The following is a 72,089-nucleotide window of genomic DNA, read 5'->3' as shown; positions in this document are numbered from 1 at the left end:
CACAATTTAATTTTCAGTCTTTTCATCTTTTACTATTGGCCTAGTGTCTTTGAACCAAAGTGGCCAGGGAGGTTTCTGGTTTCTGTGTTTAGTTCTTTTCCTAGGTCTCAGGATATCAACATGTTAATTTTTAATGACAAATTTAATTATTGCATACTTGAGAACACCTAAGTTTGCATGATCACTGCAGTTTCTTTTCTTGGTAAATAGCATGGGAAGTCACATCATAATCAAAGTCGCTTATTAAATTATAGCCACTTTGCCATAAGAAAGTATTGTCACAGAAAGCATAAATACTCTAAAATCCTTTTGATCAGTACATTCTCTCTGTTACAGAACCACATGGGAAACCAATTCCTAATCAAAAGCTTGCTTGGTAAGTGTGGAATTAGAACAAGTAGCTTTAGATAACTCAAATCTTAAGTCGGATGAGGCTAAGATGGTTCCTGAGCAAGTATTTTTTTTTTTTTTAATACTTGCAAGATTTTCTAACAGTGTGTTCTGAAATCTTGATAGGTAGAAGCCATAAAAACTGTCACATAAAAGCTACAGGTAGTTTCTTTAATGAGTAAAGACTTGAAAACTCCTCAGGAGCTGATTGTTCCTTCACTCAGGGAAAGCCTCTTGATTGGGCCTTTAATTGCACAAATGTAAAGCAAGAATCACTTATGAATTATGCATTGTTCTGGAAGAAAAATGTGATGTAATTGTTCACCTGAATGAAAACATTTTGGACTGTGAGGCTAAGTAAACTATTTGCTAATGTATGATTTTGCTTCTGCTTATGCAAGTTAGTGAACCTCTCCCAATCTCAGTTTTCTTCCTCAGTAAAGTGGGGACAATAATATTTGGGAAGATAAAGTAATATAAGTAAACTTTTTAAAAGGGAATCTCATATCTAGTCAGCAGGGTTCCCCAGTGGCTCAGTGGTAAAGAATCTGTCTGCAGTGAAGGAAATACAGGAGATCCCTGGGTCAGCAAGATCCTTAGGAGGAAGAAAAGGCAACCCTCTATAGAATTCTTGAGGGGATTACCCCATAGACAGAGGAGCTAGGTGGGCTGTAGTCCATAGAGTTGCAAAGAGTCGGACAAGGCCGTAGCAACTAAACACACATCTAGTCAGCGGCTTAATATTGGTGATGAATATGTCTCTGAGATTATCACTATTTTTTAAAATAAATAAATACTTCATTCCTTTGTCTTAAGTGAGATTGCACACTGCTAGTAAATTTTTGTACTTCCTGGAGATGTGGATACTTTGGGCAGAAGATCATAGAGTGAACTCCAAGGCTGATCCTTGCCTCTTGCAGGACCACACACAAAATACAGAAGGCAGCAAGTGCCTCATGGTAACAGCTGTTGATCCTGCACATGACTAATTCAGATGCAGACAGTCATATGTACTGCTATGCTCGGCCATGTTTGCTATTCCCAAAATGGAGTTTTTCTTGAATTAGCTTTCCCACTCACAGTGATCTTGAATTGAGGAAGATTCTGGCACAGAAAATTAAAAGTAAGCTTTAAATGAGGTGGAAGAGTAATTATTTTTTTGCTCTGACTAAATGACTCTTTGGGTGTCTAGACCTGGAGGTGAGTTGGGATGCTTTTTTGTGGTGTGGCAGAAACATCAGTCACTATTCCATGAACTTAGTCTGGGACTAAGGCCTCTTGTGACTTGGGTACTCTTGCTGCCTATTAAAATGTATTCTCCATTTTCCCACTGGAGTGGAAGTATTGGGCAAATGACTAGTAAGCTGTACAGCATCCCTGGCTTCCGCTGTGGCTCAGTGGTAAAGAATCTGCCTGCCAATGCAGGAGACACAGGAGATGTAGGTTCAATCCATGGGTCCAGAAGATCCCTGTAGGAGGAAATGGCTACCCATGCCAGTATTCTTGCCTCGAAAATTCCATGGACAGAGGAGCCTGGCGGGCTGTAGTCCATGGGGTTGCAAAGAGTTGGACACAACTGAACATACACTCATTGCACCCCCAGCTTTCTTTGCAGTTAGGTATTGGCTTGTGAGAGCTGTTCTGGCAGAATATGGGTAAGAAGTGATGTTTTCCATTTGAACACCTTGCTTCTTGCCTCCTGAGTCTCTTGCTGTGCTCTTTTCTCCTTCTGCCTAACCAACATGACAATAACCAGAGAGATCTTGGAACTTATTTGTGTTGAAAATGGTAGAGTAGCCATCAGGCTAACCCTTGAATGGTTACATGGAGAAAAGCCAGGGTTGCCCTGAAACTTCTACCCTTTCTTTTATGTGAGTAAGGGAAATATATATATATATATGTGTGTGTGTGTGTGTGTGTGTGTGTGTATACCACTAGATTATTGGTGTTTGTTTCAATCAATTTCCCTGTTGTAACCAATTCAATTTGGGCCATGGTGTCACAGCCTGAAAATTTGGAGAAATACATGATATCATGGCAAAACATTGACATTTATTAAAAAAAATACTATCTCCAATTATAACTTGGAATACAAACCATATGCTCATATAGTTTTAAGTAGAGTGATTGGAAAGACCTGGAATATTTATATGTATTGGCTGCTATTCATTGCTTCAAGTAAGGTATTACATGAATTGACTGGTTTATGCTCAGCGATTGAAGGGGAGAGAATTCACAGATGAAAAGCCTCATGGAAAAGTTAACTGCTTCTGAAACCCAAACAAGAAATAAGACATAAAAGATTTCAAATGCAAAGGCCCAGTAAGATGTCTAAGTTGAATTAAGGTACTTAGCCTTGTAGCAAAAATCAGATACAAAGTGATATGTTCCCACCCAACTGTTGTAGATGTTCTCAAGGTAGCTATCATTAAGTTCACACCTGCAGACACACAGGCACAAGCATACATACACACACTGTTAAAAAAAAAGAGAAGTTAAAAACAAATGAAAAATTACATCTAAGGAATTTGGGGGGTGTTGCCGCTGCTACTTGGAAGGGACAGGAAATAAATAAATGGAAAACATATTTAGTTTCTGAGAGAATTGCACTATCAAAGAAACCCGAGAAAGTTTTTGACTCTCTGACCTGTTCAGAGGGCTCACACTCTATTCTCACCATAGATGTGCCATGGAAGATAGCAGAGGAGGAGGAAGCCCCTAGAAGGCAAATTCAGGAGCCTCTGAGGATCATGGAAAAGGGAGCTTCTCCCAGAGGGCAGAATCACAATTAACATGGGGATCCTTTCCATACCAGGCAAGGTCTTATCCAGTGCTTCCCTAGTGGGAGTACATTGTTTCAGTGAACTATGACTTCGCCATTTCCCTCAACCATACAGTTTTTTTTTTTTTTTCTTTTTTAAGCAGTATTAGGTTACAGAAAAAGTGACTGGAACATACAGAGAATTCCTGTGTATTCCCTCACTGTTCATCTGCTGGTTTTCCCTGTTGCTAACACTGTCCATTATTATGGTACATTTGTTACTGTCGATGAATCAATATTGATACATTATAAACTGCATTCCATGGTTTACACTGGGTCTCAATCTTTGTGTTGTATGTTCTATGGGTTTTGAGGAATGTAAATAAATTGACACATATCTACCCATTTTTATATCATACAAATTAGTTTCACTGCCCTAAAAATTCTCCCTACTGCACCTGTTTATCTCACCCTTACTCCTCAAGCCTTACAACCACTGCCACTCCTGCCAATAATTTTTTTTTACAGTCATCATAGCTTGGTCTTTTTTCAGAATGTCATATAGTTGTAGTCATACAGTATGCAGACCTTATGGTTCAGCTTCTTTCTTCAGCAATCTGCCTTTTAGGTTTATCCATGTCTATCATGTTTTGATAGTTCCTTTTTTAAATCACTGGATAATATTCTGTTGTATGGATATACCACAGTTTGTTTAGCCATTTACCTCTTGAAGGACATCTTTGTTGCTTCCAGGTTTCGGCAATTCTGAATTATCCATTTGTAGGTTTTCATAAGTTTTCAGCTCATTTGGGTCTATACCAAGCAGCATGGTTGCTGGATCATATGTTAAGAATATGTTTACTTTTCTAAGAAACTGCCAAAGTTGACTGAATTTCTTTATATTCATACCAGTAATAAAAGAGAATTTCCATTTCTCTACACATGCTCCTGCATTTTAACTGGTATTTTTATTGTGATTATCCTGCTACATCAACATATATTGACTTAGGTGAGGGTAGATAATCTTTGGTATTAGCCTCTATACCACTAAATACAAATTAAAATGAAACATCCAGACTTGGGGGAGAAATTTCACATTCCAGAGATACTGGACTTGGGATTGGTTGCAGCAAATGGGTAAGACTTTGAATTGTTTTTCTGGGGAGGGAATGAGTCTATTTTATCTACTGGCAATATTTGATGGCTAGAAAGGTAGACTGGGATGGAGATGGCCATTTGTCCTTCAGAAACTTCTCCTCCTATCATCCTTTGTAATTGTAGGGTTGGACATGTGTCTAGCCAGCTATGCCATGTTTCCCAACTTCCCTTGCATTTAGATGGAGTAATGAGACTGTTCTTCCAATGGGTCCACTGTTCTCCTGTATATATAAAGGTAATATGTGCCACTTCTGAGGTTAATTATAAAAACTCCCTGACATGCACTCCCCACCCACCCCATGTTCTCTCTGATATTGGGCTTCTTGTCATTGTTCAGTCGTGTCCAAATTTTTGTAACCCCATGGACTGCAGCATGCCAGGCTTCCCTGTCTTTTACCACCTCCCAGAGCTTGCTCAAACTCTTGTCCATTGAGTCAGTGATGCCATTCAACCAGCTCATTCCTTTGTTGTTCCCTTATCCTCCTGCCCTCTATCATTCCCAGCATCAGTGTTTTACTAAATGAGTTGACTCTGCAAATCAGGTGACCAAAGTATTGAAGCTTCAACATCAGTCCTTCCAATGAATATTATGGGTTGATTTCCTCTAGGATTGACTGGTTTGATCTCATTGCAGGCCAAGGGAGTCTCAGGAGTTTTTCCAGCACCACAATTAGAAAGCATCAATTCTTTGGCACTCAGCTTTCTTTATGGTCCAACTCTCACATCCATACATGACTAATGGAAAAACCATAGTTTTGACTATATGGATATTTGTTGGCGAAGCAATGTCTCTGATTTTTAACATGCTGTCTAGGTTTTTCACAGCTTTTCTTTCAAGGAGCAAGTTTTGTTTTCTTTTTTTTTTAAATTTCATGGCAGCAGTCACCATCCACAGTGAATTTGGAGTGCAAGAAAATAAAGTCTGTCACAGTTTTCACTGTTTCCCCATCTACATGGCATGAAGTGATGGGACTGGATGCCATGATCTTAGTTTTCTGAATGTTGAGTTTTTAGCTAGCTTTTACACTCTCCTCTTTCAACTTCACCAAGAGGCTCTTTAGTTCTTGAAAGAACTGGCTTAAACATCTGGAATTTCATGTTTCATGAACTGTTGAAGCGGGGCTTGGAGTTTCAAGCATTATATTCCTAGCATTATGAGTGCAATTGTGAGGTAGTTTGAACATTCTTTGGCATTGCCTTTCTTTGGGACTGGAATGACAACTGACCTTTTCCAGTACTGTGGCCACTTCTGAATTTTCCAAATTTGCTGGTATATTTAGTGCAGCACTTTAGCAGCTGCATCTTTTAGGATTTGAAATAGCTCCAATGGAATTCCATTGCCTCCATTAGCTTGGTTCATAGTGATGATTCCTAAGGCTCTCTTGACTTCACATTCCAGGATGTCTGGCTTTAGATGGGTGATCACACATTTGTGGTCATCAGGGTCATGGAGATCTCTCCTGTATATTTCTTCTGTGTATTCTTGCCACCTTTTCTTGATATCTTCTGCTTCTGTTAGGTCCATACCATTTCTGTCCTTTATTGTGCCCATCTTTGCATGAAATGTTCCCTTGGTAGCTCTAATTTTTGAATAGATCTCTAGTCTTTCCCATTCTATTGTTTTCCTCTATTTCCTGGCATTGATCACTGAGGAAGGCTTTCTTATCTCTCCTTGCTATTCTTTGGAATTCTGCATTCAAATGGATATATCTTTTCTTTTCTCCTTTGCCTTTAGCTTCTGTTTTTCCTCAGCTATTTGTAAGGCCTCCTCAAACAACCATTTTGCCTTTTTGCATTTCTTTCTCTTGGGGATAGTCTTGATCCCTGTCTCCTGTACAATGTCACGAACCTCTGTCCATAGTTCTTCAGACACTCTGTCTATCAGATCTAATCCCTTGAATCTATTTGTCACTTCCACTGTATAATCGTAAGGGATTTGATTTAGGTTGCTCTGCCTTTTAAAAATCCAGTTGTACATCTGGAAGTTCTTGGTTCACATAATGTTGAAGCCTAGCTTGGAGGATTTTGAACATGACCTTGCTAGCATGTGATATGAGTGCAATTGTGTGGTAGTCTGAACACTTAGGATTGGAATTGCGATAATCAAAGGTGAGTTAGGGACACCATATGTTATAAATGACCCAGACATGTCAGTCTGGGTGCCTGAACAATAGGATAAAGGAGAATAACTCTGCTGACCTAGTCTTCCTTCTAGACTGTTACTTGAATGAGTAATGAATTTCTATTATGTTTGAGCTAGGCTTGGTTCTATTTGTAAGGATAACTTAGTTCTATTTATATCGAGTCTTATTAATGCATATGCATAAGGGAAAGCGCATTATTTTCTCCCTATCCTAGGCTATCATTACACTGCCTGTCTTTTGGAAAAAATAATAGTCATGGGCAGTAAGTTACAGTCTCACTGTAAATTGGCCCCCTTCTCAGTGTCATTGGTGATCTGAGATGCAATATACTGTAGAAGGAAAGAAATTGGCACCTGCTAATTTCTTTACTACCTATGCTCAGTTGCTCAGTTGTGTCTAACTCTTTGCAACCCCACGGACTATAGCCCACCAGGGTCCTTTGCCCGTGGGATTCTCCCAGCAAGGATACTCAGGTAGGTTGCCATTTTCATTGCCACTGTACTACTTATACCTACCTATATTAAATGTGAGGTTTTGTTAACTTGGGAAATTTCTTTAACTTTGTAAACTTTAGCTTACTTAACAGTACCCATTTCCTAAGTTTTTTTGTAGAAATTAATTGAAATAAATCATGTGAATAATTGGGAAAAAAATTTGGTACTTGGGTGCTCAAGCATTATGAGCTACCAGCTAGCTCTTAACTCTGTGAAGTTGGATTTTATGCCCACATTTAGTGGAAAATCTAGAACTTAAAATAAAATAAACAGACAGAAAAAAATATTCATGGGTGGAATACCTATTTTGACTTTGGTTGGAGTAAGAAAATGAGGAAGTGTAAAAGAGGGGTTTTGTTTGATTTCCTGGGGGCATAGCCAATTTCTCCAAATAAAGTAAAATAATAGCACCTCCCACCGGGTAGAGAGTTTGTAAAGAGAATTGCTGAATCTTTCTGTCCCTGAAAATCCAGCAGTTAGGGCAGATGCCAGAAACAGCACTGAGGGGGTAATACAATGAATTGCAAATGTGTACAAAGAGTTCAGCAACTGGCAGCTGCAATGAAAACTGCCATAAGCATGTGTTACATGAAAGTTATTGGCAGATTAAGTTTAGAAATCCAGCACCAGCTGAGGCAGAGAAGACAATAAATAGTTTAAATTGGCAACCAAAACTTTTACCAAACACTTACATATACATAATGAGAACAATACAAGAAAGAGTGTGATGGAGAGTGTGGATGGGGGTTACTGGGATTCTTAGGGAGGTCACAAAACCCCAATTTCTTGAGGAACTAATTTATGAATCACTTTCAAAGGTCTAAGCAAATCCCCTCCATGGCACCAAGGAAAATAAAACAGAAAAGCAGAGAAGCAAAGAATAATAAATCAGCCCTTACTTAAAAAAAAATTATGGTGAAAAAAATTGAAGGGAAGAGATTTTGCAGTGTCCTAGGCAAAAGGATTTGATAGTCAAATCCAAACTTAAATATTATAATTTTTGCCTGATACCTCATGTGAAGAGTTGACTCATTGGAAAAGACCCTGATCCTGGGAGGGATTGGGGGCAGGAGGAGAAGGGGACGACAGAGGATGACATGGCTGGATGGCATCACCGACTCGATGGACATGAGTTGGGGTAAACTCTGGGAGTTGGTGATGGACAGAGAGGCCTGGTGTGCTGCAATTCACGGGGTCTCAAAGAGTCGGACACAACTGAGCGACTGAACTGAACTGAACTGAAATTCAATTCAGGTATGATTAAGTTATTCTCAAGTTCCTCTTTGTTATAGTTCATAGTGTATAATTCTCACAGAGAATTATTCTGTATTTAAACAATGTAGAATCTGGGCCCTAACAAATGTCTGGTTTAAAATAATGTCCAGTCATCAATTAATTATATTAAGTTAAATCCATTACCTCTTAAGAGATAAAGAAAAAAGAGGAGATAGGCTTAAACAAGGCTTCCCTCGTGGCTCAGACAATAAAGAATTTGCCTGCAATGCTGGAGACCTGGGTTTGATCTCTGGGTAGGGAAAATACCCTGGAGAAGGGAATGGCAATTCACTCCAGTATTCTTGCGGAGAATTTCATGGACAGAGGACCCTGGTGGGCTACAGTCCATGGGGTCACAAAGAGTTGGACATAACTGAGCGACTAAATCTTTCACTTTCAGGCTTAAATAAAGTTGAGTTTAAATTCTTCTCTGGTATCCAAATCAATTGATGTTGGAAAATGAATCAGATTTAAGTGCAGAAAAAAGTATGTAGGTGAATAACTGAAAGAAGCAAGGATGCAATACTTGTCTTAGAATATTATTTTTCCCTAAGAGTGTAAACTTTAAAGATCAGAGATAGTGTTTGATCTTCTGTTTGTTTTACAGTGGGACAGTCTGGTGAATGTTATTCTTGTTGTCGTCAATCTATTTTATCTCCTACTGTTTCCTAATGTGAAACTTCCAGTCTAAGCCGGCTGGTTGACTCAACCCCCGACTTCACACTAGCCACACTTTTAGCTTCTGAGCCCTGTTCTGCGCTCATACCATTTTCTGCCATTTGCTGTGGCTTTCATTTTTCTCTTCTTCTTCCAAAACCTTGCTCATTCCTTTGAACCCGGTTTAAATCCCCTGACTTACTTCCTATCATTGAACTTGTATAGCATATAATTCTTTGAACCTTTACATTTTAACTATTTCATGGCCATTTAAACATTTCATGTATGCAAATCATATTTTTCCAATAAGATGATAAATTCTTTGTAAAGGGCAAAGGTCTTCTTTCAGGTACATGGTAGATATTCAATACATATTGATTGCTTTATACGCCTCCTAATGCATATATTAGGAAGTTGCTCTTAGGAAGTAGTTACATAGTGGAGGGCTCTGCAGAAGGAAGTTGAGCTATACACTGAATAAAAACAAAGCTTTCATTAATGGGAACAAATGACATGATTAACACCTTTTCTGGCAGCCTTGCAGCTTGAATTTGATTAAAAAAAAAAAAAAAAAAGTAATCTCTCCAAAGAACAAAAGCTAAATTGAATGAATTTAACTCCATAGTGTAAGACTGTGTTAGTAGATATTTAAAAAGATGACATTTCAGTGTATTTTAAGTGCAATACATCAATCTGCCATTGAGCTAATGAACTTCAAGCTAAAAAATCACTGAGGATTTTGGTCTAGATGACTCCTTCAAGTATCCTTGGGGAGGTAAGATGCGTAGATAATTGAATGAAAATCTATCTTGACTGACCTCAATGACAACTGTGTCCAACTCACATTACAAATCACCTGTAGTCTTTAATGGACTACTTTTTAATTGCTTTAAAAATGTTAAGGGAGCACAGTGTTTCTTATTAGTCTATTCCTCATCTGTAAAATTAATTTCTAGTGGGTTTCTTCTTATCACTCGCAGTTTATATTTAACTTCAGTAGCTTTAGTTTAAATTTCATCAGAGGAGAAAAAATCACACTTGGTCATCTTTTCATCTTTTTTTTCTGCCTAATCTCTCTGTCTTTATGAATGCCTTGAGATTATGGCATCAAATTAGTTCAATCGTAAAATGTAGGAATAAGTGAGTAATCGGTGACTATAAACTAATAAAGAGGAAAATAAAAGAAGAATACGTTTTTTCTGTGAGTTCTAGTAGGGCTTCATTCAAGTTCACAACTCAATTATAATATCATTTTCTGTTTCTCTGAAGGGAAACATAAATGTTTAGAGATCAACACAAATAATATATTATGAAAGAGTCATAAAACTAAATACATTTTTGAAAAATGTTAAAAAATTGTGTAACTTAATATTATAATATGTAGTAATATTGAAAGAAACACAGAATCAATAGCTAGAATATTCAAACTAATGCTTAACCAAATATGGTCTTGGACTATATTGTCAGAATTACTTGGATGCTTGAAATGTAAATTCTTACATCACACCCCAGGTATACTGAATCAGGATTTCTAAAGGTGAATGGCAAGTATTTACATTGTAAAATAGCACCTCTGACAATGCTTATAAATGCAAGAATTAGAAAACTATTAAAATGCACTTAATTTTTGACTATGAAAATATGTCTAGAAAGGTAACCATCACTTACTGCAATGTTGTTGTTCAGTTGCTCAGTAGTGTCCAACTCTTTGTGACCCCATGAACTGGCAGCACTCCAGGCTTCCCTGTCCTTCACCAACTCTTGGAGTTTGCTCAAATTCATGTCCATTGAGTCGCTGATGCCATCCAATCATCTCGTCCTGTGTCATCTCCTTCTCCTCCTGCCTTCAATCTTTTCCAGCATCAGGGTCTTTTCTAAGAGTCAGCTCTTTTTATTAGGTGGCCAAAATATTGGAGCTTCAGTTTCAGCATCAGTCCTTCCGATCAATAGTCAGGATTGATTTCCTTTAGAATGTTATTGTAACGTTAAAAGAAGGCAAACTCTCACTTTTTAACTGTCAGTCTTTGCATTGCTTTCCCCACTGAATCTGGCATGCTATAATAATAGAGAAAATAGGTGCAATTTGATAGCTTCTGATTTATGAGTTTTAATTGGTTTGTACATACACTTCCCCCAACTTCTGCTTAAGAGAGGCATATTGGGGAAATTGTGGTGTGATAGGCATAAGGAGTCTATGTCTGGGGTTTCACATCTAGGACCTAGTTGGCTCAGGCTGCCATAACAAAATACTACAGACTGGATGGTTTAATCACCAGTTTTCTCATAATTCTGGAGGATAGGAGTCCCAGATCAAGGTCTGGCAGGGTCAGTTCTGGTGAGGGTGCTCTTCCTGGCTTGCTGAAGTCCACTTTGTCCTTTCCTGAGCATGGGTAGAGGAGCAGAGCATGTGTGAGCTCTCTTCTGACTCTTCTTAAAAGGACATTAAACCTATTGGATCAAGACCCTACTCTTATGACCTCGCTTAACTGTAACTACTTCTTTATTCCAAATACAACCATACTGGATATTAGGGTTTCAATATATGAATTATGGGGAGACACAGATATGCATAACAAGGATGATTTAATGTATCTGAGTGAGCCTTGAGAAGTGGGAAGAAATGGAGTGAGAATCTTTGTTGAACTCCTTGAAGATAAGCCAAAGTTCAAGATGTAGAGACCAAATGCCAAAGTTTCAGCCAGTAGAAATAATATAAGTAAAATAAAGCAGGAATAAGAACTGCGGGAAAGAGGATTAAAGTAAGAAGGACCCAGAGAGATGACCACGATCACAATGATACATTCCTTTAGAGACCAACAATTTGATAGTACACGGGGTCTAGCTAACTTAAAGTATCAGTGTTATGGGCTCAGAAGTCAGAAACGGTCCCAGTTTGTTAATTTTCTTCATTATTTAACTTTTTAAATTATAAAATCAAAATAATACTTAATTTTTATTTTAATTATTTATTATATTTGTTTAGTTTTTAATTTAAGGAAAATTGTTTTACAAGGTTGTGTTGGTTTCTGCTGTACAATAATGCAAATCAGCCATCTGAAATTCACTCAATCATGTCTGACTCTTTGTGATCCCATGGACTGCAGCCTGCCATGCTTTTCTGTTCATGAAATTTCCCAGGCAAGAATACTGGAGTGAGTAGCCCTTCCCTTCTTCAGGAGATCTTCCCAGCCCAGGAATCAAGCCTGGGTCTCCTGCATTGCAGATAGATTCTTGAGCATCTGAGCCTCCAAGGAAAACCATAATTAAACAGATATCAACTCCCTCCTGAGACTCCCTTCACTCCTCCCACCCCATCCCTCAAGAGCATATCACAGAGCACCTGACTGGGCTCCCTGTGTTATATAGCAACTTCTCACCAGCTATCTATTATACACATGGTAGTGTATATATGTTGATTCTATTTTCTCCATTTGTCTCACTCTCTCTTTTCCCCACTGTGTTCACAACTCCATTCTCTATAGCTGCATCTCCATTACTTCCCTGTTAATAAGTTCATCAATATCATTTTTCTAGATTCCATATATATGCATTAATATACAATATTTCAGGCTTCCTTGATGGCTCAGATGTTAAAGAATCTGCCTGCAATGAAGGAGACCAGGGTTTGATCCATGGATTGGGGAGATCCCCTACAGAAGGGAATGGCTGCCCATTCCAGTATTCTTGCCTGGAGAATTACATGGAGAGAGGAGCTTGGCAGGCTAAAGTTCAAAGGGTAGCGAAGAGTCAGACATGACTGAGCCACTAACACTTTCACTTTCATAGGATACTTGATTTTCTCTTTTTGACTTCACCCTGTATAACAGGCTTTAGTTTCATATATACCTGCAGTATAAGAAAGCAAGCCATGAAGACAATGTGTATGGCTTTTTAAAATAATGTTCTATTAGCATTACTGTAATGCCATTTTTTCCTATATATAAACATGGCAACAATATTCCTATTTTCTGTCTACCTACTCTTTGACTGACTGTCTCATGTCTTTATTAAATAATTCTCATTAAGCTCACAGAGTTTTACATATTCATATTGAAACAATGTCACTGGTAGGATCCCTTATTTGTGAACCCAGCTATATACTTATGTGCTTGTGATGCACTTTTGCATGCAGGTTTCCATTATTACAATGTAGGAATTTGTGTGGATTCCATTCTTCTTTTTCCTTCCTTTTTTAAAAACCCTGTTTTTTTTGTTGACCTTGTATACCTCATAGCTTAGCTGGGAAAGAATCCCCCTTCAATACAGGAGACCCTGGTTTGATTCCTGGGTCATGAAGATTCCCTTGAGAAGGTGTAGGCTTCCCACTCCAGTATTCTTGGGATTCCCTGGTGGCTCAGATGGTGAAGAATCTACTCGCAATGTGGGAGACCTGGGTTCGCTTCCTGGGTTGGGAAGATCCTCTGGAGAAGGGCATTGCAACATACTCTAGTACTCTTGCCTGGAGAATCCCACGGACAGAGCAGCCTGGAGGGCTACAGTTTATGGGGTACTGAGAGACTAAGTACATACATACTTCAAGCTATGTGTGGACTTTATTTCCCTTGGAATTATTGCAAGGAGCCATTTTCAGATAAACTTCTCTGAACTAGACCTTCTTTTTCTTCCTTTCCTTTGTGTAACTGATGGTTCAGCTTCTGGTTTGTCTTCTTTTCTCTAGATTTGTTTCACAGAGTATTCAGCATAAATTCTAGAGGAATATTGTTTATGTGCTTTATGTGTCAGGGTCTTCTAGATTGTAAAATACATTAATTTTATCTATAAATGAAAAATATTGAGCCTCAGGGAATTTATGTTACTTCTCCAAGACCAGATCAGTAGTAAATAAATCAGTCCTAGAAAATGCCCTTTTAAAAATGTTTTGCCTGGGCTACACAACTCACAGGATCCTAATTCCCTGACCAGGGATCAAACCTGCATCCCCAAAATGAAAGCACCATGTACTAACCACAGAACTCCCAGGCAATCCCCTAAAAATGTGTCTTCTGATTTTAAGTCCATTCGGTTTAAATGTTACTGTGCATTAATCAGTATTATCTCATTGGGTCTTTTATCTGTAGAATGGTAGAAACATAAATTTATAAGCATCATTGACTTTTTAGATAGCCATTTTATATATATGGACTCATTGGATGGTGGATGCAAAACAAACTGTAACCTATAACTGTCTTCAGTCCATTATGATTCTTCTTTGCTGAGACCCTGATCTAATTATGCTGTCATCATGCTGTTAAAGTAGAGTTAGAGGGCATTTAATAAAATGTAGTTGAAGAGGAGGAGAAAATGAGGAATTAATTATCTGACATAACAGTATCACAGATTTCTTTGTTGACACATAATTTGAAAGTTAAATCACTCCTGTAAAAGAGCAAAAAACACTTTTGTGTGAAGTAAAGGGGATTCCACCAGGAAAAAATCCTTACACATAAATCTAGAACTCGAATATCCAAATAATAGTTTACATTTCTCTTGAATATTTAAGACCTGTTGGAGAGATTAAAAAAATATGAACTATTTGTTTGTATATTTATGACACAAGTATAGGTATAAAGTTTCAGTCAGCACTAGAGAAGTTAGTTTTGCTGAATATATACTTATTTTTTCGGTGTGAGGCTGAACCTAGATATAGATGCATACTGTTTATTAAACCAAAATTTCTATGGGACTGAGTTATGGGCCGAGCTTACCTCTAGAGAGACTTTAGCCTTTTAACTGCTTAGGTATAGTATGTGTTAGTGTCCAAGCTAAAAGTCAATAAAGATAATATTACCATCACTGGTGATTATTAGTATTCATATTGCTTTCATTTTCAGACTGACAATGTTGGAGAAGTAATTGAAACTTCCTATTATTTTATACTTGGTATCAAATTGGTCATGTGTCACTTTAATATCAGTCTATATTAAGAAATTGCTTTCTTAATTTCTGAATTGCTATTGAATGTTATTTCCTCATAGTGACTTTTAACTTACATTTTTTCTCTAATCATTCTAACACAGATCACAGCAATATATTTCTGACTGATCTCCCACCACCTGTCTCTCTTCTTCAAACCTATCACATTGTTGTCACTTAAGTATGAGAACATATCACTTTCTTCATGTCACTTGATTACAAATATCAATAATTTATAATGAGCTTAGGTATTTACTAGAAAATCAACTTGTAATATTGAAAAGTTGGTTGTGAAGTTCAGGAGGACTGGAAAAGAGATAATTAAGGGTTACAAATAGAAGATTGAAAAAGCAAGAGAGTTCCAGAAAAACATCTACTGCTGTTTTATTGACTACTCCAAAGCCTTTGACTGTATGGATCACAATAAACTGTGGAAAATTCTTCAAGAGATGGGAATACCAGACCACTTGACCTGCCTCTTGAGAAACTTGTATGCAGATCAGGAAGCAACAGTTAGAACTGGACATGGAACAACAGACTGGTTCCAAATAGGAAAAGGAGTACATCAAGGATGTATATCATCACCCTGCTTATTTAACTTATATGCAGAGTACATCATGAGAAATGCTGGGCTGGATGAAACACAAGCTGGAATCAGGATTGCTGGGAGAAACATCAACAAGTTCAGATATGCAGATGATGCCACCCTTATGGCAGAAAGTGAAGAAGTAAAGAGCCTCTTGATGAAAGTGAAAGAGGAGAGTGGAAAAGTTGGCTTAAAGCTCTACATTCAGAAAACGAAGATCATGGCATTTGGTCCAATCACTTCATGGCAAATAGATGGGGAAGCAGTGAAAACAGTGGCAGACTTTAGTTTTGGGGGCTCCAAAATCACTTCAGATGGTGACTGCAGCCATGAAATTAAAAGATGCTTACTCCTTGGAAGGAAAGTTATGACCAACCTAGACAGCATATTAAAAAGCAGAGACATTACTTTATCAACAAAGGTCCATCTAGTTAAGGGTATGGTTTTTCCAGTGGTCATGTATGGATGTGAGGGTTGGACTAGAAAGAAAGCTGAGTGCTGAAGAATTAATGCTTTTGAACTGTGGTGTTGGAGAAGACTCTTGAGAGTCCCTTGGACTGCAAGGAGATCCAACCAGTCCATCCTAAAGGAAATCAGTCCTGAATGTTCATTGTAAGGACTGATGCTGAAGCTGAAACTCCAGTACTTTGGCCACCTGATGTGAAGAACTGACTCATTGGAAAACACCTGGATGCTGGGAAAGATTGAGGGCAGGAGGAGAAGGGGATAACAGAGGATGAGATGGTTGGATGGCGTCACTGGCTCAACGGACACGAATTTGAGTAACCTCTGGGAGCTGGTGATGGACAGGAAGGTCTGGCATGCTGCAGTCCATGGGGTTGCAAACTGTCCGACATGACTGAGTGACTGAGCTAAGCTGATAAATAGTAGAAGAAAATCAGCATCAAAGACGTTGATATAAAAATGCTTGTTTGCATGCTCAGTCTCTCAGTCTGAGTCTTTGTGACCCCATGGACTGTAGTCTGACAGGGTTCACTGCTCAAGAGATTTTCCAGGCAACAATACTGGAGTGGGTTGCCTTTTCCTACTCCAGGGGATCCTCCTGACCCAAGGATGAAAATCTCGTCTCCTGCATCTCCTGCATTGGCAGACAGATTCTTTACCACTGAGCCACCTGGGAAGCCCCTGGTGTAAGAATAGGAGCTAACAAATTATCTGAGAAGGAATGGCTCTAGAACCATGGCTTGCATAATCTTCACCATGACTTGCAATGAGAAATACATTTTATATTTTGGCCAGTTATATGAATAAATTTGCAGTTTTCCATCTATACATACACATTTGTGCATACACGTGCACACACACACACCCTGAAACAAATATGTCACCAAGCAATGCTTATTATAATTAATATGATGCATTCAATGTTTTCAAGTCAATTCTATTTTGTGAAAAAAAATCAAATTTGTGGTGGTGATTCATTAATGGTATCCTCTAGTGAATTTTGACCTACAGCTTGAAAAATACATCTACAGAGGAAAGTAGCTTCAAGTGTATGTTGTTAGGACTGAGAGGAAAGAGTTTCAAGGAGTGATTAATCACGGGAGTCCAAGACAGCAGAGAGATTAAGATAATAGTCAAAAGGCTTCAGTTGGATTTAATAATAGTAAAGTGGTAATTAAGGGATGCTTGATATAACGCTGCTTCCAGTGATCAGGAGTGGGATGAAATCAGACTGCTAAGGGCTAAGAAGACCAATTAAGAATGGCTGAATCCCTAAAAGAAAAATTTAAAAGGCATGTGGATGTTGTTTACTCCAGAGGTAAAGAATCTACCTGCCAATGCAGGAGCCGCAGGAGAGTCTGATTCAGTCCCTGGGTTAGGAAGATCTCCTGGAGGAGGAAATGACAACTCACTCCAGTGTTCTTGCCTGGAAAATCCCATGGACATAGGAACCTGGTGGGCTACAGTCCACACGGTTGCAAAGAGTCGGATACCACTTAGCAACTGAGTACATACACACTTTACAAATATGGAGGTAGGTACAATGAAGATATAGTTCTTTGTATTCTTGTCACCTCTTCTTAATATCTTCTGCTTCGGTTAGGTCCATATCATTTCTATCCTTTACTGTGCTCATCTTTCAATGAAATATTCCCTTGGTGTCTCTAATTTTGCTGAAGAGATCTCTAGTCTTTCCCATTCTATTGTTTTCTTCTATTTCTTTGCATTGATTACTGAGGAAGGCTTTCTTGTCTCTCCTTGCTATTCTTTGGAACTCTGAATTTAAATGGGTGTATCTTTCCTTTTCTCTTTTGCCTTCAGCTTCTCTTCTTTTCGCAGCTATTTGTAAGGCCCTGTCAGACAGCCATTTGCTTTTTTTGCATTTCTTTTTCTTGGAGATGGTCTTGATCGCTGCCTCCTGTACAATGTCACTAACTTCCATTCATAGTTCTTCAGGTGCTCTATCAGATCTAATCCCTTGAATTTATTTGTCACTTCTACTGTATAGTCATAAAGGATTTGATTTAGGTCATAACTGAATAGTCTAGTGGTTTTCTCTACTTTCTTCAATTTAAGTCTAAATTTGGCAATAAGGAGCTCGTGATCTGAGCCACAGTCAGCTCCCAGTCTTGTTTTTGCTGACTGTATAGAGCTTCTCCATCTTTGGCTGCAAAGAATACAATTAATCTGATTTCAGTATTGACCATCTGGTGATGTCCAAGTGTAGAGTCTTCTCTTGTGTTGGAAGAGGGTGTTTGCTATAACCAGTGCATTCTCTTGGCAAGACTCTGTTAGCCTTTGACCTGCTTTGTTTTGTATTCCAAGGCCAAATTTGCCTGTTACTTCAGGTATTTCTTGACTTTCTACTTTGCATTCCAGTCCCCTATAATGAAGGACTGATGCTGAAACTTCAATAATTTGGCCACCTGGTGCAAAGAACTGACTCATTGGAAAAGACCCTGATGCTGGGAAAGATTGAAGGCAGGAGGAGAAGGGGATGACAGAGGATGAGATGGCTGGATGGCATCACTGATGTGATGGACATGAGTTTGAGTAGGCTCCAGAACTTGGTGATGGACAGGGAAGCCTGGCATGCTCCATTCCATAGGGTCACAAAGAGCGGATATGACTGAGCAAGTGAACTGAACTGAACAAGGATAAGAAATTTACCCACTCCCAGGTAGTGGTAACAGAACCAGCATTCAGACCTTATCAGATCATACTCTGAAGCTTAATTGCTTCATTATATGACCAGAGGGAATAGCTGATAAAAGTAAGGGTGGGACTGATGCTATGCATTCTTACCTTGTCCTTCATTAAGCTTTCTCTTTTCATCTAGCTACATCCTTCTTTTGAGCATCTTTCAAATACTGCCTTTTTTTCCCCCTTTTTTTCTTACCTCTACCACCTGTTGTTGCATTTTTATTCTCTTCTCTGACTCTTGCTTCTCAGTACTTTTTAGTTTCTTTTGTATATAGGAAGAAGAACCTGGTCTAGAAAAGACCTGATCAGAAACAACAACCCACAAGGCCCACTCGCCAGCCAAATACTGACTTTTATTATAATTATTTTACAGGTCTTCTCTGCCATACTAGTTTCCAGTATGTTCTATTACTTATAGCACTTAGCATGATACTTGACACTTAGAACTCATTCAATAAACATTTGTTGAATAAGGAAAAGCACTGGGTGTTGCTTAGTCTTTGAAAAGGCTGTTGCTTTATGAATCAACATGGACTGGTAATTTTCATAATTAGAGTGGTTGGCCACATGGTATATGACCAATAAATGATATTAAAGTGTTCAATATTCTATTTTTTCAAAGAGTTTATTGACATGTAGTGTCTTTGATATTTTTTTGGGGGAGGGGTTCTTTTCTGTTCTGTCTTTATTTACAGCAAAGTACAGAGTATGTGGTCATTTAAGTAAGTGCTAACAAGTAAGTGCAGGGCAGTAGAAGGGAAAGGGGAAAGTGCAAGCATCTGAAAGACCAAAAAAAAAAAAAAAAAGGCCTATGTCTCTATTTACCTAGTCACCCTGTTCCTGAGGCAGGACCAGCCAGTCACTCACCACCTTTAAGGGTGGCCGGACACTGTCTTGAAGCCAACCTGCTGTCTGAGGAGGGCCGCAGAAGGCGCAGAGACCAAGTTCAAAGTGGGGGACTCAGCTCCAGACTCGCACCGACAGTTTCCCAAGCATGCTCAAGTACCTCTAGCTCAGCTTAGGTAAGTGCAAACAGTGTTATTTTGTTGTTGTTGTTGTTTGTTTGTTCCTTTGTTTTTTTCTTTTTAATGAGCCAAATGATACCCTACTGCCCGGCTTTTATACCTTCACCATTTTTCCCTATCAGATTGTAGAAAATCTGTTCTAAGCAAATGCCTCACATGAATATCCTGACAATTACTACAATTTTTCATTTTGTGCATGAGAAAAATCTAGAGATATTTGAATATACTAAACCTGCATCTTTATTTGTTGAGTTTTATTTTGGTTGGTGTTTTTATAGGAGCTGCAAAATTTTATAGACTAAATATATTAATATATCTTAAAACTTGAAGTTCTAAATTAGTGTTCAGTTAAAACATTTCTTGCTTTATGAGTTTGGAAAGCTAGTACTTGTAAGACATGTCAAGCTAGTATGGCTTCTGATATAAAGATTCAGTGCATTTTTTACATTTTAAACTCTATTCCTGAGAAATTGCCTTTCTTTCTTTTTCTTTTTTTAATATGGGAGGACAGCTGTTGAAGACTGCATTTCTATTAAGCAGCAGGATCTCTGGAGTGAGGGCACTATTTGGCTCAAAAGCAAATTTTTCTCAGGAATCTTCACCCTGTTGATATGGACCGATTTCCCATTTTTAAATAAAAAGAGGGGCTTTTCATTACAAATTAAAGTGAAACTTTTACAATGTCCAGAACACTTCAGTTCAGCTCAGTCAAGGCTATGGTCTTCTCAGTGGTCACGTATGGTTGTGAGAGCTGGACCATAAAGAAGGCAGTTGTTGTCGTTCAGTTGTTCAGTTGTGTCTGACTCTTTGCAACCCCATGGACTGCAGCATGCCAGGCATCCCTGTCCATCACCAACCCCAGAAGCTTGGTCAAACTCATGTCTGTTGAGTCACCAGAACCCTTTGTGTTCTGCAAATGAAGGAGGAGGATGCCCTGGCATCAGGAACCTACTTAGGTGGCACCTACCTTGACTTCCAAATGGAACAGTATATCCACAAAAAGGAACAGTAATGGCATCTATCAATGCATCATAAGTCTGGGAGAAGCTTGTGCCATTGTTGTTGGAAACCTGGCTGATGTCAGTGCCGTGTCCTCTAGGAATACTGGCCAGAGAGCCGTGCTTAAGGTTTTTCTGCTGCCACTGGAGCACTCCCACTGCTGCCACTTCACTCTGGAAATTTCACTGATCAGATCCAGAGAGCCTTTATAAATATTTGCATTTTTTTAATTGGAGGATAATTTCTTTACAATGATGTGTTGGTTTCTGCTGTACAACAACTCAAATCAGAATCAATCATAACAATATATGTCCCCTCCCTCTTGAGCCTCCCTCCTACCCTACCCCACCCCCACCCTCCCCATTCCACCCCTCTAGTTCATCACAGAGCACCAGGCTGGGCTCCTTCTGTTACACAGCAGGTTCCCACCAGCTATTAATTTTATACACGGCAGTGTTTATATGTCAATGCTACTTTCTCAATTTTGTCCATACTCTCCTTCCTCTGCTGTGTCCACAAGTCTGTTCTCTGTGTCTGTGTCTCCATTCCTTCCCTGCAGAGAGCTTCATCAGTACCATTTTTATATGCTATTTGTTTTTCTCCTTCTGACTTACTTAACTTTGTATAACAGGCTCTAGGTTCGTTCATCTCACTACAAACTGACTCAGATTCCTGGATCTGTGTCATCTGGTGGTTACTGAGTGCCCCAGGTGCCCACCTAGCAGTTCCCTACTGACGACTGGGCCTTATCCCACCTTTGAGGACTGGCCCCCATCTCTGCTGCTTGGGCCACTGAATGGTAGGAAAAACCACTGAGTAGTCTTAAGCTGCTCTTCCATGGACTCTTACACAGAAAGTAGAAAGAAATTTGACACGAAAAAATGCTTTTCTTAAAAAAAAAAATAGTCCACTGACTAAGTGCCTACTCTATGCTATTCACAATGCTATGCACTTTACATTAAATATATCTTTAAAATTTATATTTTCTTTGTAAATGATGCACTAATGTATGACAGAAAGTTCTTAAACCATAAAATGCATTTAGTGAAAGATGTCTTATTTTATCTCAATGTCTCAGCTATTCCTCCATTTTTTATAGTCAAAGCTTTTTTTTTTTTTAATTTATTTTCTTATGCACTCTTCTGGAAATAGTGCAGAAAGTGAAGTTGCTCAGTTGTGTCTGACTCTTTGTGACCCCACGGACTATAGCCTGCCAGGCTTCTCCCTCCATGGGATTCTCCAGACAAGAATACTAGAGTGTGTTACCATTTCCTTCTCTAGGGGATCTTCCCGACCCAGGGATTAAACCTGGGTCTCCTGCATTGGAGGTAGGGTTAGGCCTTAACCTCTGAGCCATGTAAGTATTAAATATGAAATCAAGTCTTTTTCACTAAAATGTTTTTATACTTTCCATAAAATTATGCCTGTCTACAATATCCTTATATTTAATATTTAATTATGTATTTTATATATAATATCTTATATATAATGGATATCTTAGCATCAAAACTGAAGAGGAAAAAAATGGGTTAATGTGGTTATTTTTCAGTCAAAGTTTTGTCTTTTTGGCCTTGCAAGTTGCTTAGTCCTTGCTGACTATAGGAACATGGGAGAGTACACGAACTTTGGTGTGCTATGTGACTGAGCTTGGAAAGCTAGCCCATTAGTTGTGGGACTCTAGGGAAGTTGTTTGAATTCTTGGAACTTTGGTTTGCTATTCTGTAATTTGATTGTATAGTATTTTAGCCATAGGGTAGGAGGATTATCTCTGAGCAAAGCATCCTAGAACATGAAGCTTGGCTTCATCAAATTTTGGCCACTGGAAAAATTACTTAACCTTTTTATGACTTACATTCTTCATTTGTATTATGGAGCTATTAGTACTCACCTTATGGATTTATTGAAAAATAAATGAGGAAATAGTTGTGTTGTGCTGCCTTGTGATATACATACTTAATAGTCAATAAAATTCCTTGTTTCCTGTAAATCAGTAATGATTTGCTTTATAAATCAAGTGCTGTATCTTTTTATATTGGGGATTAGTATAGATAACATTTCAGTAGGAAATCAATTTAATAAAATGTTTAGAGTTAGACGTTTCTTTTTCACTGTTTCACGAGAAATGTGGTCATGGTGCCATTAGATTTTAATAGTTATCTAGTTTGTGCTATGGCCATAAAATTTTGGTCTTATTACATGTGTGTAACAGTTGGGAAGGGAGAATGTTTTCTTATATGGATTATAGAAGGGGGGGTGTGTTAAGTAGTCAAAGTTTATGTGGAAGCATGACAAATGAACTATCTTAGTTAGAGCCCTTAATGGAAGAAATATTTGGTTTGGAGGAAACCCTTGATAAGTCACTTGGTAGGGAGAAGAGAGCCAAAACTCAAAGCTTGTAAAATCAGCAGCAGAAAATGCCTCAGACTACTCACAGTAGGATTTAAGAGAAGAAAAATAGGACTAGATTCTGAAATTTGAATTGAAGAAAAGATAAAGAAAATATTTGAGAAACATTTGCTTTTGTGTTGTTTGTTTTTCTGTTGCATAAATTTCCTGTCTTCAGTATGATCTTATGCACACAAATAATTTGGTGGAAATAGTGGACAAGAATTAAATTTCACTTGGGTTTATCTATGCTATATAAAAAAGAAATATATAAGAGAAATGATGGAATGGTTTTTACACTGAATTATTTTGACAAACATATAGCAGGTGATGATCATTGGAATCACTCCTAGTCTTGCATATCCATTCAAATTTAAGGGAGAGAAAATTGTTCTTATAGTCAATGGACTTGGAACTTGCATTTGTGATCTTGATTTTAAGAGACAGGGAGATCATAATTGATATCTGGGTTTTAGTTAGTGAGGAAATATTTCTAAATGAATATAATATTATTTTATTTAATCATTGCCATAACAACTTACTATATATTTTGTGGGTTAAAATAGTACAGATATATTATCCTATCATCCTATAGTTCAGAGGTCTGGCAAGGGTTTCCCTGTACTCTGGGGCTGGCAGGGCTAATGTCGTTTCTGAAGGCTCTAATAGATAATCTTTTTTGTTGCCTTTTCCAGCTTCTAGAGGTCACATTTCTTGACTGGTGGTTCCCTTTCACCATCTTCAAAGCCAGCATTAATGGGTAAAGTCCTTCTACTATTTTCAGTTTCATATTTGATAGGCAAAACATTGCCCACACTGACCAAAATTTGTCCCCATTCTCATCCCTGAACATGTGAAACGTTATCTAACTTGGCAAGGGACTTTGCAGAGGTGAATTAAATTAAGCAATTTCAGATGGGAGATTATCCAAGATATCCAGGTGAGCCCCATAAAATCACATGCATCCTTAAATTCTGAGAAATTTCCCCAGCTCCAATCAGAGAGACAGATGAGATTATGGCAAGAAGGTCAGATGGCTGAGATGTAGAAAGGACTTTATCCATTAATTCTGGCTTTGAAGATGGTGAAAGGGAACCACCAGTCAAGAAATGTGTGTGGCCTCCAGAAGCTGGAAAAGGCTCTCCCCTAGAGCCTCTAGAAAAGACGATAGACATGTCAACCCCATAATACCGGGACACCCATGTCAGACCTCTGAATTCAACATCTCAGCTCTCTGAGACTTTTACCTTTATATATGAAGGAAGAAGCACATAGAAATCTACAGGGAAATTGTTCCAGGCGGAGGGAATAGCCATTGCAAAGGCCTAAGACAGGAGCATGGCTGATTTCTCTAGAAAGAACTTGGAGCTTGGTGCATCTGAAATGAAGTGAGAAAACTGGAGAATAATAGGAGATGTGGTCATAGCATTGTCTTGGCCATTTTGTGTAGGGGTTTGTTGGCCCTTGTTAAGAGTTTGAATTTATTCCAGGTGAAATGGTGAATCACTGAATTTTCCTGAGCAAAGACAAGATCTGATTTCCTGGTTGCTGTGCTTACTCTTGGCTTTTGTGTGGAAAATAGACTGTTGGAGGCAAAGGAGAAGCAGGGAGAACAATTAAGAAGCTTTCGCAATAGTCCATTTAGGAGATGATAGGGGCTTCGGCCAGCATGTTACAGTGGAGGTGGTGAGAACTAGTCATAGTCTCTATATTTTGGAGCTAGAGCAACCAGGATTTATTGATTGATGTGCTATTGTGTAATAGAGAAATAAACCAAGGATGATTCTGAAATTTTTGGCTCAGGTAACCCAAAGATACAGATCAGAAAGACTGGAGTTCAGTTTTGGACAAGTTAAGTTTAAGATGTCAAGTAGGTAGTAAGAAATATGAGTTGGAATTCAGACATATCTCTGGTCTAGAGATGTAAATTTCAGAATCATTGGCAAACAGTGGATTGATAAAACCACAAGACTTGATATAAATCACAGAAGGAAGGAAGATAGAAAAAGAAGACCAAGGACTGAATCTTGCAGCGTGACAATATTAAGAGGTTGAGAAAAGAAGAAAGAATAATAAAAAAGACCAAAAAGGAGAAAGTAGTGTTACCAGAGGAAAACTTCGAGTATGATGTCCTGGAAACTAGAAGAAAAAAAAAAGTATATAAAGAAGTGAAAGTTGCTCAGTGGTATCCGATTGTTTGCGACCCCATGGACTATATAGTCCATGGAATTCTCCAGGCGGCCAGACTACTGGAGTGGATAGCTGTTTCCTTCTCCAGGGGATCTTCCCAAAGAAGGGATTGAACCCAGGTCTCCCACATTGCAGGCGTATTCTTTACCAGCTGAACCACCAGGGAAGCTCATGAAATTTCAAGGAAGAGGAGGTTAGTGATTTTTTTCTAATTTATTTGTTACATCAACTAATATCAGGACTTAGCTGGTGAACAATGTAGAAGACAAATGGTCCATGTAACACTGTCTTAGCAGCGTGGTCTTTGTAAGAGCAGTTTCAGTGGTTTAAGAGAGAAAGTAAAGACCAGAATTTGAGAACATCAATATTCATAACACTTTCAGGGAATTTTGATGCCAAGGGGAGTAATAGAACAGTGGTTGAAAGTGAATGAAGATGATGTTTTTTCTGAAGGGGAAAAATAATAGCATGTTTGTGTGTGGATAGAAAGGATACAGTTGAAAGAAGAAATTGATTATTTTGGAGAACAAGGTGTGAACTGCTCAAGTGGTGTGTTCAGGCAGGTGAGAGGAATGTGAGCTAGTATACAAATAAAAGGTTGACTTAAATTAGGGGCCCAGAGAATGGATTTGGAGTTATTGCTGTACAATAGAGAATATGAGCCATAGATGTAATTTACTTTTTCCCAGTAAATTCATTTAAAAACTAAAATTAACAGATGAATTACCTTTATATTTGTTTGTCCAGTATATTCAAAATATTATCACTGCAACATGTATCAATAATAGCAGTTATTAATGAGCAATTTTACATTTATAAGTTTTATTTTAAGCTAGATCTTCAGATTCCTATAAAATAATGTATTTTATATCTATAGAGTATCTTAATCACTAAATTTTCATCAGAAATACTTAATTGGTATTTAGACTTTAAAAAAATGAACTGATCAAAATATGGGCTTACATACACATATGCAGATGACACCACCTTTATGGCAGAAAGTGAAGAATAATTAAAGAGCCTCTTGATGAAAGTGAAAGAGGAGAGAGAAAAAGTTGGCTTAAAACTCAATAGTTAGAAAACTAAGATCATGGCATCTGGTCCCATCACTTCATGGCAAATAGATGGGGAAACAGTGACAGACTTTATTTTTTTGGGCTCCAAAATCACTGCAAATGGTGACTGCAGGCATGAAATTAAAAGATGCTTACTCCTTGGAAGAAAAGTTATGACCAATCTAGACAGCATATTAAAAATCAGAGACATTACTTTGCCAAGAAAGGTCTGTCTAGTCAAAGATATGATTTTTCCAGTAGTCAGGTATGGATGTGAGAGTTATAATATAAAGAAAGCTGAATGCCAAAGAATTGATGCTTTTGAAATGTGGTGCTGGAGAAGACTCTTGAAAGTCCCTTGGTATGCAAGGAGATCCAACCAGTCCATCCTAAAGGAGATCAGTCCTGGGTGTTCATTGGAAGGACTGATGCTGAAGCTGAAACTCCAATCCTTTGGCCACCTGATGCGAAGTACTGACTCATTTGAAAAGTCCCTGATGCTGGGAAAGATTGAAGGCAGAAAGAGAAGTGTTCAACGGAGAATGAGATGGTTGGATGGCATCACTGACTCAATGATCATGAGTCTGGGTAGACTCCAGGAGTTGGTGATAGACAGGCCTGATGTGCTGCAGTTCATGAGGTTGCAAAGAGTCAGACATGACTGAGTGATTGAATTGAACTGAACACAAGTATTCCAAACATATTTAATATTTGCCTACAACTGAATTAAGCATTTAACTTTAAGTCTAAGGTGGTGCTGGTGGTAAAGAACCTGCCTGCCAATGCAAGAGGCATAAGAGACATGGGTTCAATCCCTGGGTGGGGAAGATCCCCTGGAGGAGTTCATGGCAACCCATCTCAGTAATCTTGTCTGGAGAATCCCATGAACAGAGGAGCCTGGTGGATTACAGTCTATATAGTCTGAAAGAGTCACACATGACTGAAAGGACTTAGTATGCATGCACAAATTTAAATAAAATTCAGCATTTTGTTTTTCAGTGATATTGGCCACATTCACATGTTCAAAGGCCACGTGTTGGTTGTGGCTATAATATTAGGCAATGCTGGAGTCTCAGGCAGAAAGGCAGAGGATACTGAAACATGCTGGAAAGGTAGGTGTATGTGGTGAACCAGGTATTGGGAATTCTCAATTGAATGTCCCAATTTTCTTAGTAAAGTACAAAGCACTAGCTTAGGATAAACATATTAATCAGACCATCTCAGGAAACAGAGTCAAACTCAGTTGTTTCCAGAGTCTTACTAATGAGTTGGAAACATTAATCACATGGAGACTAACACTAGAAGAAAGCTTTTTCACTCCTAGGCCTAAGTGAGAAAGGGAAGGAAACGGTGGTAAGAGGAGGAGCTGCCCTCCCAAAGCTGTACATTTAGAAGGATACAGAGACTGACAAGACCACAGTCCATAGCTGGCAGGAAGCATGGGCCTCCTCCTTCTGCCCTTTGATATCCTTCCAAAGACTCCTACTTTAAATTCTGAGAAGCCATCAGCAGGGCCCTAGGTGATGCATTTATAGGGGTCAATTTCCAGAGGGCAGAGGAGCAGAGAAGGGTAGATCATAAAGATGGGAGCAAATAGAGACACTCACAATTTTGTGGGGGAAAGTATAAGTTTGAGGAGAGAGAATTTGTGGAAAAGTCATCTAGGAAAATTAGAGTAAATGAAATAGGACTTTTCTCCTCTCCTTTCAGCAAATACGTATTAGGTGCCTGATGCATACAGTATGCACCTTGATTTGTTCTGAGTCCTGGGAATAGAGTGTTGAAGAAGACAGACCTCTTTTTCATTCTACTACTGAGGGATACGGAGAATCAACAAGTGAAAAAATAAAATGTCTTAGATAATGATAAATTCCACTTAGACAACTGTATTATTTGGAATGAGATTGAGGCTATACTGAGGCTACACCAGGGTGGTCAGAAAAGACTTCTTTTAGTTATATTTAAACTTGTCTCTGAATGATGTGGAAGTAGCAGTCATGTGAAGATCTGAGGAAGAATATTCTTGACACATCAAGCGCAAAAGTCCTGAGACAGGAAAACTGTTGTCTTAGTGAAAAAGGTGTAAGAATCATGTGGCTGGAGATACTGAATTAGGAGATTGGATTCAATCTCAGTGCAAGATGAGATTGGATTCAATCTCAGTGCAAAATGAGATTGAAGGGGCCTCCCTGGTGCCTCAATGATCAAGAGTCCACTGGCCAATGCAAGAAACAGGTTGGACCCCTGATCTGGGAAGATCCTACATGCCATGGGGCAACTAAGCCCATGCACCATAACTACTGAGCTTGTCCCCTAGAGCCTGGGAGCTGCAACTACGGAGACCACGTGTCATAACTACTGAAGCCCGAGTGCCCTAGAGCTTGTGCTTGGTAATCAGAAGCCACCACGGTGAGAAGCTTGTGCACATCATCTAGAGAAAAGTCTTCACAGCAGCAAAAACCCAGCACAGCCAAAAATAAAATTAAAATAAATAAACCTTAAAAATATATCTTAAAAAGATGGAATTGAAGATGTAAGGCAGCATGTGAAGATCTTTTTCTTGTTGCTCTCATCAATATGAGGCCTTGGAAGATTTTATCAGGAAAGTAATATGCTCAGATGTGCTTTTCAGAAAGATTACTCTGGCATCTGTATGGAGGATGGACCAAACAACACAAAATTAAAAGCAAAAAGATCAGAGAAACAGGCTGTTGCAGAAGTCCAGGGGAGGGTGATTTGGATGAGTGTAGTAGCAACTGAGATGCTCAGATACTGGTAGATGTGAAATATATCTTTGAGTTGAGAAAACTTTCTGGCTTTGCTTCCTCCCCTCCTTCTCTCTCTGCTGTTTTCTTTCCTTCTGCAACTGGTCAATGGCAGAGTACTAGTACTAAGGAGCCAAAGATAATTATGGTATGTTTCCTGACCTCAGAACAACCCAGGCAGTGGAGAAAAGGGAGGTAGGGAAGGGAGTGAGCACATAGGAACAGAACTGTACATATGTGTGTGTCTTATGCTAACTGTACTGTGATATAGACACCATAAATAGGAGAGTGGTCATTCTACTGGGGCAGAAGCCCAGGAGGGAGAAACTCTTTACAGAAAAGGTAACATTTGAGCTGAATTTTGAAAGATGAGTAGGTGTTTGTTTGCTAGGCAAACAAAGATGGAAAGAGTGCTCCTGGCAGAAGAAGCAGTGAAGCAAAGGCCAGGCAGCATGAAATATCCTGGCATTTTTGAGGAATTGCAAGTCATGCAGCTTTGCATGGCTTGAGGTTGAGGAGTGTGGGTGGATGAGTGGGTAGAAGGAAATGAGAAGTTAGATGAGAACTGTAGCTGAAGAGGTAGACTGGGGCTTGGCTACTGAGTGTCTTCTATGTTCTGATAAGGATTTTTGACTTTGTCCCTTAGGCAAATCAGAATCTTTAAGAGATACATAAGGAAGCTCTTGATTAGATTTGACTTGTTCTAAGTGATATGGTGTTAGTAGCATGGAGAATGGATTAGATGGAGGACAAGACAGGAGATAAATCAGAGATTTAAAACAAACAGTAAATTAGTATCAAAAGTTGTATTAATAATTGGTTATGAAAAATGCACAGTTAATTTCATATTCTTTCCTTAGTTATATTTATATAATCCTAATTAAATTCAAGTGCTTCCCTGGTGGCTCGGACAATGGTAAAGAATCCACCTGCAATGCAGGAGACCTGGGTTTAATCCCTGGGTTGGAAAGATCCCTTGGAGAAGGGAATGGCTACCCACTCCAGTATTCTTGACTGGAGAATTCCATGGACAGAGTAACCTGGTGAGCTACAGTCCATGGTGTTGCAAAGAGTCGGACACCACTGAGTGACTAATGCTAACTCTTTCACTTTTTTCAATTAAAATCATATTTATTTCTGTATCTATGTGTGGTATTACTTTATAGAAAATGTCCAATTTATCTCATAATTTTTAGAAAATTTGTGCAGCTGCATGTTAGGACCTGTCAGCCAGATGATCCCTTTGACATTCTGTGAGCTTGTGATCAGAGCTGACAGAAAGCTCTTTTTCCCCTTGCTGATGTTAGAGAGTAGTCCGGTTAAGATAGCATCTATGTTCATATCAAATACAACCTTAGTCAGTTAGTTCTCAGTGAGTCAGATGTACTTAGAAGTTGCAGCAACCATGGCTGGCAGGGTTTAGGTGTGAGTCATATGAACACCATGTAGAGATATGTGTATTGTCGAATGATGCCATCACTGAAAATGAGAGAGAAAATTGACTCAAGGTCAGTGTATTCTTGGAGGGCTAATGGCATGATACCAATACTCCAGAAACTCTCTACTATTTGTATTACAATATCTAGTTTGCAAGTTATTTTGAAAAATATCCTGAAAACCCAGAGTGTACAAAAGGTAGTCACTTTCTCTCACCATCTGTGTTTCTATAACATCAAATTCTTTACACTTTGGAGGATATCAAGTGACAGGACAAGATCAATGAACACAATAATTTGGTCCTAGAACACAGACAATTTTTAATGTTTGAAATTTCCATATGCTGGATGAGATGTATGTAAAAAAATGAAATATGGCCTGTGGTCATGTATGGATGTGACAGTTGGACTGTGAAGAAGGCTGAGTGCTGAAGAATTGATGCTTTTGAACTGTGGTGTTGGAGAAGACTCCTGAGAGTCCCTTGGACTGCAAGGAGATCCAACCAGTCCATTCTGAAGGAGATCAGCCCTGGGATTTCTTTGGAAGGAATGATGCTGAAGCTGAAGATACAGTACTTTGGCCACCTCACGCGAAGAGTTGACTCATTGGAAAAGACTCTGATGCTGGGAGGGATTGGGGGCAGGAGGAGAAGGGGACGACGGAGCATGAGATGGCTGGATGGCATCACGGACTTGATGGACGTGAGTCTGAGTGAGCTCCGGGAGATGGTGATGGACAGGGAGGCCTGGCGTGCTATGATTCATGGGGTCACGAAGAGTTGGACACGACTGAGCGACTAAACTAAACTGAACTGTTTAGTTTTAAGTTCAGTTGGGATAATTTCATGAGTACCTCATGAGAAACGCTGGGCTGGAAGAAGCATAAGCTGGAATCAAGATTGCCAGGAGAAACATCAATAACCTCAGATATTAGGGTTACGGTTAGGGTTAGGGTTAGTGTTAGGGTTAGGTGACACCACCCTTATGGCAGAAAGTGAAGAGGAACTAAAATGCCTCTTGATGAAAGTGAAAGTGGAGAGTGAAAAAGTTGGCTTAAAGCTCAACATTTAGAAAACTAAAATCATGGCATCTGGTCCCATCACTTCATGGGAAATAGATGGGAATACAGTGGAAACAGTATCAGACTTTATTTTTGGGGGCTCCAAAATCACTGCAGATGATGACTGCAGCCATAAAATTAAAAGACACTTACTCCTTGGAAGGAAAGTTATGACCAACCTAGATGACATATCCAAAAGCAGAGACATTACTTTGCCAACAATGATCCGTCTAGTCAAGGCTATGATCTTTCCAGTGGTCATGTATGGATGTGAGAGTTGGACTGTGAAGAAAGCTGAGTGCTGAAGAATTGATGCTTTTGAACTGTGGTGTTGGAGAAGACTCTTGAGAGTCCCTTGGACTGCAAGGAGATCCAGCCCATCCATTCTGAAGGAGATCAGTCCTGGGTGTTCTTTGGAAAGAGTGATGCTAAAGCTGAAACTCCAGTACTTTGACCACCTCATGCGAAGTGTTGACTCATTGGAAAAGACTCTGATGCTGGGAGGGATTGGGGACAGGAGGAAAAGGGGATGACAGAGGATGAGATGGCTGGATGGCATCACCGACTCGATGGACGTGAGTTTGAGTGAGCTCCTGGATTTGGTGATGGACAGGGAGGCCTGGCATGCTGCAATTCCTGGGGTCGCAAAGAGTTGGACAGGACTGAGTGAACTGAACTGAATTTTACTGGGATAATTTCAGGAAGGGGAAGGAAAAAAATACAGATGGAATTCAGAGTTGCAAAATCCTACACCACAAGTCATACCTCTATAACTCAGAAGCAGGTGCAGCTGGAAGAATCAGCCAAGGGCTATAAGATTTGAATCAGCTCTATTGACAGAAAGGACCAAACTTGAATTTAAAAGGCAGCTTTCCCAGGCATGGTGGAGGCATTCACCAAAATAGGATCAATTTTAATTGTCCAAAGAATGAAAAGAGCTGTTAGATCAACATTACCATCTTCCATTTTTCTCCTACAAAAAGATTTTGATTCTTTAACACTCAGGAAAAATGTCATCAGTTTTGTGAAGCCCAATCCAATCTAACATGAACAAATGATTTCTTTTCAAGATGCATGTGTGTGCTCAATCACAGCTGACTCTGTAACCTACCATGGACTGTAACCAGCCAGGTTCCACTACCCATGGGATTTCCTAGGCAAGAATACTGAAGTGGGTTTTCATTTCCTTCTCCAGGGAATCTTCCTGACTCAGGGATTGAACCTGAGTCTCCTATGTCTCCTGCATTGCAAGTGGAAGCTTTACTGCTGAGCCACTGGGACAGCATTTCTAAATAAGTGGATAAAGTAGTATCATCTTGAAAAAGATAGACATACATATTTGCTCAGATATCTTTATATTCATACACATTAGGACCCCTTAACCTGAAGACAGACTTACCAACTGGAAAATGTTAAAGTTTTTCTTTATCTCTTTCTGATTCTATTTCAGTTCAGTTTCTTTTAAAATATTCCCTTTACTTCAATAGTCTCACCAGACAGTTATCATATTCAGATGTGTTAGTGAAGATTTTTATTTCCATTTACATTCTCTGGTCAATTTTGAGATGAATGTCTGCTTTGCTGTGATTAGTATGGAAAGGAAGCAGCTGTGAGGAGGGAAGTGCTAGCAATGGGGATTTTTGCTTTTTACTTTTTTGCTGTGGGTAGAAATTGTCTAAATAACAGGTGCCTATCATCATAAGTGTAAGAACATGTTATTTTTATCACTCTGAGGGCCAGATCCAGCCTCTAGGTACTCATCTGAACTCAGAGAAGTCAGCTGTACTCAGAATTCCCGAGAGGAGATCTCATGTATCTGTGTCTGTGTTTTGCCCTCCAATTGCTTCCATATGTAAAATTCCCCCCCCGCCTTAAGCATTTTTACCAAACTTTGCCACAGATATCATGAATATAAACATACCATTGGCTTTGACATAATACCAAACTTCCCTTCAAAATGAAAACAGACTATTGCTATTTAACACCACAATTATAAGTAGCAGATGAGGTAATCTCAGTCATTCTGAAAAACACAGACCCTCTGTTACGATTCTCCCACCCTGCCCGGGAAATGTTGGATGCTGGCTTGAAACACCTGTATATTCCAAAGATACGTTTCAAGTATTCGTATGCAAGTGGCAACACCATTAGCAATGGGCAAGACACTAAAATCCTTTATTATTAATTGTTTTATTATGAAGTGACTAATTTTGTGGACTAGGAAATCCTAGCACATGAATGCACAGAAAGCACAGGACCATGCCCCATGCGTGACTTTACTCTGTGCTCTCAGAGTTCAGATGGCATAGCAAATTACTCTCTCTCCAATCATATAGGTCATCGGCACTCATTCGCTGTGAGTATATAGCCTTTTAATTTAGCAGTGCAGCTTCTTTACCTAAAACAGCACGAGCCAAGCAAAGTATGCTTATAAGAAAAACACAATGTGCTGATTGCTATAGTCCCTTCAGCACACTGCTGAGCTGTGATGTAAAAGGGGAAAGGAATATGACTACTAGATGTCACTACTAAGTGTGGAGATGGATTTTCAAAGTGATATAATGATGATTCCCAATTTATTGAAGATGGAATGGATAGATGTATATTTTATAATCTCTGGTAGCTAATTCCAGGAGAAATTATGTTTTTCACTTAGATTTAAATTACATGCTGCCAGTGGCATGTTTTGTTCATCTGTGTATAACCTCCTTTCATTCTTAGCAGTGCTGTGCTCATCGTAGGCATTCAGTAAATGTTTTACTTGATTTGAAAGCATTATCTAAAAATTGGTTCTCTAGTTAATTATATGTCTTCTATTTTTAGTAGTTACTGAGAGTAGGAATGGTGTCTTTTGTGTTATCTGTAAGACTTATCAAAGTGCTTTATGCATAGTAGTTTCTTAACAAATATTTTTGAGTTGAATTTTATTGTATTATAAATGAAAGGAGTTTTTGTGTCCAGTTGGTTTAATTTAACAAGTGGGTTTAATGTGCATTTAGTTTTTATCTTTTTAAAATTTTTTAAAGAAATATATAAGTTCTACTGCTTGACTGGGATTTGATTTTTCTTTATTAGTCCCCCATCACAAGCCCAATATAAAACAATTTCAACTTGCTCAACCATTAAAATATAGAATGAATTTTTCATGTTTCTCTATTTCAGTTACTACTACCCTGAGAACAGCAGGCCTCCCCACTGGCCCTTGTTCTAGATTCCTGGCTTCCTGCTCTCTATCTCTTGACACTGCAAATGGAAGCATGTTTAAAAAGAAAAAAAAACAAACAGATAATTTTGCTTTCCATGTTAACATTCTCCGCTAACTTCTGTTTTGACTCAGAATCATACTTGAGTTCTTCAGTCCAGTTCAGTCACTCAGTCATGTCCAACTCTTCGTGACCCCATGAACTGCAGCACGCCAGGCCTCCCTGTCCATCACCAACTCCCGGAGTTCACTCAGACTCATGTCCATCGAGTCAGTGATGCCATCCAGCCATCTCATCCTCTGTCGTCCCCTTCTCCTTCTGCCCCCAATCCCTCCCAGCATCAGAGTCTTTTCCAATGAGTCAATTCTTCACATGAGGTGGCCAAAGTACTGGAGTTTCAGCTTTAGCATCATTCCCTCCAAAGAAATCCCAGGGCTGATCTCCTTCAGAATGGACTAGTTGGATCTCCTTGCAGTCCAAGGGACCCTCAAGAGTCTTCTCCAACACCACAGTTCAAAAGCATCAATTCTTTGGCACTCAGCTTTCTTCACAGTCCAAATCTCACATCCATACATGACCACTAGAAAAACCATAGCCTTGACAGGACGGACCTTTGTTGGCAAAGTAATGTCTCTGCTTTTGAATATGTCATCTAGGTTGGTCATAACTTTTCTTCCAAAGAGTAAGCGTCTTTTAATTTTATGGCTGCAGTCATCATCTGCAGTGATTTTGGAACCCCCCAAAAAATAAAGTCTGACACTGTTTCCACTGTTTCCCCATCTATTTCCCATGAAGTGATGGGACTGGATGCCATGATCTTCATTTTCTGAATGTCGAGCTTTAAGCCAAATTTTTCATTCTCCACTTTCACTTTCATCAAGCAGCTCTTTAGTTCATCTTCACTTTCAGCCATAAGGGTTGTGTCATCTGCATATCTGAGGTTATTGATATTTCTTGCAATCTTGATTCCAGCTTGTTCTTCTTCCAGCCCAGCGTTTCTCATGATGTACTCTACATATAAGTTAAATAAGCAGGGTGACAATATACAGCCTTGACATACTCCTTTTCCTATTTGCAACCAGTCTGTTGTTCCATGTCCAGTTCTAACTGTTGCTTCCTGACCTGCATACAGGTTTCTCAAGAGGCAGGTCAGGTGATAGGTTATTCCCATCTCTCTCAGAATTTTCCACAGTTTATTGTGATCCACACAGTCAAAGGCTTTGTCATAGTCAATAAAGCAGAGATAGATGTTTTTCTGGAACTCTTTTGCTTTTTCCATGATCCAGCGGATGTTGGCAATTTGATCTCTGGTTCCTCTGCCTTTTCTAAAACCAGCTTGAACATCTGGAAGTTCACGGTTCACGTATTGCTGAAGCCTGGCTTGGAGAATTTTGAGCATTACTTTACTAGCGTGTGAGATGAGTGCAATTGTGCAGTAGTTTGAGCATTCCTTGGCATTGCCTTTCTTTGGGATTGGAATGAAAACGGACCTTTTCCAGTCCAGTTGCCACTGCTGAGTTTTCCAAATTTGCTGGCATATTGAGTGCAGCACTTTCACAGCATCATCTTTTAGGATTTGAAATAGCTCAACTGGAATTCCATCACCTCCGCTAGCTTTGTTTGTAGTGATGCTGTCTTAGGCCCACTTGACTTCACATTCTAGGATGTCTGGCTCTAGGTGAGTGATCACACCATCATGATTATCTTACCAAGGCATAAAAATCATCACATCATTTGGCCCTTCCTGATTTCTCTCTATGACCTGGGTCACTATTCTGCTGCTACATCAGTCATTATTCTATTTTCCCAATGATGTGTGTTTGTTCTTCCTACTTCAGGATCTTGGAGTTTGCTTTTCCTTGTGCCTGGAATGCTCTTCCTTCCGTCATATCTTTGTGTGGCCAGATTCGTGACAATCAGGTCTCAATTCAAAGATCAGCCTTTCAAATGTCCTTCACTGTCCTTCTATCTGAAGTGTCATCATGCCATCCACTTACTGTCCTGTCACTGTATTTTATTTTCTTCAAGCACACATCCTCATCTGATAGTTGCTGTTTTGTTTATTCATTGTTTTTCTTCAAAAGAATTTAAATTCCATGAAAGCAAAGACTTAATTTGTCTTGTTTATACTGGCCTGTAGAAAAATAATGTTGAATGAATAACCATGCATATTTACAGGGCAGATTTTGACTCTAGTAAGAAAACATTATGAAAGCTTACTGTTTATGATGATTTTCTTTAAGTGGAAACCCATGTTAACAATCATAGATTTCGAAGGACTTATTCCTCAGTTGTTTTCTTTTGATGTGTTGGGAATCATCCCATTGATAAAAAGTTCCAAAATATAGTTCTGAAGACTTTTATGTATTCTGAGATGTAGAGAAATGTTTCAGGAGGTTTAGCTTTGAGTTTCAATATATATAATACTAGTTTTCAATGTAGAAAACATGAGTAAGACCAAGCACTTTCTAATTAGGTTTAATGTTTTAAAATATTTAATGAACGACCTGAATTTCAAACTGGAGAATATATAAATACATATACATAAAAGAACTGGTATATGTTTGTGATTATGTATATATATATATATGTGTGTGTGGGGGTGTGTGTGTGTTTATAATACATATACAGTTAGCTCATGCAACTTAATTTAGAATTATTAGCTAGCACAGTATCTACAGGAGCTTCCCAGGTAGCATCAGTGGTAAAGAACCCACCTGCCAATGCAAGACACATGAGAAGTGGGTTGGATTCCTGGGTAAGGAAAATGCTGTGGAGGAGGGCATGGTAACCCACTCCAGTATTCTTGCCTGGAGAATCCCCATGGACAGAGGAGTGTGGTGGCTACAGTCCACAATCGCACAGAGTAGGACACGACTGAAGTGACTTAGCACTCACACACACAGTACCTCCAGAGGACAGTCTGAGTTAAAATGATTTTTATTAACTTGAAAAATTTGTCAGAAATAAATTGAAATTTGACAAAAAGTACAGGGCAATATGTTTTGGATTTAAATGAATTTTGATTATTTTGCCCTTTTAATTACCTAACATCATTCTAAAATATTTTATGCCAGATATATATATTATTTTAGATAGCTGCATGCATAATGTGACTTTGGTTTAGATATTTTTAATACAACAGTGTATAAAACCTTCCTTACCACATCTCTCCATCCTAACATATCCGTATACTCCCTGCCATACACTCTGATGTTGCACAATACAAAGTCATCACACTGGTTTAAGTCTTATTGTTTCAGTTTGTTCTTTGAAACACAACTACTTTCTTTCTCCAAAATAGTTTATCAGAGCTCTGGGATCCTGATCTCAAAATGTAAGTAGAGTAGAAAGACAGCCAGAAAGCCGGATGGTATCAGAATGTGGGATAGGGCCAAGTTGGTGGGCCACGTGTGGAAGCACTGAGTGCTAACTGCCTGGCAGCATGCATGTCAGTGGAGATAAGCAGGGTGTGGAAAAGGCTGGTCAGCAGCTGCTGAAGCAGAATTCACTTACCTTGCTATTGTGCCTTAGGCAAGCCCTGTCATCACACTCCTTTTGGTGTGTCATCACACTCCTAAGCCCAGATCTGTAGGGACTGATTAATGCTGAGTACCTTATGGTTTGTACATTTTATGATCCTACTCATGTATCACACTATCATGTTCCCTTTCTTAACTGTAGTCCCACACTGGTGAACCATTGTCATCTTATCTACTATGATTCCTGACCCTTTCCTCAATACTTATACATCTGGTCCTATCCCACCCAGTAATTGAGCAGCCTTTTTATCCAGGGCTCCAGAATTTATTTTCTTTTATATTTCTTAAAATGAAAAGACCTGAATATATGGTTCTGTCAGTATAAGCTCTGCTTATAATAAATCGAACTGCCAACCTGAATGAAACATATATCCATATAAGAACTTAAAGATCAGAGTTTGAAAGTAGGCAGTAATATATTCAACCAGCTTTTGAGTACTTAGGATTGGCATCAGGGACAAAGGAGATTACAGAAAAAAAAAAGTGCATGTAGGAATAAGCAGTGAGAAGCAGCAGACAGAGCATGTAAGGTATATGATAAGAGAGACCTAAGCAGGTGGTGAATGTGGAAAGGACAAGAGACCCTGCCTACCTTCATCCATCTCCCATTAAAATAAATGAAAACCTAAACAAAATGAAGATTGAAGGGGACAGAGAGATAAAATGCAAGGCTTTACTTTTAAAAGAAGTGCATTTGCTATGCAAAAGTAAACTCTTCCCTGGCCACATGACTTCTATTCTACTAGCTCCATGTTATTTATTTCTACCAAATTAATCTTCCTAAATCACAACTATGATTATGTCTCTCACATGCTTAAACTATGTACACACACACTCATATGCTTTCATGTATGTGTGTACACATGCACACACACACATACCAGCATTTCAACGAATTACATCCTTTCTCCAGATTTCAATATCCTTTACTTTGTCACTCCCTTGGGTGGTACTGATATTAGTGGCAAAGTTTCTCTTCTTGTTCTTTCCAGATTGTTACCAGACTGTGCACTCCATTATATCAACCTCCTTAATATTCATTGTTGTAACACAGAAATCCCTTGCATTCCTATACACTAATAATGAGAAAGTAGAAAAAGAAATTAAGGAAACAATTCCATTCACCATTGCAACAAAAAGAATAAAATACTTAGGAATATATCTACCCAAAGAAACTAAAGACCTATATATAGAAAACTATAAAACACTGATGAAAGAAATCAAAGAGGACACTAATAGATGGAGAAATATACCATGTTCATGGGTTGGAAGAATCAATATAGTGAAAATGAGTATACTACCCAAAGCAATTTACAAATTCAACGCAATCCCTATCAAGCTACCAGCCATATTTTTCACAGAACTAGAACAAATAATTTCAAGATTTGTATGGAAATACAAAAAACCTCGAATTGCCAAAGCAATCTTGAGAAAGAAGAATGGAACTGGAGGAATCAACTTGCCTGACTTCAGGCTCTACTACAAAGCCACAGTCATCAAAACAGTATGGTACTGGCACAAAGACAGACATATAGATCAATGGAACAAAATAGAAAGCCCAGAGATAAATCCACACACATATGGACACCTTATCTTTGACAAAGGAGGCAAGAATATACAATGGAGTAAAGACAATCTCTTTAACAAGTGGTGCTGGGAAAACTGGTCAACCACTTGTAAAAGAATGAAACTAGATCACTTTCTAACACCGCACACAAAAATAAACTCAAAATGGATTAAAGATCTAAATGTAAGACCAGAAACTATAAAACTCCTAGAGGAGAATATAGGCAAAACACTCTCAGACATAAATCACAGCAGGATCCTCTATGATCCACCTCCCAGAATTCTGGAAATAAAAGCAAAAATAAACAAATGGGATCTAATTAAAATTAAAAGCTTCTGCACAACAAAGGAAAATATACGCAAGGTGAAAAGACAGCCTTCTGAATGGGAGAAAATAATAGCAAATGAAGCAACTGACAAACAACTAATCTCAAAAATATACAAGCAACTTATGCAGCTCAATTCCAGAAAAATAAACGACCCAATCAAAAAATGGGCCAAAGAACTAAATAGACATTTCTCCAAAGAAGACATACGGATGGCTAACAAACACATGAAAAGATGCTCAACATCACTCATTATCAGAGAAATGCAAATCAAAACCACAATGAGGTACCACTTCACACCAGTCAGAATGGCTGCGATCCAAAAATCTGCAAGCAATAAATGCTGGAGAGGGTGTGGAGAAAAGGGAACCCTCCTACACTGTTGGTGGGAATGCAAACTAGTACAGCCACTATGGAGAACAGTGTGGAGATTCCTTAAAAAATTGCAAATAGAACTACCTTATGACCCAGCAATCCCACTGCTGGGCATACACACCAAGGAAACCAGAATTGAAAGAGACACATGTACCCCAATGTTCATCGCAGCACTGTTTATAATAGCCAGGACATGGAAACAACCTAGATGTCCATCAGCAGATGAATGGATAAGAAAGCTGTGGTACATGTACACAATGGAGTATTACTCAGCCATTAAAAAGAATTCATTTGAATCAGTTCTGATGAGATGGATGAAACTGGAGCCGATTATACAGAGTGAAGTAAGCCAGAAAGAAAAACACCAATACAGTATACTAACACATATATATGGAATTTAGAAAGATGGCAATGACGACCCCGTATGCAAGACAGGAAAAAAGACACAGCTGTGTATAACGGACTTTTGGACTCAGAGAGAGAGGGAGAGGGCGGGATGATTTGGGAGAATGGCATTCTATAATGTATACTATCATGTAAGAATTGAATCGCCAGTCTATGTCTGACGCAGGATACAGCATGCTTGGGGCTGGTGCATGGGGATGACCCACAGAGATGTTATGGGGAGGGAGGTGGGAGGGGGTTTCATGTTTGGGAACACATGTAAGAATTAAAGATTTTAAAATTTAATAAAAAAAAAAAAAAGGAAAAAAAAATATTCATTGTTGTATTGCCAATGCTAAACCCAGTGTCTCTACCACAAAAGAATAGGTGTGTGTATCCAACCCTTGTTGCTTCAGAGATCTGGCTTATTCAGTTCTCTGTTTGGAATGATGTCTCTCACTTATCTGCAGATACCATAGTTATGCAACATTTCCGAAACCATTTCAGTTAGTTTCTAATGATTCTACTCAAGTGGAATCACTTCACAATTTCTACCACTTAAAAAATATTTTTAGTATCTACTTCTATGTTCTATCTTATGTGATAGTTTTCTGTATTATTGTCTTCCTGTGTAGGAGACAGTAAGCTTTTGAAAATAAAGTCTATTTCTTACTTTTAGCATCTAATACAGTTCTTGATATAGACAAGTGTTCTTAGTATTTCTTATAATGAACCTATGAATTGACCAAAAAAGAAACAGGGAAAAGAGGCTCTCAGTTTAACAGATTATTGTGTTTTGAACCCACTCTATATTTTTTAAAAATTGTGTTTGTTTATCTATCCCTTTATAAAGGTACAAATATGTTTCTGAGGACTCTGCTGTTTATTTGTACAGAATTAAGAATTTTGGATGATTGTAATATATTCCAAAATAAAAGACTGTATGATTCATCTCTTAGCTGTCTTCCTAGGATAAAATATCCTTTCTATTAAAGATGAAACAATGTAAAACCATCACTCTTGAATTGAGACAAAATGTTAACTAATACAAGACACTAGAGAGATCAGTTTAATTTCTGAAATCAGAGATTTCAATTTAATCCATATGAAAATATATTTTGCACTGTTTTGTGATTTTGTAGAATACTGCATAATTTGGTTAAAAGATCTAGAACTTCTAACATTTAACTACAGCAAAGGAGTACCACCATTAGTATTGTCACAAAATAATATGCTAACACCATGCAGAGAGAAAGCACTATTCTGGAACACTGATAGAATTGATCTTTTAAGTTGCTCAGTCATGTCCAACTCTTTGCGACCCCATGGACTGTAACCCACCAGACTCCTCCGTCCATGGGATTTTCCAGGCAAGATACTGGAGTGGGTTGCCATTTCCTTCTCCAGGAGATCTTCCCAACCCAGAGATTGAACCCAGGTCTCCCACATTGTAGGCAGACACTTTACCATCTGAGCCACCAGGGAAGTCACTTTAGTATAAACGGAACCAATTTATGCTAGCACCATCTTGTCAAGACAAGACAAGGTGTCTTTGGTGTGTGTTGTTTTCTTCCACCCTAGTGTTTCTGTATACCAGCGTTTCCCAACGTTTTTCAGTTTGTGAAGCAACTGTGACCTTGCCAGGATGGGAGATGGGATTTGGATAAAGCAAAACTGAGAAAGAAAAGAGATGGCAGCTAGCAGCTGCAAAGATTTGCAAGTACACATGTATATATCACATACACCTTGCATCATTCCTTCTCACTCCACAGAGGTGTCACCACTTCCATTGTCTGCATTCTACCTTCTACATTCTTGGTTTAAAAAAAGCAAAAGTGTTAGTGAGAAAATCAGAGTGTCAATAAAACAGGGTTTCCTAATATACTTCTCTGAAGACAGTGGCTTATGACAATATTCATCAGAAAATAATAAAAAAATAAAACTCTCCTAATTTAAAAACAACTTAACATTTGCTATTATTAATTATGAAACTTAAAAAAAAATTAACTTGTGAGAACTCCAAGTAATAGATTTGGAAAATAAAAATGAAAAGTCTTCTCCTCAATAGGAAAAAAAAAAAAAATCCACCAAAGAGCAGGTAAAAAAGTAATATAAATCAGTAACAAAATCATCAAACTAAGACTAATTTCCAGGGAATTTTCTTCTTAAAAGTCTGACTTTGTGCAGTACTTAGTATCTTTTATGATCACAGCTATTTTATATCTGGATGTCTTTCTTCCTTTATTGAAAATAAAAGCTTTGTAATGGATGAATAGAATCTTGAAAAGCACTTTTAAGTTCTTTAGAAAAACAAAATGGCATGTAAGCTTAATGTGTTACTACATTTTGAATGAACACATTTTAAAAGTTCTTAGCATCTAAATGTTTTATGAAATGTTAGGTAATAAATGAAGAGGTAGTGACTATTTGCTGTCTTTGGCTTTATGCTTTGCAAAATGTACTAGTTATATTTACCCCTAAAATAATTGTGCTCTATGAAGTTTCTGAGTATACTCTATATGTCAGGGGAAGGTTATTATAGTCCTCATTCACTATCTCATCCAGCACTGGGTATACAGTTTTCATTATATTCATAAATTGGCAGGTCTTTTAAAGTACAAATACTGGGTGCCCCCCTTCACTATATAGACCTGTTTTAATACATACTCTCTACTTGCTCAAAGTTTCAAACCACAGAATGTATTTGACTTAGATATTCCTCATTTGCTGAATCAATTCTTGCTCTTTCTCTTACAAAGTCTCTTTCCAACAGTCTCAGAAAGATTAAACTGACTTGCTTCAGGTTACACAGCTGATTTGTTTCCAGAGCCATGCAATCTATGTCTATTGACTTTTAATCCAGGGTTCTTTTGACTATATCTCTTGGCCTCTTAGTTTGTAAAAGGATAAATACTATTCTCTTGTGAAAGACCCTAAATATTAAACATTTCTCCAGAGAAATTTCAGGTTCTTAAAATTAAACTTTGCCAGTAAAATATTAAGCTCTTTCTCCTCTGTTGCCAGTATTTGTTTTCTTGGCAAGAGCTGTGTTTTCATCAAAAATGTTTGAATTTTTATTCTCTTTGGACTGTGAAAAATAGTATCTAAGAACTGCAATTTGGGCTTGCAAGAAATAGAGACAGGCTCATCATACTTAGAATACTCGGGCAAATCAGGTAAACAAGATGAATGACAAGATAGAAAACACGGAGTAGGACTTTGGAATCAATTTATTGGGGGCAAACTCACAGAGACTAGTGCCATATGATCTGCTGCTGCCCTTCAAGAACAGCTAAAGTGAAAGTGAAGTCGCTCAGGGGTGTCCGACTCTTTGCGACCCCATGGACTGTAGCCCACCAGGCTCCTCCATCCATAGGATTCTCCAGGCAAGAATACTGGAGTGGGTTGCCATTTCCTTCTCCAAGAACAGCTAAAGAATCTATCAATGCCAGAAAACTGAATTGAGGGCATGGGTCTGTTAAATATCATGATTAGGAAATCATTAGTTCCTCTCATGGCGTTCATGATCAAGACCTGGGATGCAATGGCAGCATCAACAGGTGGCAAATCCTTGTTTCCGGTCCTATTCCACTAACATGGTGGGAGAGCACTAGACTCTCCCTTGATGCGATCAGGAAGGCTGTGTTCCAAGATTCCTGTTTCAGGTTTTCTGGACTAATGAATGGACCAGTGGCCTGGTGGACCAATTCCACATTTTAAGATTGAGTGGCTTAAGCATTCAGCTGTAGCCAGCTTTTATGGGGCTCTAGGAGTCTGCTTAAAGATGGACAGGCAGTTTAGTCCTTACTTCTCATGCAAGTAAGATAAATAGAAAATAGTGTCTGAAGTTACTAATCTAGGTTTCATTGAATACCTTGTTTAGGTAGAGCAGAAAGTATGAAATAAAAAAGACAAGTGTAATGGTCCTACTCAATTCTAGTGTTTCTAATGACTGAGACAAATATGTAACTCAGTTTATTTGTGTGTTTGTAATTATTTTTAAAAGTCCATCCTGATGACCTCTCTGTATTCTTAAATTTATCAAGTCTAAGAGATGAAGTAAATGTGATTGTTAGACTAATAATTCTCTTTTCTATAAAAAGGATTATTTCCATGAGTTCATTCTCATCTTTTAGGAAATGGAATATATTTTGAAGTGTTTAAAGTAGCTATTCCTCCAATATCACCCAAATCTATTTCTAATCACAATTTAATTAATTTTAGCTAACACATGACTGGAGGTGCAAATACTTAGATTATTCAAGTCTCCACAGTCAGCCATGTTTTCCAGTGGCTGCTGATCATGACACCAGGCCCTGGTAAGACCTCCATTTTAGCCATTTTCATCATTGATGTAGGTTACATCAGACTAACAGGGGCTGAATATCAGCTGTTAGGCTGGCTGAAGCAATGGATTAGTTGTGTCACAATTCTTATATTTCATATGTAAAGACAAGATTTTAAATGATGTGTTTGGAAGAGGGACTGAAATTGTAGGCTAAGGTATAACTGAAGCAATCATGGATGAAAAATTTCAACCTACAAATCAAAACTTTTTATATCATCACATTTCAGTTGGAATATAAAATATATACAATGTCTTTGACTTGCAATTGTGTTTTGATACTCTTTAATGCTTTTATTATGACAATTAAAATGCTGTAATTCTGGAATTTTGGTAACAATGACTTCAGTAAAATTATATCATTAATATTTGATAGAACATTTATATTAGCTATTTGAATTTTGAGTTTAAGAACAGTAAAAGTCTTTTCTGCTTTGCAATCTAAAATTGTAGAATGAATCCCAGTGAGTTCAATTGCAGAAAGAAATCATAGTTGGAAGTTTTGTTTTTTCACTATATTAATCTTTAGAGGAAAACTAGGCTACTATAAAAACACATCATATGACAAACTAAATTTTATTTTTATGATTTCCAGTTTGAGTCATTAGGCTTCAAATTATTTGGTAAATAAAAGTAACATGTAATAGTCTAATGGATGGGGCAGATTGATTTACTGTTTCATTTAGCTTAAGTTAAACCCCATTATTAAATGAATGTTAGAGTTGAAATGAGCTAAGAATAGTTTAAAATTTTGAATCTGCTTCATTTAACTCTTCTTTTCTTATAGAAATCCTTAGGCATCTTGGAAGAGATGGAAATGAGAAGAGATGGAAAAATATAAAAATATTTCCTTTTGCTCTTGTTTAAGTACTGTCATTTTTGAAATGGTATAAATTTGTCCACCTTTTAAAATTAGACACTGTGATAACAAAAGATTATCATGAAATCAAACACTTAGATTCTTGTCAATGTTTAAGTTACTGATATTACTTTTCTGCACATATATAAAAAAAACAAAAAGATTGTCTCCCAGAAAAGGTTAAAGATAAATGAGCTTGTGTGTTGCTATGCTTAATAGAACAAATAGACCCTCGTCATATTACAGTCTACTCTTTTAGTTCCTTATCCCTTTGGCATTATTAGTAGCCATATTGTCCTTTTTGGTCCTAATTGCTAAGTATGTTGATCATTTTGTTATTCTTTCTACTAAGAATTTTATTGATTCTCTTGTAGTGTAAATGAGACCCAAACTAGGCAACTGACAATATTTTGCTTAAGATGATAGTTCCTTATTTTATTCTAGAGGATATTAAAAAGAAAAAGTAATATGGAGGAAGAAAGTTTGTAAGGTCAAACAAGTTTGAGAAACACAAAATTGAATATTTTATATTTCTAGGATTTTTTTGAGTCTACTATGCTAGTGCAAACTAAATCATCAAATGGGATATATTCTCTCTGTTGATATATTTTATACCCCTCCTCTTCACTACAAAATATTTGTTGGCTTTAGTGTTCTGAATGACACCAATATTTAGTAAATATTGGTTAAGTTTAGGAGATAAAGGGACTTGAGTAGATTTTCTTATATTTTTAATGAAAGGATGATTCATATTTATTTAAATGCTGTATGCCTCTGAAAAACCAGACCAAAAAAATGCTGGTATATTATTTTTCTATTGCTATCATACCAAATTAAAACACTTAGAGATTTCAGTTCAGTTCAGTTCAGTCGCTCAGTCGTATCCGACTCTTTGCAACCCCATGAATTACAGCACGGCAGGCCTCCCTGTCCATCACCAACTCCCAGAGTTCACTCAAACTCACGTCCATCGAGTCAGTGATGCCATCCAGCCAGCTCATCCTCTGTCACCCCCTTCTCCTTCTGCCCCCAATCCCTCCCAGCATCAGAGTCTTTTCCAATGAGTCAACTCTTCGCATGAGGTGGCTAAAGTACTGGAGTTTCAGGTTAGCATCATTCCTTCCAAAGAACACCCAGGACCGATCTCCTTCAGAATGGACTGGTTGGATCTCCTTGCAGTCCAAGGGACTCTCAAGTGCCTTCTCCAACACCACAGTACAAAAGCATCAATTCTTCGGTGCTCAGCTTTCTTCACAGTCCAACTCTCACATCCATACATGACCACTGGAAAAACCATAGCCTTGACTAGATGGACCTTTGTTGGCAAAGTAATGTCTCTGTTTTTGAATATGCTATCTAGGTTGGTCATAACCTTCCTTCCATAGTGTAAGCATCTTTTAATTTCATGGCTGCAATCACCATCTGTAGTGATTTTGGAGCCCCCCAAAATAAAGTCTGACACTGTTTCCACTCTTTCCCCATCTATTTCCCATGAAGTGATGGGACCAGATGCTATGATCTTTGTTTTCTGAATGTTGAGCTTTAAGTCAACTATTTCATTCTCCACTTTCAGTTTCATCAAGAGGCTTTTGAGTTCCTCTTCACTTTCTGCCATAAGGGTGGTGTCATCTGCATATGTGAGGTTATTAATATTACTCCCAGCAATCTTGATTCCAGCTTGTGCTTCTTCCAGCCCAGCGTTTCTCATGATGTACTCTGCATAGAAGTTAAATAAGCAGGGTGACAATATACAGCCTTAACATACTCCTTTTCCTATTTGGAACCAGTCTGTTGTTCCATGTCCAGTTCTAACTGTTTCTTCCTAACCTGCATAAAGGTTTCTCAAGAGGCAGATCAGGTGTTCTGGTATTCCCATCTCTTTCAGGATTTTCCACAGTTTATTGTGATCCACACAGTCAAAGGCTTTGTCACAGTCAATAAAGCAGAAATAGATGTTTTTTCTGGTACTCTTTTGCTTTTTCCATGATCCAGTGGATGTTGGCAATTTGATCTCTGGTTCCTCTGCCTTTTTTAAAACCAGCTTGAACATCAGGAAGTTCACAGTTCACGTATTGCTGAAGCCTGGCTTGGAGAATTTTGAGCATTACTTTACTAGCGTGTGAGATGAGTGCAATTGTGCACTTAGAGGTTTAAAGCATCACAAATTTATTTCCATGCAGTTTTGTAGCTCAGAAACCTGACAGGGGTCTCTCTAGGCTAAAATCAATGTGTTGGGAGGCTTGGCTTCCTTACTGGCAGCTCTTGGGGAAAATATTCCCTTCTCATTCCAGTTGTTGACAGAATGTAACTCCTTGTGATTGTAGGACTAAAATTCCCATTTTTCTTGCTGGTTGTCACCTGAGGGACATTCTCAGCTTCTAGAGTCCTCCCACATTCTTTGGCTCCTCCATCTTCAAAGCACCTATGATAGACTGAGTCCCTCTCTTTGAATATCTCTTTTTTCTATCTCATCTTGCTGAGTCAGGAAATGTTCTCCATTTTTAAGGACTCATGCAATTTGATTGCATGAGTGAAATTCCCTGATAGTTCAGTTGGGAAAGAATCTGCTTCCAATGCAGGAGACCTGGGTTGAATCCTTGGGTTGGGAAGATCCCCTAGAGAAGGAAATGGCAACCCTCTCCAGTATTCTTGCCTGGAGAATTCCATGGACAGAGGAGCCTGGCACGGGGTCACAACAGTTGGACATGACTTAGTGACTAAACCACCACCATATGCAATTTGATTGGGCCCACCTGCTTAATTCAGGATACTCATATCTGTAAAGTCCCTTTTGCTGTGTGAAATAACATATTCACATATTCCAGCTACTATTCTTATTACCATAGCTAGCAACAGAAGATAGAGTGAGACTCCACGCACCGGTGACTTTCAGTTAGTGTGGATCCCATGCTACTTAAACTCATAATTAAACATTAATCAATCAATTAATATGATACTTAAGATATTTATTAATGAGATCTGAAGATTACAATACTTACACATCATCTCACTACCAGAATTTTGAGAAGCTGCAAAAGTAGCAGTGATATATTTCCATAATTAGCATGAGGGAAATTCCACCTTCACTATGAGCTGTTATCCTCAACAATTCCCCAGAGTTTATTTGGAATGGATTCTCTCTCTGTATCTCAGATTCTAACACTCTAATACATGAATTTGGACCTGTCAGGGGAGTTTGTAATTTCTTCAGTTCTGTTTCACTGCAGCAAAAATTTGAAGCAATGGATGGACCAGTGTTATCGCTCAGTTTTATTTGGCAAGCAAAGAGAAATATATCCTCCAGGCATGAAGGTGAGCTGACCCAAAAGACCCGAAGAGAAGAGAGGACAGAGGCTCAATTTTGGCTCCTCATTTTATACATTTTTTTCCTCCTCCCCCTGAGCCTGCACTATGTAAATTGGGCTAGCCAGGAGGGCTGTTTGTTTCACCTGATGTCCTCACTCCAGTCTTCAGACCTTCCTTTGTTCTATTTTTGTGGATTGTTCCCTTTATGTCTTTTAGCCACTGTCATTCTTGACTCTTTTTCCTATTCTAACTACCTACCAGACCCAATATGCTTGAGTGTGAGAAGCTGTTCTTATGTTTAAGACACTCCATTCATAATGCTTTCGATTACATCTCTCCCCCTCTCCCCATCCAGGCCAGATATAGAAATAGGATTTGGTAAAGATAGATTCTGATAAAATTTTTTTGAAAATATTGTACATTCCACCTTCAGTTACTGCTTTTAGTGGTTATGTTAGGCTAGTGTATTCTCCTCAGTTCTGTCTCGTCACAACAAAGATTTGGAGTGATGGACATGAAAGCCCTTGGTGTGTCACAACTCTTGGGTCTTGGACAGACTGTGTTATAGCTCTCAGGTCTCGAACAGACCATGTGATATCTCTTAGACAAATCAGTGTTACAGCTCCATTTTATTTAGATAATAGCAGGAAAATCCATCCTCAATGCATGAGGGCATGTTGACTCAAAGACTCGAAGAGGAGAGTGCCCCAGCGCATGGAGGAGAGAGAGGGAGACACCCAGCCCTTTGGCCCTTTTTTTAGTATGTCTTCCCACCCCTGGGCCTGCGCTATGTAAATTGGGTTAGCTAGGAGTGTTGTTTGTTCTACCTGAGGTCCTCACTCCGGTCCTCGGACCTTCCTGTGTGCCATTTTCATGGGCTTTTCTCTTCCTTCTTTTAGCCACCGCCATTTTGGATTCCTTTTCCCTATTCTAACTACCTAACAGTTAGATACTTCTTACTCTCAGCCTGTTAAACTTCTCTTTTTAAAAATATATTTAGTCATTATTTTGCCCTTAGTTTCTTTTAATGTGGATGGTTATCTCAGCTGTGATGATTCTAAGTAGTAGTGTGTTCTTTAGATTAAATTAAAGGTTGCCTTTCTCCAACCCACCTTTTTCTTTTAGTAATATTAACTTGCTATTTCATTCGACTTCGAGTTTTAAATAAAATAAGATGAAAACTTTTTTTTGAGCGTGTACTTTATTGACTAGAATAAACTCTTTAATCAAATTTAGTTTCCGTTTTTCTTGTGAAAATTTTGCATAAATATGCCAAATTTTGTTTCTTTAGATGGCCTTTTTCAGAAAAGTTTGCCTTGCAAACCATTTCCCTATGAGGTACCTCCCTAGAGGTAACACCTTCTTTCAGCTTTAGACGTGCAAATGAGTTGTTATCCTCCCTTGAGACTATTTCCTGGTCATTTGTATTAGAATTTGAGTTTCTCCTAAAGTTTGGCCCACTGTTTTACAGATTATTTCTTAGGCTGGGTTATTTCTATATCCCTTTAAGCCTACTCGAGTACTTATATAACCAACGGGTTTATGAACATTGAGTGGTTAATTCAGTCTTATCCTATCTATGAATATAGCAGTCTCTATCAGGCTTTCAATTCTCTGAAGTAACATTACTTTTCCAGCTTCCACTACTTCATTCTCTAGGAAAAGTAAACAAAAATAAAACAGCTTTTTGTTTGACAGAAGATCCATACATTGATAGCTTTTCTGAATCTCATAGTGTTAATTATTGTTAAATAAAACTGTCATGGCCCAGGCATGGGTTAGAAAAGAATTTCCAGAGATGAGACAGAATGAAAAGGAAATAAAGTTTATTAAAGTGAGAGCTGCTGTTAGAACAGTGGGTCAGTTCAAGGGAGAACTGATGTTGAGCAGAGGTCCTTAGTCTACTTTTGTACTCAGGGTACAAGGAGTAGGATCCCTATCCTTGTGGGTCATTTGCTGATCAGATGAGGCACATATACTGAGTGGGGGAAGAGTAAGGCAAATATCTTCTCCCTGCGGGGTAGTAGGGGAGACAGGTTATACTGCTCAGGAGGACCTGAAATCCATTAATAGTTACAACATGGGGGTGGGGGGGGTGGGGAAAGGATGATAATGGTCTGGTTTTTCCATTCCTGCATTCCAAAATCCTCCTTGGTTTTATCTGCTCTTTCATCTTTGGGTCACCACAAAAACTATAAGAAATATTATTTTTGATAAGGAATTAATCAACTCTACAGCAAATACTTCAGTATTGGCAACATTTCAAATCAGTTTTTAGAGAATGGGCAAGCTATATCTGTTCCAGATTTTCTTACCTAATAATGTTATTTATTTTTATTGGACCTGTAGGGGGAGCATGTAATTTCCTCAGTTCTGTCTCATCACAACAAAATTTGAAGCTACGGATCAGTGTTACATTGAAATTTTATTTAGAAAATAAAGGAAAATACATCCTCGAGGCATGAGGGCATGCCGACCCAACAGACTCGAGAAGAGAGATTCCCCAGTCCTTTGGCTCCTATTTTTATGTTTTTTCTCCTCCTCCTCCTGGGCCTGCCTTATCTAAATTGGGCTAGCCAGGAGTGTTGATTTTTTTACCTGAGGTACTCACTCCAGTCCTCAGATCTTCCTTTGTTCTATTTTCCCAGACTTTCCCCTTCCTTATCTTTTAGCCACCACCATTTTGGACTCCTTTTCCCTATTTTAACTACCTAACAGACCTATCATTCCCATACAAGTTTTGGAAATTAACTTTTGGAATACACACTCCAGGTGAATCTTGTTTAGTGGAGAAAATAAGTAAAGTTCTGGTTATTGAATAAGCAATTACTCCTTGTTATAATCACTGGCTCTTTGAGATTCTGTTCATTACTAGTACACTTGAAGTGAAGTGAAAGCCACTCAACCATGTCCAACTCTTTGTGACTCCATGGGCTATACAGTCCACGGAACTCTCCAGGTCAGAATACTGGAGTGGGTCCCTTCCTCTTCTCCAGGGGATCTTCCCAACCCAAAGCTCTAACCTAAGTTTGCTGCATCACAGGTGGATTCTTTACCAGCTGAGCCACAAGGAAAGCCTAAAAAAGAGTGATGGACAACCCTGAGTGGGCATGAACCACCAACCTTTCAGTAAACAGCCAAAAATGCTAACCAATTGCACTGTGCTTCCCTGGTGGCTCAGCTGATAAAAAATCTGCCTGCAATATGGGAGACCTGGGTTAAATCCCTAGGTTGGGAAGATCCCCTGGAAGAAGGAAAGGCTACCTACTCCAGTATTCTGGCCTGGAGAATTCCATGGACTGTATAGTCCATGAGGTCGAAGTCATATACATTCCACACGTTGGGCTTCCCTGGTAACCCAACTAGTACACTTGGTGGCAAATTATTTTGCATGATAATAATTAGATAAGACAGTTTAGTCAGACAAATACCCTCAAACTTTTTGGTCAACTGAATTGTTTAAAGCTTCATTCTAAATATATACTTAAAAATAGTTTTTCTGATAACACATAACAGATTGGTATCTTCAAGGAGTATTTTTGATCAATCATCATGACTAAAGAGGCTGCACTGGCTTTAGTAGGTGAGCATCTTTGGAGATACTCCCTGATCATCAGGTGCCAGAGCTCTAATCAGCTTCAGGTAAGGAGTCCTGGTGAGTTATTAAGAGCAAAAGAGGCATCAAGGATGTTAAATGACCTTACGGATTAGAAGCCAGAATCAAGATTGCTGGGAGAAATATCAGTAACCTCAGATATGCAGATGACACCACCCTTATGGCAGAAAGTGAAGAGGAACTAAAAAGCCTCTTGATGAAAGTTAAAGTGGAGAGTGAAAAAGTTGGCCTAAAGCTCAACATTCAGAAAATGAAGATCATGGCATCCAGTCCCATCACTTCATGGGAAATAGATGGGGAAACAGTGGAAACAGTGTCAGACTTTATTTTTTTGGGCTCCAAAATCACTGCAGATGGTAATTGCAGCCATGAAATTAAAAGATGCTTACTCCTTGGAAGAAAAGTTATGACCAACCTAGATAGTATATTCAAAAGCAGAGACATTATGTTGCCGACTAAGGTCCGTCTAGTCAAGGCTATGGTTTTTCCTGTGGTCGTGTATGGATGTGAGAGTTGGACTGTGAAGAAGGCTGAGTGCCGAAGAATTTATACTTTTGAACTGTGGTGTTGGAGAAGACTCTTGAGAGTCCCTTGGACGGCAAGGAGATCCAACCAGTCCATTCTGAAGGAGATCAACCCTGGGATTACTTTGGAAGGAATGATGCTAAAGCTGAAGCTCCAGTACTTTGGCTACCTCATGTGAAGAGTTGACTCATTGGAAAAGACTCTGATGCTGAGAGGGATTGGGGGCAGAAGGAGAAGGGAACGACAGAGGATGAGATGGCTGGATGGCATCACTGACTCAATAGACGTGAGTCTGAGTGAGCTCCGGGAGTTGGTGATGTACAGGAGGCCTGGCGTGCTGCGATTCACAGGGTCACAAAGAGTCGAACATGGCTGAGTGACTGAACTGAACTGAACTCAACTGAAGCTTCATTAAGGGCTTCTCTCAGGGTTCAGATGGCAAAGAATCTGCCTGCAATGCAAGAGATGCAGGTTCCATTCCTGGGTTGAGAATATCCCCTGGAGACAAGAATGGCTACCAAATCCAGTTTTCTAGCATGGAGAATTCTATGGATAGAGGAGCCTGAGGAGCTAAAGTTCATGTGGTCACAGAGAGTTGGACATGATTGAGCAATTAACACACAGGCTTAATTTAACATATGATTTCAGTTCAGTTCAGTCACTCAGTCATATCTGACTCTTTGGGACCCCGTGAACTGCAGCACGCCAGGCCTCCCTTTCCATTACCAAGTCCTAGAGTTTACCCAAACTCATGTCCATTGAGTCAGTGATGCCATCCAACCACCTCATCCACTATAGCCCTGTTCTCCTCCTGCTTTCAATCTTTCTCAACATCAGGATCTTTTCAAACGAGTCAGCTCTTCGCATCAGATGGCCAAAACATTGGAGTTTCAGCTTCAAATCAGTCCTTCCAATGAACACCCAGGACTGATTTCCTTTAGGATGCACTGGTTGGATCTCCTTGCAGTCCAAGGGGCTCTCAAGAGTCTTCTCCAACACCACAGTACAAAAGCATCAATTCTTCAGCACTCATCTTTCTTCACAGTCCAACTTTCACACCCATATATGACTACTGGAAAAACCATAGCCTTGACTAGACTGACCTTTGTTGACAAAGTAATGTCTCTGCTTTTTAATATGGTGTCTAGGTTGGTCATAACTTTCCTTCCAAGGCGTAGGCATCTTTTAATTTCATGGCTGCAATCATCATGTGCAGCGATTTTGAAGCCCCCCAAAAAGAAAGTCAGTCGCTGTTTCCATTATTTCCCCATCTGTTTGCCATGAAGTGATGGGACCAGATGCCATGATTTTCGTTTTCTGAATGTTGAGCTTTAAGCCAACTTTTTCACTCTCCTCTTTCACTTTCATCAGGCGGCTCTTTAGTTCTTCTTCACTTTCTGCCATAAGGATGGTGTCATCAGTATATCTGATGTTACTGATATTTCTCCCGGCAATCTTGATTCCAACCTGTGCTTCATCCAGCCCAGTATTTCTCATGATGTACTCTGCATATAAGTTAAATAAACAGGGTTCCAATATACAACCTTGACGTACTCCTTTTCCTATTTGGAACCAGTCTGTTGTCCCATGTCCAGTTCTAACTGTTGCTTCCTGGCCTGCATACAGGTTTCTCAAGAGGTAGGGCAGGTGGTTTAGTATTCCCATCTCTTTCAGAATTTTCCACAGTTTACTGTGATCCACACAGACAAAGACTTTGGCATTGTCAATAAAGCAGAAATAGATGTTTTTCTGAAACTTTCTTGCTTTTTCCATGATCCAGACAATGTTGGCAATTTGAACTCTTGTTCCTCTGCTTTTTCTAAACCAGCTTGAACATCTGTAAGTTCATGGTTCATGTATTGCTGAAGCCTGGCTTGGAGAATTTTGAGCATTACTTTACTAGAGTGAGAGATGAGTGCAATTGTGTGGTAGTTTGAGCATTCTTTGGCATTGCCTTTCTTTGGGATTGGAATGAAAACTGACATTTTCCAGTCCTGTGGCCACTGCTGAGTTTTCCAAATTTGCTGGCATATTGAGTGTAGCACTTTCACAGCATCATCTTTTAGGATTTGAATTAGCTCAACTGGAATTCCATCACCTCCACTAGCTTTGTTTGTAGTGATGCTTCCTAAGGCCCACTTGACTTCACATTCCAGGATGTCTTTCTCTAGGTGAATGATCACACCATTGTGATTATCTGGGTCATGAAGACCTTTTTTGTACAGTTCTTCTCTGTATTCTTGCCACCTCTTCTTAATATCTTCTGTTTCTGTTAGGCCCATACCATTTCTGTCCTTTATCGAGCCTATCTTTGCATGAAATGTTCCTTTGGTATTTCTAACTTTCTTGAAGAGATCTATAGTCTTTCCCATTCTATTGTTTTCCTCTATTTCTTTGCATTGATTGCTGAGGAACATTTTCTCATTTCTCCTTTCTATTCTTTGGAAATATGCATTCAAATAGGTATATCTTTCCTTTTCTCCCTTGCTTTTCACTTTTCTTCTTTTCACAGGTGTTTGTTAGGCCTCCTCAGACAACAATTTAGCTTTTTTCATTTCTTTTTCTTTGGGATGATCTTGATCCCTGTCTCCTCTGCAATGTCAGGAACCTCTGTCCATAGTTCATCAGGCACTCTGTCTATCATATCTAGTTCCTTAAATCTATTCTCACTTCCACTGTATAATCAGAAGGGATTTGATTTAGGTCATACCTGAGTGGTCTAAAGGTTTTCCCCACTTTCGTCAATTTAAGTACGAATTTGGCAATAAGGAGTACATGATCTGAGCCACAGTCAGCTCCTGGTCTTGTTTTTGCTGACTGTATAGAGCATCTCCATCTTTGGCTGCAAAGAATATTATCAATCTGATTTTGATGTTGACCATCTGGTGATGTCCATGTGTAGAGTCTTCTCTTGTGTTGTTGGAAAAGGGTGTTTGCTATGACCAGTTCATTCTCTTGGCAAAACTCTACTAGCCTTTGCCTGCTTCATTCTGTACTCCAAGGCCAAATTTGCCTGTTACTCCAGGTATTTCTTGACTTTGTACTTTTACATTCCAGTCCCCTGTAATGAAAAGGACATCTTTTTTGGGTGTTAGTTCTAGGATGTCTTGTAGGTCTTCATAGAACCATTCAACTTCAGCTTCTTCAGTGTTACTGTTCGGGAGATAGACTTGGATAACCGTGATTTTGAATGGTTTGCCTTGGAAACGAACAGATCATTCTGTCATTTTTGAGACTGCATCCTAGTACTGCACTTCAGACACTTTTGTTGACTATGATGGCTACTCCATTTCTTTTAAGGGATTCCTGCCCACAGTAGTAGATATAATGGTCATCTGAGTTAAATTCCCCCATTCCAGTCTGTCTTGGTTCGCTGATTCCTAGAGTGCTGACGTTCACCCTTGCCATCACCTGTTTGACCACTTTTAATTTGCATTGTTTCATGGACCTAACATTCCAGGTTTCTATGCAATATTGCTCTTTACAGCATCGGACCTCGCTTCTATTGCCAGTCCTATCCACAACTGGGTGTTTTGTTTTTGCTTTGGCTCCATCCCTTCATTCTTTCTGGAGTTATTTCTCCACTGATCTCCAGTAGCATACTGGGCACCTACTGACCTGGGGAGTTCATTTTAGCTGCATATAAAAGAAAGTATAAAAACAACACTGACTTAAATAATGTCCAGTTTTATTTCTCTCTCAAATTTAAAGACAGAAAGTAGATGATTTTCAAGGTTGACTTAGTGTTTCTACAGCCATCACGACCCCAGTCTCAGTCTAATGTTTAGTTCCAGCCTCAGCACATGGCCTACATTCCTAAGATTGCCTCATTGACAAGGTTGGCTGTTGAAGCTCCCTATTTCCTAGAAATAGGAAATGACAAAAAAACATAGTCCTTAAGCAGGCATCTTAGAGGTCTCATACAGCACTGATGCTTAGATTTTAATATTCATAATTAAGTCATCTTGACATACTTGGGTACTAGGGGGACAAGAAAGTAAATCATAAACTCTACACAATGCTGCCTAAGAAATTTCAAACTTTTTCATCTCTAAAATTTTGATTTTTTTTGTTATCTGTTTTGAAATTATTTAAGAAGCTCTGAGACTTCTATGGTGTTTTTAAAGTTAAATAGATGCTAATCTGAGAAGCAGATGTATTGATATGGTTTTCATCATTTTAGCTAATCTGTTTAAAAATCCAAGGCAAGTAACAATCTTTGTGTTCACCATTTTTCCCTCTGTAAAGAATGAAAAACTATACTTTGTGGCTTAACAGATGAAAAAAATCACATTTTGTTTTGCTTCTGCTTTTACTGAATGTCATATTATGTATTATTTTAAGTGATCTTGATTTGTTTCTTTATTATCTTAGCGTCCTTCCCTAACATGTATATGAATTAAGCAATATTAAATTTTGTGATAGTTACCTGAATAATATTTGTTAAACCAACATTCCATTTACTTATGTGTCAACTACTTTTCTGAGAACTTTATAAATATTGATAGCTTGCATCCTCAGAACCAACCTATATAATGACTGCTATTATTATCCCTATTTTACAAGTGAAGAAACTGTGGCCAAAAAATGATGAATAACTCACTCAAAGTTGTATAGGTGTTGCTGTCATTTAAGCTTGGCAGTCTGACTATGCAATATATGCTTGGTACTACAGTGCTGCTAAGCAGTCTCTGGAAGTGCTGATACATTCTTCTTTGCTAGAGTACTTCAAGAACATTCTGTTATCCTTTTAATTAAGCTCACTAATTATTATTTGATAGTACTGTATAGTATAGAAACTCCTGAAAGAATCAGTGAAATGTTTGGTTTTAGCTGATAATGTCAATCAGAGTTGTAAATAGAACTCAGATTTCTTGACTACAAACAAATGCCAAAATAGCTTGAATCCTTCCATCTGTTTGCAGACAGGAATACTCATGACAAACTTCTATAGAAGAATACATTCTCATCTTTTTAAATGAATTGTTGAGAGATTAAATGTGAGTCCAAATTATTTAAGCTTGTTTTCTTTCTTTTTCATAGACTAAATAGTTTTTCAATCACAAGAATACTGTATGTCATGAGGTTTAAAACCAGAGATTTAATAGGAAAAAATTTATTTCTTTTGTTGCCTACCAAAGTATACTCTTTGTGCATTTGAAAACAAATTACAGGAAGTCTTATACCCTCAGTTCAGTTCAGTTCAGTCGCTCAGTCATGTCCGACTCTTTGAGACACCATGAATTGCAGCACGCCAGGCCTCCCTGTCTGTCACCAACACCCAGAGTTCACTCAAACTCATGTCCATCGAGTCGGTGATGCCATCCAGCCATCTCATCCTCTGCCGTCCCCTTCTCCTTCTGCCCCCAATCCCTCCCAGCATCAGAGTCTTTTCCAATGAGTCAACTCTTCACATGAGGTGGCCAAAGTACTGGAATTTCAGCTTTAGCATCATTCCTTCCAAAGAACACCCAGGGCTGATCTCCTTTAGAATGGACTGGTTGGATCTCCTTGCAGTCCAAGGGACTCTCAAGAGTCTTCTCCAACACCACAGTTCAAAAGCATCAATTTTTCGGCACTCAGCTCAACTCTCACAACCATACATGACCGCTGGAAAAACCATAGCCTTGACTAGACAGACCTTTGTAGACAAAGTAATGTCTCTGCTTTTCAATATGCTATCTAGGTTGGTCATAACTCTTCTTTCAAGACATAAGCGTCTTTTAATTTCTTTTTTTTTAATTTTTATTTTTACTTTATTTTACTTTACAATACTGTATTGGTTTTGCCATACATTGACATGAATGGCTGCAGTACCCTAGGACCATCTAAAAATAAATTATTTCTATTTTCCAGGGAGTATTTGTATTTATTACTTGATTTATATTATTGCTTTCATCTTTATGAAATTAAATATTTAAAAGTTAAGACAATGGGATCTAACATTTCACAGAAGAACAAAAAAACAAGTTTGAAACTATTGAATCCTATCAAACTTAAGCATGATTCAAACACTTCAGATCTTACAGACGAAATTACAAAACAAATGTTTACAGCATATGCAGCATGTGTTTTACAACCTTTATATTTTGTTTTCAGGAGCTTCTGAATCATTGCTGCTGTTTATAATCTGCATCCATTATAAAGTCAAATAAAAATGAAAAAAAATGTAGTTCATATGAATAGAATGGAAAGAGAGAAAAAAAAGGAGAGCAAGAAACGTATTTGTTTTGGAAAAAAAGAAAAAAAAAAGACAATAGTGCAAGAGAAATACTTACAGTACCTTGAGGGGAAACCTTGATTGTAGTCTCCAGGAAGACCTCATGGAATGGACACACCTTGGAGGATTCATAAAAATTCAGAGTGTAAACTCAGTCTTCACTGGATCTCTGATTAGACTTGGTGAGGCAGGCAAAACTATTAGACTTAGAAATATTGAAGTATATATAATTATCTACCAAATTATTGTGTATCCTCTTTTGGTTTAAATCTATTTCCTTTTTGGATTCAGATATATCTGGAAAAATCAGACAGATAGGCTGAGCAGGTGGGGCTTCCAGAAATATACTTGTATAAGTGACAGGGAAGCCTTCTAGGAAAGAACGACTCCTAAGAGAGAAGAAAAATCAACCTTAGTTCTCAAATAGGAGGAATGATTGAGAACAGTGTCTATAAATTAACCTTCATCTGGCCTTGTGTGAACTCATGTCTAAAGTCGTAAGTCAAGAGAGCTCTGAGTAAATAATGCGAAGCATTGAGGATCACGGGCATGTTAAATTCTTCTCCATGAAAACGTGACATAAAAAGGGAAGAGATATTTTCTCCTGTGTAACCAAAGATGATAGAGCTTTGGGTTCTCTAGGTCTCCCATATGTCAATACTACTGGCAGTGGGGAACTGAAGTACTTGTCAGAAGAATCAGTTATTCCTTAAAAAGTTGTGGTTTCTAGTGAGAAGTCAGCAGTGTTTGTGTGAGGCAGACCCTGAGGAAGAGATGGAGGTTTCACAGATTAGACAATACCTTGTGGGAGTTGTGATACAGCAGAAGTGGGAGCATGTGCTCAAAATGGCAACAATGCTATGTAAGGAAAGGGTGTTATTGGTGCCTCACTTGAGTTCCTTTGCTATCTCATACACCCTTCTTCCTGTTATTCTAAATGTTGGCTAATAACAACCCATAGCTCTGTCTTTCTCCCCCCGGACTCCAATCTCTTGTAAGTAGACCTTGTCCAATGACTGTGGGTGTTTAAAAGGACAGCTTCTTGCCTTAAGTTTGGGCTACATCAGTGGCGCCATTTAAACTTTAGAACTTCAGTGTGGAATTGGAAAAAAAAAAAACCTAGTGTCTAGCTGAGACACAGTCTTGCTTATCTTTTCCTCCTGCTCTTTCCTGCTTCACTCATCTTGCTTCTTACAAAATATCACTCTAAGAAGAATCCTTAACTCAACCTCTGCTTCTATGAAGCACAAACTAAGAGAGTGGTGAAGTATTTTCTGCCTTTCAGCAGAGAGGGAGTTATTGACCCTAGTCATGACTCCAGGCATATGCAAATCCAAGCAAATAACATACAAATGATGGTCTCACATGGTATGAGTGGAATTGCTCATGAGCATGTAAAGAAACTTGAGGCATTCGCAGTATAAAAGGAAAAGATTCTGTCAAGAATTGAATACATAGGTCAGAATCAGAATAAGTGAAATTTACTAGTAATATGTCACCATTTTATACCCTGGACTAGAGTGGCCTGGGAAATACACTATATTACTATAGGAAACAGGGATTACTAGTCACTAGATTGCTTCTTATCTTCTATTCAAATTACTCCAGCTCTCATTTAATGTGAGAAGTCATTCTGGTAATCCAAAGATGGTTTGTTATATCATGGACTCCGTTCTAGTGGAGTGCACAATTTTGAAGTATATTTTTCTGGGCTATGGTAAACCCTGATGAGTGATACTTATCCAATTTTGTGATTTACCTGCATAGTACTTTTAAACACTATAAACTTAAAGCTTTATTTGTCATTATTTTCCTGTCTTCTGCTATTACTTTTCTCTTAATTATATATATATTTCTTTTTTTTCTTTTTTCTTTTTCCTTTTATTGTTCCACACTTTGTATTCTGTCCTGTAGTACCACTTCTCTAATCACTCCAGCTTTAGAGCGATACAGTGCATTAAAGTGGCTTTAATGATTGATTAAATGCTCGAGCTCTCCTCCTACATTTATTTATTTATTTATTTATTTTTTAAAATCTTTAATTCTTACATGTGTTCCCAAACATGAACCCCCCTCCCACTTCCCTCCCCATAACATCTCAGTGGGTCATCCCCATGCACCAACCCCAAGCATGCTGTATCCTGCGTCAGACATGGACTGGCGATTCAATTCTTACATGATAGTATACATGATAGAATGCCATTCTCCAAAATCATCCCACCCTCTCCCTCTCCCTCTAAGTCCAAAAGTCCATTATACACAGCTGTGTCTTTTTTTCTGTCTTGCATACAGGGTCGTCATTGCCATCTTTCTAGATTCCATATATATGTGTTAGTATACTGTATTGGTGTTTTTCTTTCTGGCTTACTTCACTCTGTATAATCGGCTCCAGTTTCATCCATCTCATCAGAACTGATTCAAATGAATTCTTTTTAATGGCTGAGTAATACTCCATTGTGTATATGTACCACAGCTTTCTTATCCATTCATCTGCTGATGGACATCTAGGTTGTTTCCATGTCCTGGCTATTATAAACAGTGCTGCAATGAACATTGGGGTACATGTGTCTCTTTCAATTCTGGTTTCCTCGGTATATATATATATTTCTAAATATTTTATTTGATTTCTACTTTTTGAACTTGGATGTTATAGCCCAACTTCCCTGAGATATTCCAAGATGAAACTGACTTTGTTTCCTTCTTTTGTGTGTGTGTATTCCTATATATATCAGTCATATACAAACATAATTTCTAGGTTTATTTCCACCAGAGTTGCGGGCATTTGTTTTGTATGGATTTTGTTGGATGGAATCTTAGAACAATTTTAGTTCCTTCAGTTATAAGTTCTAAGTGTACATCTCATTTTTTTCTCCCCTTCTCAAAAGCTGTCACTTCAAAAAACTGGGCAGAGCTGAAGTAAAATAAAGAAATGGCCTGAATAGCAATAACTAGTAAAATAACAGTGCATTTTATCTTAGGAGAGGACTGATTACAAGGATTTTCAAGGCTGTATCCTATCTTCATGCTTTCAGGCTAATACTAAACCTTACAGTTGAGAGCAGAGGATTTAATCTCTTTTCAGCTTATCTTTGAACTGAAAATGATTTCTTTATATTTCAGGATTAATCTAGAAGTTAAGATATCACAATTCTAAAAAAAAAAATCACTACCATTTCATAACTGTCTAGCAATCAAGAGATCCTCAACACCTAAAACAGCTTGAATAAACTTCTACTTATCAAAGAGTTGATATGTATCAATTAGGACACATAGATGGCTGAATGTAGCCATATCAGTTGTTTTTGAACTAGAAAATTTTTTTATTCATAAATACTCCCAGATTTGCCTGTCAAAATCACTAGGGCTCCATCACTAAAGATTTATTTGTTTGGCTTAGGGCTTTGCTTTTCTGTGATTCCATTTAACAGTCTGGATGTTGGGCATCTACGCTGAACTGGCTCACACTCTTATCTGGGACTGTTTTTGCACAGGGGAAAAATGGCATTTTCCTTCTGGCCATTCTTCTTTCTTTCTAAGACTTAAAACCAGAACAAATAACATAAGAATAAGACTCTTAAGGAGGACAATTTTCTCTATCTACAGCATAAGACTAGTCCAGTATTTCCCAAACTGTCTTTGGTGGAGGAGATGTTAATAAATGATATGGTTTTCTTTGAATAAATGGTACTGTGGTTACTCCACACCACAGCAAAGAATTACAATGCAATCAGAAACTTTGAGAAATGTTGAAGGGGGAAAAAACTTGTTTATTTAAACTTTGTTAACTGTTTTCTAAACTTAAATGACCAATAAATAATTTTGGTAGCACATTGTTTAACCTCATGCAACTCACTGGCACAGGGGCAGCTAGTTGGAAAATATTATTTAGTATAAAATCAAAGTCTTTATATTCCAGATCAAGGTGTCATCCTGTCTCTCTGTCTCATCTCTTCAGTCCCTGAGATCAGGTGTTAATACTGAGGATAAAAGAACCAAATAGAGAACTTCAGGACTGAGAATAGATCTGGGGGGGTCAGACTCCAAAATCAGAGGCCCAACATCGTTGGGACTTTTTCCAGCTTCATCTCATATGGGCTTGGCTTCATTTTCCTTTATACCAGATAGCTTTTTCATATATAAGGTGAGAGACAGTGGCTCCTAGTAGCCACCAATTCATGTCCTTCAAACTCTACAACCTGAAGTGGAAGGATCATCACTCTCTTTAAGCAAAAAATCAGGGCAGGAATTTGTTTAGGCTATATTAGATCATATAACAGGCTTGGACCAATCACTGTGGACAAGGGAACTGACAACAAGACTCTAGACCTGGATTGTAGTCCTACCTGTTAAACCTGGACGATGTGTTATTGAATCTCTTTGAATTCAAGGTGTAGTTGTTTAGTCACTAAGTCATGCCCCACTCTTCGCAGCTCCATGTATTGCAGTGTGCCAGACTTCCCTGTCCATCACTGCCTACCAGAATTTGCTCAAAAATTTGTTCATTAAGTCGGTGATGCTATCCAACAATCTCATCCTCTGTCACCCCCTTCTCTTGCCCTCAATTTTTCCTGGATTAGGGTCTTTTCCAATGAGTTGGCTCTTGGCATCAGTGGCCAAACTATCAGAGCTTCAGCTTCAGCATCAGTCCTTCCACTGAATATTCAGGGTTGATTTTCTTTAGGATTGACTGGTTGGATCTCCTTGCTGTCCAAGGGACTCTAAAGAATTCTCCAACATTATAGTTCAAAAGCATCAATTCTTTGGTGCTCAGCCTTCTTTATGTGGCACTAGTGGTAAAGAATCTGCTGCCAATGCAGGAGACGCAGGTACAATTCCTGGGTTGGGAAGATCCCCTGGAGGAGGGCATGGCAACCCACTCTAGTATTGTTGCCTGGAGAATCTGCACAGACAGAAGAACCTCATGTACTGCAGTCCATAGGGTTACAAAGAGTTGGACACAACTGAAACAACTTAGCACACACAGCCTTCTTTCAACTTTCACATCCATATATGACTACTGAAGCTACTACCATAGCTTTAACTAATCACAAGCTGAAATCAAGATTGCTGGGGGAAGTACTGCAGATGATACTACTCTAATGGCAGAAAGTGAAGAGGAACTAAAGAGCCTCTTGATGAGGGTGAAAGTGAAAAAGCTGGCTTAAAACTCAATATTAAAAGAACTGCAAATCAAGACCACAATGAGGTACCATTTCACACCAGTCAGAATGGCTGCGACACAAATGTCTACAAGCAATAAATGCTGGAGAGGGTGTGGAGAAAAGGGAACCCTCTTACACTGTTGGTGGGAATGCAAACTAGTACAACCACTATGGAGAAAAGTGTGGAGATTCCTTAAAAAACTGGAAATAGAACTGCCTTATGACCCAGCAATCCCACTACTGGGCATACACACTAAGGAAACCAGAATTGAAAGAGACACCTGTACCCCAATGTTCATCGCAGCACTGTTTATAATAGCCAGGACATGGAAGCAACCTAGATGTCTATCAGCAGATGAATGAATAAAAAAGCTGTGGTACATATACACAATGGAGTATTACTCAGCCATTAAAAAGAATACATTTGCATCAGTTCTAATGAGGTGGATGAAACTGGAGCTGATTATACAGAGTGAAGTAAGCCAGAATACTATATACAATACAGAATACTAACACATATATATGGAATTTAGAAAGATGGTAATGATAACCCTGTATGAGAGACAGCAAAAGAGACACAGATGTATAGAACAGTCTGTTGGACTTTGTGGGAGAGGGAGAGGGTGGGATGATTTGGGAGAATGGCATTGAAACATGTATAATATCATGTAAGAAATGAATCACCAGTCTAGGTTCGATGCAGGATACAGGATGCTTGGGGCTGGTGCACTGGGATGATCCAGAGGGATGGTACGGGGAGGGAGGTGGGAGGGGGGTTCAGGATGGGGAACACGTGTACACTCATGGCAGATTCATGTTAATGTATGGCAAAACCAATACAATATTGTAAAGTAAAAAACAACAAAAGAAAAGAACTAAGATCATGGCATCTGGTCCTATCACCTCAGGCAAATAGAAGGGGAAACAGTGGAGTCAGTGACAGATATTTATTGGGCTCCCAAATCACTGTGGACGGTGATTCAAGGTATTGTTGCCAAAAGGAAAGGTTGGCCAAGGGGAAGAGAGAGAAATTCTTAAAAAGGCAAAAATAAAAATATTCACTACATTTCATCTTTGATAGACATGTCTGCCCCCATTTACCAATACCTAAATTTTCAACATTGTCCATGATAAAATAAGGCAATTAGTTCATGTGTAATTGAAAACAAATTTATTATTTTCCATCGAAACACTACCTGAACTCTTACTCAGTTACTGCATTTAGAATCTCTGGTTTTTGTTCAGTTCCTTCAATCAGGTCTGGATATTTCATTTCATGTTCTGTTCATTTATGGGCTAAAATATACAGCCACCTCCACATACGTGTTTTAAAATAAAAACAAGAAGATAAAACAAACACCTCCCTTTAAGAAACAGGGAAATGGAAAGCAACATGCAGCAATCAGAATTCCAGGATACAGGTTTTATTCTCTGAGATAATGGCCTCTAAATTGTTTTCCCCTTGGCTGAAGAGTGAATTCTACAAAGGAGCAGCCATACTTCCTATAAGTGTGGATAGATGGAGCCTTTCTGGTCCAATGCCCTCCATGATCACTTTTCCAGGGGATACTGGGAGGATTTTCATCTCTGGAAATTAAAACCTTAGAAGTTATTTTCCTATTTCCATAAGTTTAGGAAATCCTGAGTTGCTTCAGGAAGTGAGCAGTCAGAGATTGCTTATAGTCAGGCCTGGGTGGCCAACACTTCACTTAAATAATTAGTTGGATGCCAAACAATTTATTTTTTTTTCCCTCTATCTACACTCACTTACTAAGAAACCTCAGGTATTTTCATGGATTTATATACACTTGTAAAGCCTAGGTAATGTCTTTAGCTCCCACGTTTCCCTTGAGCGTCAGACTTGCATTTCCAATTTCTCCTTGGAGCCTCCATGAAATTCACATTTAACAAGGCCAAACTGTTGGGTCTTCTCACAGTCTTAGAATCTGGCCCTATGATTCACTGATTTTTTTCAGGCCAAACATGATCATAAATCATATCCACAAATTCATGTTTATTCAGATCTAATTGTCACCACTTCTATACCATCATCTTGGTTCATCATTTTGACTCAAACTAGTATAATCTTTTTCCTGGGTGGCACACTTCATTGTGCAATAGCTTTGTAACTTGCTGCCACTTCTACTCCTGACCTAGTATTATGAGTTCACTACATGGAAGCTAAAGTAGATTTGACTTTGAAGCTGTATAGTACATAGATCAAGAAAACTTGCCTGCTCAAACAATTCTATCTTCTCATTGTTTAAAAATAAAATTTGATATCTTGGGCATTCCTTGCAAGACTTTATATGTCTTGGCCGTGACCATCTCTGAAGCTTCATTATCTAATACCTGTGCTTAAGTCAGTTCATTCTAATGATAGTTTTTTTTTGTGTGTGCTATTTGTTGAGCACTTAAAATGTAATTTCCCAGGGCTTTTGTATTGATATCCCCTCAGGTCCTATTTTTCTGACCCGAGGTATGAACATGATTTTCTTAATTTCTTTCAAGTTACTTCTCAAATACCATTTCCTATTTCTTATGTTGTTTTATTTATCATGGTGCTTATACTTATCTGATATATTAGTTGTGCATTTTCTGTCATGCTACAAATATATTAGAATGTGGTGTCTCATTATATTTTCTCTTTCGTTCATCGATATTTTTTAGAATGATGTCTAGAAACTATACATATGCCCACATATATATTAAAACATGTAACATGTTAAATGTATGATTATATATCACATATAATGTATGTACAATTATTTTTATAGCTAGTAACCATTATCTAACTAATAATCATTTAATATTGAACTGTTTTTTGTTTCTTAGCAACACGCTGACATGAGCTTTGTTTCTAATTTTATTTCTAAGTCTAACAATATGTGTCAAGTGCTGTTTTAAGTGTCTGAACAATACATTCATTTATTCTTTCTTTCTTCTGAGCAGCCCTGTGCCAAAGGTACAATAGTATTATCTCCATTTTAGAGAAGAAAAGTGAGGATAAAAGAATTCCTCTGTTTTCCCACGTTGCACAGCTAATAAGAGGCAGTGGCAGAACTGGAGACAGTTTGGCTCCTAAGTTTGTGCCTGTGACCACTGCTCAGGCCCTGGCTGCTTCCTCAGAGTAGTGAGCAGCACTGAACTGTGAGGGGAGGCACAGGGAGCCATTTCCCAGGATGCTTCTCAGAGGCTTTGTCAGGAGGCTTGTGTAGCTGGCTGGACTGGGGCTTCAGATTTACCAGTCTCCTGACACTACCAGAAGCCCAGTCCTTGCTTCTACTTGCATTCTTAGTAGCTCGTCTTTGCTCACATAAAATGGTACAGAAAGTCGAATCGTGCTATTATATTTATCCAAAGTTATGATGGACCTTCAGCAGTTTTGTGTTGTGGACCACAGGCAGAAAAAGTGATTTGTGCTAACACTGTGTTCTATTTCCTTTACTGCTTTCAGTCTGGGTCACCTCAGTTTTGATTCTCAGTTCTGTTTGTACATTTGAATCACCTAGAGAGCTTTTTCAAATCCTTGGTTCTACTGCATAACAAATAAAAATCTCTGAGGATGGAGCCATGGCAACCCTGTTTTTTAAAGTCCCCTTGATAATTGTAATGAGCAACTAGTGTTGAGAACTTTTGCTTTAGATCAGTGATTCTCAAAATTTAGCATGTGGCAGTATTACCCAGACGGCTGATTGAACACAGATTGCTGTGCCCCACCCCCACAACAGGTCCCCAGTGGGTCTGGAGAATTTCCTTTTCCATGTTCCCAGGTGATGCTGATGTTTCTGGTTTGAGCCACAGAAAACTGATGCCTTAGACCAAAGGATCCTCCTCTTTGCAGTACCTCACTAAGTTTTAGAAAAGCCAATATTTTCTGATACTCTGATATTTCCTACCAAATCTAAATTTATATCCTCCACAGGCCCAGAACTGATGTTCAGCAGATAATATTTGAACTATTTGCTGAATGGATCACAGCTTCCTAAATAGTTGTTATTTGTCATATCTCCAAATTTTTACCAAGGCCAATAGTGCCTAATGAACATCTTTGAAGACATAGTCTATTGTCCTGTGCATGTGGTCTGCATTCTCCAGTATGAAAACCACCACTCACATGTATTTATATACATTTAAAGTAATTAAAACTAATAAATAAAGTCAAATATTCATTTTCTCTGTCACTCTAGCCTCATTTCAAGGGCTAAATAACATATATGCCTGTGTGTGTGTGTGTGTGTGTGTCTGATCTTTGCGACCCTGTTGACTGTAGCTTGCCAGGCTCCTCTGTCCATGGAATTTTCTAGGCATGTATACTGGAGCAGGTTGCCATTTCCTACTCCAGGGGATCTTCCTGACCCAGGGATTGAAACCCACATCTCCTGCTGTCTCCTGCACTGGCAGACAGATTCTTTACCACTGTTCCATATTTGGTTTATGCCTACCACATTAGGCAGTACAGTAGAACATTTCCATTATTACAGAAAGTTCTATTAGATAGTGCTGGTTAGATGTCTCTCAAATGTGTACCTTTACCTGAGCATGCAGCCAAAAGGCATTTTCCAGTCCCCTATCTTGAGGTCTGGCCGTATCACCCATTCTTGTTCACAGCTTGTGAGGGAGTGATATGTCTCTTCTGGGCTAAGCATGGAAGGACTTGTGTCCCTGAATGATTGCATGCAGCAGAGAGGGTGGGCTCTTCCTCAGACCAAGGTGAATTGTGATGTGAGTGAGAAGTAAATCTTGATTGTGTCAATCTATTAATATATTGAGGTGTTTAAGTTTGTTTAGTATATTGCCCTACAAAAATTTTGGTAATTGTAATATAGCTTTCCTAAGCACCAGTGCTTTTTTTCCAAAATGCTGCATACATGAATCCATTCTTATTGTCATTTATTATTGTGTGATAGATACTTTAAGGCAGTTTTATTTTTTTTTATTTTTACCATTAAGTTATATCTGTTGATATTTGTAGAGATGTTCTTTATTCCTTAAGATATTTATTTTTATATATGTATATACTTATTTTTTGTTACTTAGTGAACCCTTTAAATATCCAAGCTAATGTTCACTTTCAGCTTAAGAATGTTTGTATTATTTCTTTATTTATTATTTTGGATCCATTTGCTCTATATTATCATGGATTCTTTAAGCTCTTTATTTTTCCCCTGTAGATTAGATTTCCTAGATCTAGTTTTTATTTCTTTCATCATGTTTATCAATCTGTTCAGGCTTACATAACAAAATGCCACAGGCTGGGTGACTTAAACCACAGAGATTTATATTCTCACAGTTCTGGAGGCTAGTGTAAGATCAAGGTTCTAACAAATTTGGTCCCAGAAGGTTAAGACTCTCTTCTTGGCTTGCAGATGACAGCCTCCTGGATATGTCTTCACATGGCCTTTCCTTGGTGCATGAGTGCAGGGAAAGAGATAAAAAATGTTCTCTTATTTCTCTTCTTATAAGGATACAATCCGAAAGGATCAGGACTCAACTCTTATGACCCTATTTAACATTATTTACTTCTTTAGAAGCCCTATCTCCAAATTTAGCCCTAATATGTGTTAGGACTTTCACATATGAATTGAGGCTGAGAAAAACACAAACATTCTTTCTATAACAATTATTTAATTTTTATTGCTTTGTCACCTTTAGAAATGTGGAAGAATTCTAATGCTTTTCCTTTTTCCAAAATAGATTTTCTTCAGTTAGAAATTTGTTTTTCAGTGTCTACATCATATTTTAAATTTTGACCTCATGTTGTTCATGTTGAATTTTTTACAGGTCTCATATTGTTTTTTCTTGGTTTCTCGCTCTAATATCAAGGATATGTTTTGATTTTGGTAATATAAAAATGCAATGAAATTTATTTGTTGTTTTAGTAACAGAAACCATAAATCCAATGAGCAAAAAAGGTACTCATTGGAAAGTTCATAGTTTAATTTAGGAAATGGAAGGGAAACTAAACCATTAAGCATTAAGAAATTCAAGAAATACTGTCATCAAATGTCTTAGCTCCAACTATGTTTATGTTCCACATGATTCTGCTCAAAATTCAAATTACCTAGAGAAAAAAGTCTCATTGACTTAATGAGATTGAGATATGCAATATGGGTGATAAAGTGTGTATGTCTGTTAAATAAACAAAAAAAATCATTATTAAGGAGGAAATTGAAATATATTTTTCAAACACAATTTTTTTCAGTATTTAAATCTTTCAAATACTTATATTTAAATCTTTCAAAGATGAAAAATAATTATTTTCTGACAACATAATTTCTTGTAGAAAATCTACTACATAAAGAGTTTAAAAAATTATGCTTCAGTTTGGACTTTTCCTTATTCTTCATACTATATATATTTTCATTGCTTTCAGTGAAATGATAGCTTATTTTTTATTGTGATGGCAAATCAAATGTTATTGTTTTTTGTCAGGGTGTTTTCCCTCAGATTTATTAAGATATTATTGACATGTGACATTAGTAAATTTAAAGTATGCAATAGGATGTTTTGATATATGCATATATTATGAAATGGTTATCATAATAAGGCTAGTTGACACTTCTATGCCCATATATAATTACCTTTTCTTGTGGTCTTAACATTACTCTCCTAACAATTTTGAAGTATATAATAAAGTATTGTTAATTATAGTCACTATGCTATCCGTAAGATACCCAGAATTTACTCATCTTATAGCTGCAGTTTGTTCCATTTGAATAATTCTTCCCCATTTCCCCCACCCTCAGCTCTGGGCAATCACTATTCTATTCTCTATTTCTGAGTTTGATTTCATTAGATTCCACATTCAGATGAGAATGTGCTGTACTTGTCTTACTCCATCTGACTTATTTCAGTTAGTATAACACCCTCAAAGTCCAACCATGTTGTTGCAAGTGGCAGGATTTTTTTCATGGCCAAATAATATTCCTGTGTATGTGTGTGTGTGTATGCATATATGTATATATATGAAAATAATATATACATATCACATTTTCATTATCCATTTATTCATTGATGGACACTTAGATTGACTCATGTCTCTGCTATTGTGAATAATATAGCAATTAATGTAGGAATGAAGATGTCTCTTCCAGATAGTGTTTTTATTTCCTTTGTATATACACCAAGAAATGGAATTGCTGGATCATACAGCAGTTCTATTTTTAAATTTTGAGGAATTGCCATACTGTTTTCTA

Source organism: Capricornis sumatraensis, chromosome 7 (genome assembly GCF_032405125.1).
Source record: "Capricornis sumatraensis isolate serow.1 chromosome 7, serow.2, whole genome shotgun sequence".
In the NCBI taxonomy this organism is placed as follows: Eukaryota; Metazoa; Chordata; class Mammalia; order Artiodactyla; family Bovidae; genus Capricornis; species Capricornis sumatraensis.
The sequence above is the reverse complement of the archived record's forward strand: the minus strand, read 5'-3'. Positions refer to the sequence as shown.